The sequence below is a fragment of the Mobula hypostoma genome, chromosome 13, assembly GCF_963921235.1.
Source record: "Mobula hypostoma chromosome 13, sMobHyp1.1, whole genome shotgun sequence".
NCBI classification, from domain to species: domain Eukaryota; kingdom Metazoa; phylum Chordata; class Chondrichthyes; order Myliobatiformes; family Myliobatidae; genus Mobula; species Mobula hypostoma.
Window position 1 is genome coordinate 84,024,676 of NC_086109.1, and position 72,089 is coordinate 84,096,764.

Genomic DNA, 72,089 nt, shown 5'->3' on the forward strand with positions numbered 1-72,089 from the left:
CCAGATCAGAAAACTGTTTCCAACACCAACACTGAACTAACCCACTCCGGAGAACTCTCAGACACTGCCACTAAACTCATAGTTCCCCTACCTCACACTACTCACTTCTACCTCCGATCCAAGGTCCACAAACCGACTGTTCAGATAGACCTATTGTCTGTCTGCTCCTGCCCCACTGAACCTGTGTCCTTGTATCTCATTCCATTCTATCCCCCTTGGTTCAGTCTCTTCCCATCTACTTCCACAACACTTCACATGCCCTTGATCTCCTCAGTAAATTTCCTGGCCTTCACCTTTACCATGGATGATTAGTCCATATACACTTTAATCCCCCATCAAGAAGACCTCAATGCTCTCCGCTTCTTTCTTGACAAAAGAACCAACCAATCCCCTTCCACTACCACCCTCCTGCGTCTGGCAGAACTGGTCCCCACCCTCAACAATTTTTCATTTGTCTCCCCACACTTTTTCCAAACTCCAGGAGTAGTCATTGGCCTTTGCGTGGTCTCTAACTATGCCTGCCTCTTTGTTGGCTACATAGAACAGCCCATGATTGAAGCCTTCCCTGATTATACTCCCCAAATCTTCCTCCACTACATTGAAGATTGCGTTGGCACTGCTTCAGTCAGTTCTCACAATGCCAGCTCCTTTCTCTGGACAACCCAAATGTAGGTTTGGTGACCAGCACCTGGGTGGTAGCAGAGCACCTTCACCCTGTAGCTATGGGTAATCCTGAGCTTCCAGTTGCCTGTCACTTTATTCTCCATCCCACTTCCATTCTGATTTATCTGACTGTGTCTCCTGCATAGTTCTAATTTTGCTCTATGTAAGCCCAAAGTCTTTGCTACCCAACCCATCCTGCTCCTCCGTCGAATAATATTCTGGATCTCAGCTCTACTTTCCTGTTCATTCTCTCGTAGTCCAAATTCTTTTCTCAGTCTTAACTTTCTGACAAAGAGAGGAAAAAAAAAATCACATTACTGCTAACAACAGGAATTCTGCAAATGCTGGAAATTCAAGCAACACACATAAAAGTTGCTGGTGAACGCAGCAGGCCAGGCAGCATCTCTAGGAAGAGGTGCCATTCAAACTACCAATATTAAAACTACCAATCATCATATTAGGGATTTAATATATCTTAGAGGCTGTGTAGGAACTTAAATTTGACCACAGAAAAAAAAACAAGTTGCTAGAGGAACTCAGCGAATCAGACACCATCATGGAGGCAAAGGGATAGTTGATGGTGTTTTGAGTCAGGACTCTGCATCAGGACTCACCCCAAAGTGTTCACTATTCCTTTGCCTCCACGGATATGCTTGACCTGCTGGGTTCTTCTAGCAAATTCCAGCATCTGTGGTCTTTTTCTCTCTGAAATCTGACTACCTTTAAAAGACCTATTAAAATGTGTGCATGAACACAAGTTCTTAAAATAACAATCATTCGGATGATTTTGATATTCGTGTTTCTGGAGAATGTGATGCGTTCCTTTAGGGTTAATGGGGTCACTTTTACATCAAGAAGCTACATCGCATGATGAAGCGTTGCTCAACTGACTACGGAGATATCGGAGATGTTGAAATCTGCATTGTTGTAGATCCATCATCAGTACCCCCACCACTCAGTTCAAGCTCTCTTCTCATTGCTGCCATCAGAAAGTACATAAACCTCAGGACACACACCACCAGGTTCAGGAACCTTTATTTCTCTTCAACCATCAGGCTCTTGAACCAGAGGAGATAAGTTCACTTCCCCATGATTGAAATGTTCCCACAAACTCTGGACTCACTTTCATGTTCTCAATATTTATTATTATTACTATTTATTTTTGTATTTGCACAGTTTGTTGTCTTTTGCAAATTGGTTGAATGTCCAAGTTGGTCTTTCACGGATTCTAATATGGTTAATCTTCGATTATGGATTTATTGTGTTCACCCACAAGAAAATGAATCTCAAGGTTGTATGCAGTAACATACATGTACTTTGATAATACATTTATTATGTATCAAACTTTGGAGCAACAAGTAATCTGAGCAATAAATATTATAAACAAATAAAGTTATAAGACTATTAAATCGTTCCCTAGTACGATAAGATAGACTCTTGACCTCACAATCAATCATGTTATGATCCTGCACTTTATTGTTTACCTGCACTGCACTTTCTCTGTACCTGTTGCACTTTATTCTGCAACATTACTGTTTTACTCTGTTCTACTTCAATGCACTGTGTAATGATTTGATCTGTATGAGGAATGTGCGAGACAAGCTTTTCACTGTATCGGGGTGTATGTGACGGTAATAAATCTATTCCAATTCTAAACTGGTGTTGGAACTCGGCTGGTTAGGCAGCATCTCACACAAAATGCCAGAGGAACTCAGCAGGCCAGGCACAATCTATAGAAAATAGGAAACAATCCACGTTTAGGGCCGAGACCCTTCATCAGGAAAGGAACTAAAGGTGGGAAGTAAAAGAAGCCCATTCCTGATGCAGGGTTTTGACCCAAGACGATGCCAATTGTTTTTGCTGCTAAGATTCTGCTCTAAGAGTTCCTCCTGCAGATATTCACGTCTTCACCTCTTAAATCCAATTTAGATAAAATTACAACAAAACGCACCGTGTTGAATATAATGAACAGTAAAGATTCTGCAGATCACAAACAAGAGAAAATCTGCAGATGCTGGAAATCCGAGCAACACACACACAATGCGAGATTCTGCAGATGTTAGAAATCCAGAGTAACGCATATAGAATATTGGAGAAACATCCATAGAGAGGAATAAGCAGTCTGATCAACAGCTTCGACCCGAAACGCCGACATCTCCATGGACGCTGCCTGACTTGCTGAGTTCCTCCAACATTTTATAGGCTGACAACATACATCAAAGTTGCTGGTGAACGCAGCAGGCCAAGCAGCATCTATAGGAAGAGGCGCAGTCGACGTTTCAGGCCGAGACCCTTCGTCAGGACTAACTGAAGGAAGAGTGAGTAAGGGATTTGAAAGCTGGAGGGGGAGGGGGAGATGCAAAATGATAGGAGAAGACAGGAGGGGGAGGGATAGAGCCGAGAGCTGGACAGGTGATAGGCAAAAGGGGATACGAGAGGATCATGGGACAGGAGGCCTAGGGAGAAAGACGGGGGGGGGGGTGACCCAGAGGATGGGCAAGAGGTATATTCAGAGGGACAGAGGGAGAAAAAGGAGAGTGAGAGAAAGAACGTGTGCATAAAAATGAGTAACAGCTGGGGTACGAGGGGGAGGTGGGGCCTAGCGGAAGTTAGAGAAGTCAATGTTCATGCCATCAGGTTGGAGGCTACCCAGACGGAATACAAGGTGTTGTTCCTCCAACCTGAGTGTGGCTTCATCTTTACAGTAGAGGAGGCCGTGGATAGACATGTCAGAATGGGAATGGGATGTGGAATTAAAATGTGTGGCCACTGGGAGATCCTGCTTTCTCTGGCGGACAGAGCGTAGATGTTCAGCAAAGCGGTCTCCCAGTCTGCGTCGGGTCTCACCAATATATAAAAGGCCACATCGGGAGCACCGGACGCAGTATATCACCCCAGTCGACTCACAGGTGAAGTGATGCCTCACCTGGAAGGACTGTTTGGGGCCCTGAATGGTGGTAAGGGAGGAAGTGTAAGGGCATGTGTAGCACTTGTTCCGCTTACACGGATAAGTGCCAGGAGGGAGATCAGTGGGGAGGGATGGGGGGGACGAATGGACAAGGGAGTTGTGTAGGGAGCGATCCCTGTGGAATGCAGAGAGAGGGGGGGAGGGAAAGATGTGCTTAGTGGTGGGATCCCGTTGGAGGTGGCGGAAGTTACGGAGAATAATATGTTGGACCCAGAGGCTGGTGGGGTGGTAGGTGAGGACCAGGGGAACCCTATTCCTAGTGGGGTGGTGGGAGGATGGAGTGAGAGCAGATGTACGTGAAATGGAGGAGATGCGTTTAAGAGCAGAGTTGATAGTGGAGGAAGGGAAGCCCCTTTCTTTAAAAAATGAAGACATCTCCCTCGTCCTAGAATGAAAAGCCTCATCCTGAGAGCAGATGCGGCGGAGACGGAGGAATTGCGAGAAGGGGATGGCGTTTTTGCAAGAGACGGTGAGAAGAGGAATAGTCCAGATAGCTGTGAGAGTCAGTAGGCTTATAGTAGATATCAGTGGATAAGCTGTCTCCAGAGACAGAGACAGAAAGATCTAGAAAGGGGAGGGAGGTGTCGGAAATAGACCAGGTAAACTTGAGGGCAGGGTGAAAGTTGGAGGCAAAGTTAATAAAGTCAATGAGTTCTGCATGCGTGCAGGAAGCAGCGCCAATGCAGTCGTCGATATAGCGAAGGAAAAGTGGGGGACAGATACCAGAATAGGCACGGAACATAGATTGTTCCACAAACCCAACAAAAAGGCAGGCATAGCTAGGACCCATACGGGTGCCCATAGCTACACCTTTAGTTTGGAGGAAATGGGAGGAGCAAAAGGAGAAATTATTAAGAGTAAGGACTAATTCCGCTAGACGGAGCAGAGTGGTGGTAGAGGGGAACTGATTAGGTCTGGAATCCAAAAAGAAGCGTAGAGCTTTGAGACCTTCCTGATGGAGGATGGAAGTATATAAGGACTGGACATCCATGGTGAAAATAAAGCGGTGGGGGCCAGGGAACTTAAAATCATCGAAAAGTTTAAGAGCGTGAGAAGTGTCACGAACATAGGTCGGAAGGGATTGAACAAGGGGTGATAAAACAGTGTCGAGGTATGCAGAAACGAGTTCGGTGGGGCAGGAGCAAGCTGAGACAATAGGTCGGCCAGGACAGGCAGGTTTGTGGATCTTGGGTAGGAGGTAGAAACGGGAAGTGCGGGGTGTGGGAACTATAAGGTTGGTAGCAGTGGATGGGAGATCCCCTGAGCGGATAAAGTCGTTGATAGTGTGGGAGACAATGGCCTGGTGCTCCTTAGTGGGGTCACGATCGAGGGGTAAATAAGAGGAGGTATCCGCGAGTTGTCGCTGTGCCTCGGCAAGGTAGAGGTCAGTTTTTTTTTGATTTTATAGGCTGTGCTGAATATGGTGCAAATTCCCTTTAAAATGCTGCAGGTTTTTAAAAAGACAAACTTCAGAATTTTAAATACGACAATCCACCAATTGGCTGTGCCTTCAGATTGACTGTTAAACCTTCCAATCAAGAATCAAAAATGTTTCTTTGGAACACAATTGGCAATTTTTCAAAGTACATTATCCAATCAAATATATGTATGGATTTGCAGAAGGCAAATGACCAATCAATGATTGAGCTAGGAAGTTTCCTGGCCAATCAAATCCACTAAGCAGCCAAGTTGCTGGAATGGAACCAATGACATTAGTAGACAGGTTTGTGACTCACCCTATGAGCAGACGGTACGACACATCCTTGACCAATGAGCGCTTGGGCACGAAAAAGGCGCCAAGAACAGTTCATCCAAGTTGAAGAGGGAGATGGCGACGGCGATTCTGTAGCCGTGGCAGATGGCGAGGGAGTGAGAGCTCCCTCGGCCCGGCAGGCCGGCCATGGTGTCGCACAACCTCGCCTTCCTGGTGGACACGGCGGCCTCGGAGCGCGATCTGAGCCCAGCCCTGGTGCGGCGGGCCGCGCTGAGGGTGCTGCTGCATTCGGCCTGTCGCGCCGGCTTCCAGGACGTCCGCTGGGCTTTTAAACTCTTCGACTCGGCGGCCGCGCGTGGTCGCGTGTCCCGGGGCCACGGCCACGGCTTCAGGGAGCTGCGGCTGGAGCACCTGCAGGAACTAGAGGAAGCCCTGAACCGGGAGTTGGGGCAGAGCCGGCGGCGGGGGACGGCGGCCGCCACCCAGACCGCGCTGATCGAGGCCTTGTCGGACTACCCGTGGGACCGGCCCGACATCACCTCCCCAGCCAAGTTGGGCCGCGGGTCAGCGGCTGAGGCCCCGCAGCCCTGGCCTCGCAATGTCCTCTTCCTCTTCGCCCCGTGCCCTCTCTCCCGGGCCGACCTGGGCAGGTTCCTGCAGCTCTCGGTCGCCGACAGTTGTCACCAACTAGCGGAGAAAATCATCCCACCGCCGGCCCGGGCACTACTCTCCGGCCACAACATCGCCCTGCATTGGGTGGACACTCAGCCCTTGCAGCAGGTAAGCGGTACACCCTGATTTCACAAGCCGCCGCTTTTAAATCCCTGGTGCCACTGACATCAATGAACAAGTACCGGCCTATTGTGTACTTCCTAGTCTAGTACGTGAATTAAATTGCAATGAAAAGTGTGTTTGGAGGAGCATTACAAAAAAACCGGAATTGAATAGGTTAGGACTTTATTCCTTGGAACGCAGAATATTGAGAGAAGGTATGATAGAGGTATACAAAATTATGAGGGAATAGATAAGTAAATACAGACAGGCTTTTCCCTCTGAGATTGGCTGGGACTACAACTAGAGGTCATGGGTTAAGGGTAAAAAGTTTAAGATGAACATGAGGGGAAACTTCTTCAGTCAGAAGGTTGTGAGTGTGAAACGAGCTCGATCTTAACATTTAAGAGAAGTTTGGATCGGTACATGGATGGTAGCGGTATGGAAGGCTATGATCCTGGTGCAGGTGGATGGGAGTAGACAGTTTAAATGGCTCGGTATGGGTTAGATGGGCTGAAGGGCTTCTTTCTGTGACTAATTCAAGCTATACATAAAATTTGCCTTGCATTGGGAGGAGGAATGTCTGCAAAAGCATGACGATAGTCAGTGCAAAAGAAAAATAGAGACAAAGTGATAGTGCAAGAAGTGATCTTTAGTGTTCCATTGATGCCATAGGGTTAGGACTGTGCAGGTAGATTCAAAAACTGACACACAAGTAGACTTGTGTACAGATGGAATGAAAAATCTACTTTCAGCAGCATCACAAGCTCATAACATCAGAGATAGTGTATTCACAAGCAAGACGTGTATAGTAAAAGAGAGAATGCTATCACCAACTTTAAAGTTGTCATAGTGTTGCTAATATGATACTGTATTGATTATGGTGGTGCATGTCAGCTCAAGAACCTGATAATTGTAAGAAAGTAGCTGTTCCTTAATTTTAAACATGGGAAATTCTGCAGGTGCTGGAAATCCAAAGCAGCACGCACAAAATGCTGGAGGAACTCAGCAGGTCAGGCGGCATCAATGGAAATGAACAGACAGTCTCTAGACCTTTCCTACCTACTTGGCTTCATCTTATCACCTTCCAACTAGCCTCCTTCCCCTCTCCCCATCCCGACCTTTTTATTCAGCGTCTTCCCCCTTCCTTCTCAGTCCTGAAGAGTGGCCTTGGCCCGAAACATCAACTGTCTGTTCATCTCCATGGATGTTGCCTGACCTGGGGAGTTCCTCCATTTTGTGTACGTGCCTGAACCTGGCGGTTTGGAGCCTCAGGCCCGACCTGTACCCCCTGCCTGACAGTAGCTGTGAGAATAGGGCATGATTTGGATGGTGAGATCCTTTGGTAAATGACATCTTCCTGACCATTTTATACAATAAAGCGTTTGCCCTTGCTTTTATATGATACCATGGTCTCGGCCCTCTTGTGCATGTTAACCCCTTTTCCAATCAAGCCTCCTGAATGGAATCCCCAAACCTTAATTACGATTGGAGTGTGGATCACCTTGTCCTGACACTAGATTCCCAAAGTGGTTACTACTCCACGATCCATCATGGCAAGAGGTTTCCAAGAATGTAAAAAGGTATAAATTATTCTAGGACTTGCTCTGGCATTTAGCAAGGAAATGGCTGAGGAAGAAGAAAATGGTTCATTCATGGTAAAGCCACCTTAGCAACAAATGTAGCATGCTTACGAACTTGTGGAATTCCTAGCCAATGATGTTCAAAATGGAGAAGGGGCATCAGGGAAAGGCACAGATCACCATGGTGGTGTCTCTTTGGGAATATGTGGAGGCCAGGTGAAACTGCTGGAAATACAGAAACTCTTACCCTGCCCTGTTGAACACAACATGATCCACCTGTCATCCAGGTAGTGACCCTAAGGAGGCTTGACTAACTGTTTGGAATTTACAGAAATGGACTGGCAGTAAGTCTTGCTTGCCCTGTAGAAGAACATTATAGAATATTTAAGAACCTCAAACTACCCTGGTTCCCTGACTTTATTCATCATTTAAAAAAAATTTCATTCCTTCCATGGTTTGCTTTTGAGGCTTTCTATATTCACTGAAAGAATGGTGTAGATCAGGAGTTCTTAACTTGGGGTCTGTGGGCCCCTTGCTTAGTAGTATTGGTCCATGGCATTAAAAAGGCTGGGAAAACCCTTGGTATAGATAGAACCCCTCACCACATTTAAAAATAAAAAAACATACTTTGACCATGTAATGTGACATAACTTATGGGGCAGTGAAAGAATTTGCTGTGCACATTTATGAACATTTGTATGAATGCCTAGTTTTGTTCTGAAATGACATTCTTTAATTTGTTTTCTCTCCATCTAGTTCATTGGAGCTTCTGATCATGTTGGCTACAGGTTAATTTCGGAGGTGATGCGATTGGTTGGTGGGAGCTTAATTCCATTTGCTGCTTTAATGGAGCTTTCTCTTAAAGATTCTTATTTACCATTTGAAAAAACTTCACTGGACTCTCAGCTCGGCCAGAATGGAAAATATGCCAAGGAATGTGTAAAACAGTTGAAAACAGTGGATGCTTTATTCCCATTTGATTGCACCATGAATTATTTTGTTAGCATTGATAGTTTCTATCGAAATACATTTCCACTGCAACATGGATTAGTGACTATCACACAAGGTAATTATGATTACTTCGTGATCGCTGCCAGAATTTAGAAAATGTACTTGTGCACTGATGTTTTCCTTTGACACTTTTAAACATGATTTGGGATTATAACTTTGCCTTTCCTATCTTATGTTCTGACATTTAACTGTTTTACCGAAAAATATTAGTACTGTTGCAAAACAATTTCTCAGAGCATACACACAATATAAGTCCAGACTTGGTAATCAGCCTGTCTTTAATTAAGTAGCTGTCAGTGTAAGGAAGGTGACATCAGTAGGAAATATTAATAATATGGAATTTCTAGTGGATGTTTGATAATGTACCATGTCATAAGTTTACTGATTCATAGGCCACGCGGTCTATTGTATCCATGCTAGTAAAATAATATCACCCAGGCGGATCTGATCATTCATCACAGCTCTGAATGTTACCCTCACACCCTCAAACCAATTACAGAATAAAGAGTCTCCAAACATACTTTCCCTCTCCTCTCCCAGCATTAGACAGCAAGACCCAGTCCTCAAAATCTCCTTAGTGTTGACTATTCTTACCCAACCCTTCGGTCTCTTAACAAACTAGCCCAAGTACATGCTCTGGTTCCCTATCCGCTTTTTTCTTCTCTTTCCAGCAGTTTCATACATTTAATTAGACATGACAGATTTCACAGCATAAGGCCCACAAGATGAGGAGTAACATTAGAATGGATAAAAGATTTCTTAAAGAGAAAGCAATCAGAACTAATGAAATATTTTTCAAGTTGGCAGATCATTACCGGTGGATTGCTACAGGGATCATCAGTGAGCCCTCAGTTAAATAAATGGCTTAGTAAATTTCATAGTATTGACCGAGGAAGCAGGGCTGTGAGCTGGATATGATGGAGTACTTTTAGCAGAGACAAGGAGCATGTGGGATTCACTGATAGGATCTAGAGAAATGCTGCTATTTGGTAAGAATAGTGGAACAGCATTGATTCTTTTAGATGCTAGGAATCTTATAAAATTACAGATGGATCTGGAGTGCAAGTTCATGGGTTGCAAAACTGTAAACCTGCAAGTACACCACGCAATTAGGGCAAGTTGGATGTCAGCCTCTAATATAGGAGAGCAAGGGAACCTTGCAGATATTTTTCAGGTTCGGTGAGACAGAGACATCATTTTGTCTTTGTTCTTGTGGAAGAATATACTGACCCTGGAAAAAATAAAAGTAAATTTACATGGTTGATTGCCAGGGTGAGTGATCTGCCCTTCAGTCGTATGAGGAAATATGGTCTGTATTCAACTGGAGTTCATGAAAATGTGAGGTAATCCAAGAAGAATAACAATAGTTGCCATTCTAAAATTTAACCGTATCTGCATTTTCCATTGGAGTTTAAAGGCAAAGTTATGTCTTTGAGATAATGTCGAGAGCTCAACATCAACAGGACCCTTATCACCTAAGACATGCCATCTTCTCATTACTAGCATGAGGGAGGAGGTAAAGAAGGCTGAAGACAGGTTCAATGTTTTAGGAACAGCTGCTTCCCCTGTGGCAGATTTCTGAATAGTCCATGAACTGTGCTTTCCTATTCCTCTTTGTATTATTTATTGTAATTTATAGTAATATTTTATTTTTTGCACTACTGCCACAAAACAAATCTCATCTTATTTCGATGATAATAAGCCTGATTCGGATTCTTTCCCTAATCCTGAGCAATTTTTAATTCTCAGTATAAACTTTCAGAGGTAGATCCATGTCTTGATCTCCATGGAGATTTGTATGTGTAATCATCAATGTAACTCATAACAACTGACTAAATTTCAACTTTAGGTTATTTCTAATGGATGTTACAAGATGTTATTTAAATGAAAGTTCTTCTAGCAGTGATTCCACTATTTATTTTGAGTGTTGTTTATATGTAAAAATGTCTGTTTGTGAACAGGAGGGCAGAAGATTTGCTGTCCTATCACTTTGGAACCAATTTCCTGTACACAGGAATACCTGACCGATTCAGTGAACATTATAGTGAAAGGAGTTATGAGGAATTGGAATCCAAAAAGGGGTGACTTGTCTACACATTCTTGGGTCTTGCAACAACGTGAACAGAAAGAAACTAAAGATAGCAGTCTCCTTCAACGACTTCTGCAGAAAATGGCTTACAGTGAATTGCACATGGTGGGTACTTTGTTTTGGTAAGAAAGATTTGTTGATGTCTGTGTACTACTGTCATGTTGGAATGATATCACAGGAAATATAGTACTTGATGTTTACTATTTGTAGCCTTTTTTAAATCTTGCATTGTGTTGCATAATATTACTCATATTAAAGCTGTAGCCTTGGGGAAAAATAATGACAAGTACTTAATAATGTGAACATTATGGTATTATTTTTACAGGTTGCTGATATAGAGATGACTAATGATCGCCTACCGACATGTACAGGAATACTGTCTCCCTTGCATCGTAGTACTGCAATTGTCACACTAATTCAGGCACACTCACCAGAGTTTGAGGAGCTTCTCTTGCAGGCAGGCATAACAGAAGGGAGCCAGGAAATGTCCTCTGAACTCTCACACATTGTGGACAAAGCCCTGAAGCTCATTTCTGACAGTCCTGAAGAATGTTTGACAAGTTCAGGTGAGCAAAAGTAGCAATAATAATTGCAAATTTTTGATGATTGCATTCCCTGTGGTCTGTAATGAGGATGTAATTCTTCTGTTATGCCTGAACTTGAACATTCAGATTCTGAATTTTAAACTTGAGTGAGGATATACAGTAGGTTTTGTGGGTAAAGATTGTATGTGGCATTGATTTGCTTCAGTGCTTTAATTGTGTACTGTTTTGACCACAGGAATCTGCTTCGTCATCTTCTATTACGAGGCAAATTGAGGTGACCATACAATGAGTTATTTGATCTGATTTTAAATCTAAGGATGCATATTTCATTAGAAGAGTTAAGAATTGATGTCTTTTGATGCTACATAAAAATGGTCAAGAGAAAACAAAATATTTCTTCAATCCTTCGCTTCTGCAGTTAGAGGTTTCCACCTGCTTGAAGAGAGCCCAAGAGGAACAGGTTGAGCTGCCTCTACAACTATGACTTGGTGGAACTAAAATTTATGGTGATGAAGGTCACTCGTAGCTAAAATTAACTCCTGAGCAAGGACCTGGACCTGCTGCAATTTGCCTACTACCACAACAGATCTAAAGATGAGTTATTGAGTCTCCACTCACTTTGGAGCCCCCTGGACAACAGCAGCATGTACATCTATTGCATCATGGTATTCAAAGCCATCATCTCCTCACTATTAATCAACAAGCTTCAAGATCTGGGCCTCTACCACACCTGCACTGAATCCTCAACTTCCTCATTGGGAGACCACAGACAGTATAGATCAGTAATGCATATCCTCCTCAATCAACACAGGCCCACATCAAGAATGTGAGCTTAGCCCACTGCTCTACTTTCTACACTCAAGATTGTGTGGCAAGGCAAATACCATTTATAAATTCACTGATGGCAGAATCTCAGACGGCAAGACGGAGTTGTACAGGAGTAACAGAAGATCAGCTGGTTGAGTGGTGTCACAGAACAACCTCACACTCAGCATCAACAAACTAGAATTAGTAGTGGACTTCAGAAAGGGAAAGTCGGAGAACATGCACCAGTCCTCATTAAGGGGGTCATTGGTGGAAAAGGTGAACAGCTTCAAATTCCTCAACAGCAACATCTCAGAGGATATATCTGGGATCCAAAACATTGATGCAATCACAAAGAAGACCATATGCCAGTGGCTGTACTTCAGGAGTTTGCGGAGATTTGGTATGTCACCAAAGATCGAAGATTTCTACAAATGTACAGTGGAGTGCATATTGTCTATTGGTTGACGACCTTTAGGAATCCTCCAATATGTAGAATATCAAGATGCTGCGGAGTATTATAGACTCAGCCAACTCCATTTTAGTACAGCCCTCCCCACTATGGAGGACATCTTGTAAAGGTGGTGCCTCACTGTAGTGCTTCTGCAAAAGAGCAAATTTCAGGATGTGCATTGGTGATAATAAACCTGAGTCTGCGTTCGTGGGAATGTATGTCATTTGAGTTGTCAAGGTGATCTGTGCATTTTACTTTTATATTCATTGCTGATACTGGTATGATTTGTTCACTGTATGTTGGATGGCTTGTGACAATTGCAGAATTTTTTAACTGCTGCTCTAACTGTTGGGCCGCATAATTTCTGACATCTGTCTTCTAATTTTTGATTTTTTTTCTTCTTTTGCAATTGTTTCCCTTGAGGCAATGGTGCTTAATCAATCCAAATTTATTTTCCAAATCAAGGATGTAGGTAATTGGACAGCAATGCAGCAAAGCATGTAATATTTGAGGTAATTGTTTTGTGTAGTCACTGGAATAGGAAATCAAGAAAGTTAGATCTTTCCAAATTACACTGAAATAGAAGCTAATTGACTTTGGTTGAACTGTTTAGTTGCTATATTACTTGCCAATTTAAAAATTGTTATTTAACATTTTATGTTTAAAAGCAATTGTGAAATCAAGTTCACAGTGTTGTCTGGGTTTGTTTGATACCTATTTAATGTTAAAAGTGGTGATATCTGGCAAGGTTATATGCCATTGTTATTCTCTGGAATCAGTTCTAGTTGAGGGGTGGGGAATTAATGTATGGTAACCCTATTTTAATAAAAACATAAATGAAGTCACTGGAATAAAAACTACTTCAAATGAAATATTAATGCTAAATTCATCTTCTATAACAACAATTAAATCACGATTGCACATCTTTACAAGATGAATTCAGAAGACCAAGTAGATAATTTAACATTTTTCTTTTATATTTTCTCAAATTTATATAAACTAGCATCAAACGTGCAAATTGTGCAAACGTTGACTGTTGAAAAATCTGTGACTGATTAAGCATTTAATACTGTACACATTTAAGCATAGCAAAGAATTGATGTTGCAGTCTGGTCCCAAAGCCAAATTTGTCCAAGGGTTTCATAATCTCAGCATTCCTTTGAAATTTTTACAACTCATCTGAGGTAACCATTGTCACCCAGTCACAACCCACTTGAATCATGTGCTTGTATAGTTTGTGGCTTGGATTTATCTGCTCTCTTTTCAGGTATTTCAGTAATATGACCATTGCTCCATCATTGTGTTCAGCTTCAGGCACTCCAGCTTTGTCATGTGGTATAAAGCAAAAAAATTAAAAGTAATTTTCTTCCTTCCAAAAGATGTTACTGTTCCAGACTGGGTGCACTTGGAGTTGTCTGAGACCTCCCACGAAAATATTTCCTTTGTTGAAGCGTGGTTTCCATTATCTGAATTATCAGGAGCAAGCTCCACTCTAATGAAATCATTCAGGTAAATTATTAAAGTCACTTCAGTTCTTGAAATAACAAGTAGTTGAATCATTCTTAAAAAAATAAACTTAAATGTTTATAGATGTTGTTTTTCTATTAGATCAATTGAAGCCATGGATAACAAAGAGGACGTAGACTCTGAACTTGCTCTAACTGGTCACTTAGCTGAGTTTTACCAGAGGAAAGCTGCAGATGAAGCTGGAGCAAATATAGAGCATAAAGATAAAAGAAGAAGATGTAAGTGTTTTCTGTGACTTAAAATATGTTGCTGTGAATTTTACTTATGATGCATCTTCTCTCAACTCCCACTATTGTGGTTGGGTTATTTGATTATTTCACCATTTTATGGTATGAATACTATATATGAATATTTCTGTGATCATAATGTCAGCAAGCTATTCAACTTATCAGATTACTAGATGTTCTGGATAGGAATAAATTTAACAAATAAAAAATTTTCTTGGTATTGCAGATAGCACCTGTAGAAAGAAAAACAGATATTTTATTTGATGACCTTTCATTAGAACAAGTCCTCAGGCTGAATGTAGCCACCTTTGTTTTCCTCTTCCACAAATGCTATACCCTATCCTTGTTATGTGCGAGGGATACATCCCTTGAAGTTGATGCATAATGTGAAATCGCATAATATGAATAATTATTTAAATGGAGAAAATAGGGATGCGTTCCAGAGGGCTTCCTAAATATGTTTTATCTGTAACTTATTCACATTTTTATACCAATAAGACACAAAAGCAGTACTACAAGACAACATTTGTATTGTATTTAATCAATTTAAGGTAATATTCAATGTAATAAATCATAGAAAGTTAACATCCTCTGGTGTACAGTACTCACCAACAGTGGCAGGTGTGTTCGCTCCGGGAGATGAGTGGTTGTTGTGATGTCGGGCAGCTTTACACAGATAAGGTGGATGGTTGTGGTCGTCAGGACAATATCAAGCACAGCAAGGGGTGAAGGAAGACTCACAGAACTCTTAGAACTGCCGGCGGCAGCAGATTACAGCGATTTGCATAAAGTGGTGAGGGTTGTTTGCTTGGCAGCATTTTGTTTTTCAGTATAAATTTGCTTGTAGGGAAGAAGGGTTGATGGCAGGGAACGACTGAAATGCTGACTCCATTCTAAACTTGGGTCCATGTCCATCGCCGTTCGTACCAAGTGTTCTGACTTCCACCATTCCCTCACAGTTGGTAAACTCTGGGGATTTTTAAAATAGTCTGTTGCTTGCAGCATCTGAGAGATAGTTCCCGGTAAAAAAAATACGTATGCCTTGAATGTGGATTACACCTTGGTCGAGTGGTTGAATCAGCGATGTTGTGTTAGGCGGCGGGAAACGCACTGTTATGTTAAGATGAATGCTGTCCAAATATTCAGGATGGGCTGGTGCATTGTCAAGCAACAAAAGAACTTTAAAGGTAAGATTCCGTTCCTGGCAGTAGCATCCTAGAGCTGATTACCTTCAGCTGATGCCGCGCTGTTTATAATTTCCAACTGTTTTTCAAGTGTTAAAGCAGTTCTCTGCCACTTGGCTGACGGCCCAAGACGTGACATCGGACGCTTAGGAGACATAGTTAAATATTTCAAGCACAAAATCACTGCACCATAGGTAAAACTAACAAAAGTTTAAGATCGCGCATCCACACCTTGCCAAAACCAATGCGAGAGTGGCGGGAGAGAGATTGTGAGGCACGCACACCTGACTTGTATTGGCGGGAAAGCAGTGCTTCTCATCCCAACAGTGAGACTGTGAGGTGTGCGCACGTGACTTGTATTGGCGGAAAGGCAGTGCTCCTGGCATAACTGTGAATTTTGGACGCATATAATGAGACGTTGGTAGAAGTAGGTTCCTCGCATAACTGTGAATCTGCATAGTCTGAAGATGCATATAACGAGGATAGGGTGTACAGGTGTCCCCCGCTTTTCGAATGTTCGCTTTATGAGACACTGTTATGAAAGACCTACACTAGTACCCTGTTTTCGCTTTCAGAAGGTGTTTTCACTGTTACAAAAAAAAATTCAGCGCGCAATAAAAGGCAGCATGCCCCGAGCAGCCACTCACCCCCGGATTCTCGCCGGCATTGCTTAAACATGAGCCTGTGAGCAGCCGTTTGCAAGATGAGTTCTATTGTATCGGAAAAGCCTGAAAGAGCTCGTAAGGGTGTTACACTTAGGGTAAAACTAGACATAATTAAGCGTTTTGATTGTGGTGAACGAAGTAAGGACAACGTGAGTTTGGCTTGTGGAAGTTGAGGAAGATGATGTTGAAGAGGTTTTGGCATCCCATCACCAAGAACTGACAGATGAAGAGCTGATGCAATTGGAAGAAAAAAGGATAACAATTGAAACCGAATGAGTAATGATAAAGTACGACTTTAATTTTGAAAGGGTACGTCGGTTTAGGGGATATTTGCAGGATGGTTTGAGTCCTTATTAAAGAACTGTGTGATAGAAAAATACGCGAGGCTCAGCAGTCAAGCAAGCCTGCCACAGCAGACGACGAACCTCGACCTTCGACATCGAGGCGGGCATTCATAGGAGAAGACGAGCTGCCTGCTCTAATGAAAACAGGCGACGAGATGACACCCCAGTGTCCCACCACCCCAATCCCTAGGCCACGGACAGATACCGATTCGCGGAGAATGCAAAGGTAGCCGGGAGGCACACAGCACATCTTTAAGAAAAAAGCCGAAATAAACACGCTAATTAATTAGGTGCCGCCAACACGTAATTGTTGGCCCAGATCAGAGACGACGCAATCGGAAATTGGCACTGATCTGGGCCGACAATTACGGGCGGCACCTAATTAATTAGCATGTTTGTTTCGGCTTTTTTCTTAAAGATGTGCTGTGTACCTGCCGGCTACGGCTGGACCCCTGCGTTCTTCGCGGCAATGTATTGCTCAGCGGCCTGGAGGGTGGGGGCCACTGCACGACCCAAACTCCCAACGACTCAGCCTAACACACCATCATCAGTGTGCTCGGCACTGTCCCGATTCCCGTAAGTGATACTACACTGTACATACATTATTTCTACTTTATATCAGCTGTATATTTTTGTGTTATTTGGTATGATTTGGCAGCTTCGTAACTTAAAGATTACTGGAGAGCGCTTGCACGTGTTTTTGCCAACAGCGCTTGCGTGAGATTTTCGCTCGGAGAACAGTTCAGTAATGATTGTGGAAGAGTACTTCTACTTTATATAGGCTGTGTATTTATCATATCATTCCTGCTTTTACTATATGTTACTGTTAGGTTTTATGTGTTATTTGGCATGATTTGCTAGGTTATTTTTGGGTCTGCGAACGCTCAACAAAATTTTCCCATATAAATAAATAAAGCTTCTTCGCTTTACGACATTCCGGCTTACGAACCGTTTCATAGGAACGCTCTACCTTCGGATGGCGGGGGAAACCTGTATCTGACTTGTAGAAGACCTAACTCCAGCATTTTGTGTTTATTTCAGATTTCCAGCATCTATTTTCTTGTTTTTGAATAAGTTTTAAAACTTTGAAACCTAACATGACAGATCTCAGTTTAAACATTTCTGGCTTTGCGTCATTATGCTTAAACTATATTATCTGTCATTTTCCTGTCTGGTTTTCTGAACACATTTTATTAAATTAAAGGTGGTCCGCGAACTCCCATCCGACAAAAGATGAAATCCATGAGTCGCTCTCTCCAGATGTTGAATGTTGCTCGACTAAATGTGAAAGCTCAAAAAAGTCAAACAGATGGGGTACAAGCACCTTCTGGAGGATTATCCACCAATCAATCCAAAACGCATTCAGGGGACAAACGGAAAAATAAAAAAGCGAGAAAGGATATTGCAGGTTGGTCTCAGTAATGACCTAACATCCAAATTCTAAATGGTACATAGTTCAAAGATGGCTTCTCATCAGATCATTGAAATCTTGGAACTGCTAAGGTAGATGGTCCCTGCATAAACTCGATTTGCTGTTTGGAGGGTAAAAACTTATGAGAGTTGCTCATTATTTCTACATTTGTTGAAGTATCTTTGCTATGACCGATCAATATCAGATTAAAGGAATATGGAATAATCTTGTATTATTTATTCACTCATTTAGAGCTGGGTTGAAATAGTGAATAGTGAATCTGATTCTGCAGGGTGATGTCTGATTGCCTAGGAATTTGTCTCCTTAAAAAATACTGAAATATCATTGGAAATTAGTTTAAATTTGCAATACTAAAAGGACATGCAGTATGGTGACTAAAACAGTATACAATGTTATGTTAATATTTGTTTGGGGGAGTATTATTAGGAAAAATCAGTTTGAGTGTTCATTTGTGTTTAATTGCACCCTGTTTACCACAGCACTGATTTGCAACTTTTAAATTGACTTCTATATCTGCTTCTTACAGATTTTAAAAGTAATGAGGAAATGGTATCTAGTCTGAAAACGACTTACCAGAAATGTGTTTTGGAGGAAGAATTGTCCCAGTTCAATTTCATAAAAAATACCGTGGCTATTGTTAAGATGTATCTAGAATCTGGTAACGCTGAAGATCTTGAGGTATTCCATCTTTAATTTGATAAATCCGATAACTCTGAAGTAAAGATGAGCTTAACTTGCACCATTGTGTCATTTCGTGAACATAATTGTAAGATGTGCTTAAATTGTACCATTGTGTCATTTCGTGAACATAATTGTATTTGGGTACTTTTGTCATCTTTTTGGTATAGCACAGTATTACATTGTTTATCTTGTTTATTCTGTTGCTAAGTTTTAGAAATTGTTACTCAAATTGAAATATGCTTCATTAGCTTCCTTACTGGTGAAAGAATGGAAGTTGTGTTTCATGAGCATTAGTGCTGAGGAGCTATTCATTTTGGTAGGAATGCGAAGAGGCCATGAGGTCTGGAACATTGGTCTTTAATCCATGTGAAATGGAGTCACTAAGTGATTTGCAGAATTTAAGTATATTTATTATCAAAGTACATATACTGTATGTCACCATATACTACCCCATTGTTATGCACAACTAAGTAGAATTAAGGCCAATTTATACTTCTGTGTCAAATCTACGCCGTAGGTACGGCGTAGTTGCATACCCTATGCCGTAGCCTGACGCGCACCTCCCCAAAAATGTAACTACGCGTCGCGGCAATGCAGACCGCAACAACCGTGATTGGTCCGCTTGGTAGTATCGCATTTCCTCCTACGCATTTCTGGTTCCTGCTGCTTCTACGCCATTTTCGAATTGAGAGAGAAGAATGTGAGTTGGAAAATGGACCAAATCGAGGAGAGGTTAATTGAGGAAGTCCGAAAATATGTACATTTGTACAACTCTTCGTCACCAGACTATAAAGACATGGCATCAAATTCAATGAAAGAAATTTCCACAAACATCGGTTTGGACATCACGGAATGCACAAAGAAATAGAAAATCTTGAGGGACAAGTACATGCGCGTCCAGAGGAAAAACTCGCCAAGAGGAGTGGGGACCCAGGCAGAAAAAAAGTGCCCGCATTTTATTTCTTTCTTTCCCGGCTGGCGCCACATATTAAGCACCAGGAAACAGTCAAATTATGACGACAACAAGGTAAATACAGCATGTTCTTTGTATCATAAACCTCTATGTTGTAGTAAGTGTTTAGGCTAGCTAGCAATACTGTCTAGTTGTAATCATGGCATATTGATTTGCACAAAGATAATGCTTCCGTGAAACAAAAATGTAATATGTAATAAGCTGTAATTTTATCTGGCTTGCTCATAATGCAAATGCAATAACCAGTATTCTGCCAATGTAGCCATATGCCGTTTTCTGTTTTCCATAGCTCTGCCAATCTCTGTACAGACACTGAATGCATATATTACCTGTATGTATAAGTACAAAGACTAACTTAAACTATTTGCAATTTTTTCCATCACAGGATGGAAATGATTCGACCTCAGGGTTGTCCACCACTTCAGTTGCTGAGGAAAACCAACCCCTAGACATTCTATCTTCACGTGCAGAATCATCATCGAGTAGTGAGACATCTCCTCTGTCTCCCCAGCCATCTCCTTTGACCCCCAGCCCAAGGATGGCACAGAAGAAGAAGAGGAAAGAACATGATGACTGGTTTCAGAAGCAGGTCGCCCAGTTGGATGAACGCAGGGTGGAACTGCAACATAGACTGTTGCAAGAAGATGATGAGCTCTCCAGGTTTGGGCAAACAATTGTAGATATGATGCGGAGGCTGCCAAAGGAGCACAGGCCACAGGCAATGTTCGATGTCCACAAACTGCTATTTGAGAGGCAGCAGCAGAAACAATGAACAATTGCATATTTTAATATTTTGGTATTTAATAATTTAATATTTTGTCAGTTCCTACACTATACATTTTCTACACTTATATTTGGGCACTAAACTGTGTATAATTGTCAGTGCTTTACAACTTTGCACCTTTTTAATGTAATACTTTGCACCTCGTATAATATTGTGCACGTTACTGCAAATAATTAACAACTTGATTTTATAACTTGCTTTTTTTATTCAAACAGCTACATGTTATTTGTAGGTTCATTTATCTTATGACCTTACAATTTACTGATTTAAGTTGGCCACGGCACACTATGTTGTTCTGCCATAGCAAAATTCCATGGGGTGGTTGAAAGGAAGGCCATTAGGTCATTCTGTACATCAATGGCAGCTCTGGTGGAACGGCGCCTTGAAAGGTAATGAGGATCCAGAGGTTCCAAAAGATTTGTGTCCCCTGCTACCACTCTTCGCCACTCGCCTGGCTGAAGTGACCCTGTTGCGTCTGAGTCTGCAAAATTAGCATGGATGTATTACATGAAATTAATTTTCATTGAATTCAATGTCTGTGACATACTTGGAAAGGGACGCATGAGATAGGGAGAATGCAGCATTGCCAACGATTACATGCGGAATTTTGACTCCTGTTCCAGGAAAATTGGCTGGTGGGGGCAGGTTCAGTTTGTGTTCAAGCAGCATAGGACCAAATCTGCTCTCCTTGAAGATGCCCCTGTCACTTTCTCGTCCGTAAACCGTATCTGGTGTCGCAGGTAGCCAACAGGACAATGGCGTGTGCGCCCTTGTAGTTGTAGTAGTCGCTCCCGGCGTGCGGCGGTGCCTTGATGTTCATGTGTTTTCCATCTATGCTGCCAACACAGTTCAGAAAGTTCCATAGTCACTAAAAATCAGCTGCAATAGCTTCCCATTGGGCGACTGAAGGGCAGGGAAGGAACTCTGGCTGCAATGCTTTCCATAAAGCTTTACAGACTTCCGAAATTATGGAGGACACTGTGCTTGACGCCAGTTTGTAGCTAGCTGCTGCAGCCTGTTGACTTCCACCTGAAGCAAGAACTCGAATTGGTGATTGCCAGTCTCTGAGTAATGTCTATAGGCATACTAATGCGAAATAAATGGAGATTATGAACCAAATCGTCAAATCTACTTGCCGACATCCGAAAATATTTGAAATGCATTTCCTCGTCCATGTCTCTCAGTGGCCGGACAAGCACAGAAAATTCACCTTCCTTCTGCCTCAATCCGTTCAATGGTCGTACACACCATCTCCTCCAATGTCTTCTCTCTTTTCTGCGTTGCAGTAATTTCAATAAAAGTAACTCTTGTTCAACATTTATTAGCTCCAACTCCAACATGGTGCCCTTAGTTTCAGTCGCCATTGTTTGAAGTACACAAAGAAACTCAACACAGTGGCATAGAAACCCCACTGCCAACTAGCGTTTTGGCGGTGAATTGGAGAGCGATGCAGACACACCAACGCACAAGTATAAATGCTCACAACAGCTTAGGCTACGGCATAGAGCCTACGCAGAAGTATAAATCAGCCTTTAGCTATGTTGCACTTTCTAATAAAAAAAATAGAAATGTGTGGTTTAGTTAAATGGTAGACTTAACAGGCATTTGGTTTGTCACGTTTAAGTTCTGCTTCTCGTATAAAACGCAGAAAATGCGGTGATCATTTTTGTCACCAGAATTGAAAGATTTTTTTTATCAGGGAAGATTATTTTGAGTCCTTTTGTCTAGGGCGGGAAAAAAAACAGTTTTCTGATAAAAGCTTTAAAATTCTTAAAATGATTTTGTAGGCTAATCATGAATAAGATTTTTCTGCCCGACTATGACATTGGTAATATGAGGTATAAATGTGCCTACTGATAAATCAGAATATTCAACTGAACAATGTTTAATCCTGAGTAGTTAGAATGTGAAATTTGCTAATGCAGTGTATCTGAGTGTAGATGTATTATAAGGGGTACCTAAAGAACTGGTGAAGGGAAAAGGAAAAGGGACAATATAGATGTGATTGGGTGAAGGATGATGGAAATCTTGTATGAAGCATTAAATCTGTGATGTCCCAGTTGTCTACTTTCTTTCACTAAGCTACAATGCAACTATGAATGTAATGAATTTCTCACTTCAAAGTGAGTTCATTGTCAACTTCAAACCGTTCCTTCCATTCATTGAGTTTTGCTTCTTGGAGTTTGAAAACTCAAACCTAGCAATTTCAACCCCCTCCTTCTGCAAACTCTTTGCATATAATAATATTATTATTGCTTTTAAAGGTAACAAGCATAAATCTGATCCGGACGCAATTACTAAAAAGCAGTAAATCAATTCGACAGCACTATGGAAACCAGGAAGATAAGGAATTTAAAGTCAGAGAGTGAGTAAAGTGGCATTTAATTTGAAAATTAATGGTCATACTGGCTAGCCATTTTTTTTTTAGAAGAAAATGCATTTTGTCAGGCAGTTTCTAGTGAAATTGTATAGAATTGTTTACAATGTAAAACTGCACAATCCAGCATTTTAATAATTTGTCTGTTTCATTCAAACTGCCCCTTGTGTTAGTGTTTTTTTTAAAATACACATTCCAAGTTTAATCACTACAAAGTGTGTAGGAAGAGTTGGGGAAATAGTAACAGACTTCTAACTTGCTTTTGAATCTGGTTTGGGTATTTTTCTTAACCGGTGTCAAATATCCTCTTACAACATCTCAAATTTTGTTTGGTGATAATCCTTGGATTGGAAATGATTATTATAACTTCGATGGTGTTTTATTATTTTTGAATATTGTCCTTTTTGTAAATGATTTTCATCCCTTTTGCAGCTGCCAACTCCAGGTCCTGCTGCGGTTAGAGATGTGCCAGCAGTTTCCATCACTACAAAGTGACAGTGAACAGTTGGAACAGCTAGTGGAAGAAGTGAGTATAGTGTTATAGCAAGTCTAAGTTTGTATCTGGCATAAAGGATAGGATAAATGTCATGTGAATTTACTGTTTTTAACGCAGTTTGTGCTTTTTTTTTGAAGCAGCTATTTGTATGAGGCCAAATCAGCAATTTCACTTCAAGGATTGTTGATGGTAGACATTAATCGAAAATCTCCCATTATCTGTTATGAAAAGCAGCAGAAACTATAGCACTTTCCCCAATGAACACAGTTTATATTCAGTGCCAAATTTCCATACCATTTTAAGCAAAAGTGAATATGTTCAATATTTTGAAATAGTCATTTCTGAAGGATGAAATATTTGTTTAGGAATATTTTGATTATATTACAAACTATCACAGGGTAACTGGAAGAAAATTGCAATGTGGGACAAAACCTCTTGATTTACATGAAAACAAAAATACCAGGAATTAATTGCATGGGAAACAGTGGCTGTTATAGCGATATTTAATGCATGAGTTTTACCTCATCAGAAGGTGTTATTTTGAATTGAACTTTTAACACCAACTATTGAAATGTGAAATGAAGTAGAAAAGTTCATGTCGAAGCAGTTGTATATTTTAACATGCATTCCCAGCGTGGACTCCTGAATCCCCGATGATACTTAAGTAATTTTTGGAGGCAATCTTCTATCACTTGGATTTGATGGCACATAAGTATAGTTAACTGCAGAATCTATGACTGTTTGAAGCATGCTTATGTATGTATGTGAGATATCTGAGCACTTTTTCAACTCTTCACTTATTTTAAATACAGTGGATTCTGATTAATTTAGGCACAAAACCAATATATTTTGGCCCAATTAAGTGGCTGTCCCAGTTAGTCAAAGTTACATGGAAATAATTACAATGTTATCAAAATAACTACTGTTTAACTGGAACTTTAAATGAAATGCAGAACAAATTGGAACACTACCAATACAACAGTATTATTAAACAGTGTATTGGTTCCTAACAGTTATCAATGGAGGAATTCACCCAGTTTATGTTGCCATGTTCTTCTGATTAACTGTAAATGATCAAGATCAGTGCAGATAATGGACTGCCTTCCTATAATGCTTTTGATGATTGAATCCTCCAAATTTTTGTTTTCATTCTAATATTCAAAATGATTATTAAAATGTCCAATTTCTTCCTCCCTAATGCTGAAGTAGTGAGGTAATTTCATTTTCACTCATGGATGCTCCTGGCATCTCTGATGCTTGAATGTTTAAAACCACAGTGAGCAACAGGTTTGAATTACTTATTTCTTGCTTACTAATAGTGACAAAAATCACTGCTTTTTGAACACAACATGCAAGTGATGCTATTTAGCAATTGTTCAGCAACATTTCCTCTCCCAATTAAGTAGCAGCGTGTCCCGAATAAATGAAGGGAATCCCATCTACTTTCTTGATTAGATTTTGTCTTTAGGAGTTGTCCCAAATGAGCAACTGCCCCAGCTAAACGATGACCAAATTAACCAGAATCCATTGTATTCTGAGAATAGAGGTTCTTCAGTATTATTAGTGTTTATGTTCCCAGTGCTATTCATGTAGCAACTGATCATAAACTGCAATTTGGTGACCAGTGTATTTTCATGATAATATTATGAAAGATTAATTTTTATTTAAAACCAAACTTTATGTTGGTTACAGATGACAAATCTCCTGCGCATTATTTCTTTAACAAAAGATACCACATTCCTCGCAACATTTCTGGAGGAGGAGATTTTAAATACGTAAGCTAAAGACAATTAATTACATATGGCATTATGTTTTTATTTTATTCATTTCTCTCCTTTTCATTGACGCATCTGTACTTATGCAGTTCAGTGTTAATTGTATGAGTATTGATGAGCAAAAACTGATACTGGTATTTTATAACTTCACTCTCTCAAATCAACTTGAAAGTGAAGCTTAATAAGATTTTATCTAAACTTTGCTGGTTAGGCTTTTACCCAATGGGCTGGCAGCAATAAAGTTACTTTCACAAAAAATTTAAGCTGTTTTTAAGTTAATCAGTTTGTGCAAGAATATGAGAGTAAGAATTTACAAAATGTTACTGATTCATGAATTGAGTGCTTTCTCGTTACTATATTGAGAAATATTGTAGCATTGAAAGTTTAAATGGGTGTTTGATAATGGATTTGGTGGGCTTTTCATGCTGGATGACTCATGACTGTTAAAAGGCAAATACCCTTTGGAAAGTTCCCCAACTTTAAGTAACATTTTGAATTGCCTGGTATAGTTTCCAAATTTGTTACTGCTGTGTAACATTTAGTTAATTTATAACTTTTCCACTGGGTCAATAGTGAGTTTCATATAGTAACGTGTGGCAAAGACCACACGTCTATTGCTTACTCTCTTCATCCTTTGTTCATTGTGACTTGAATAGTTAATGCGAAAAAATTGGCATAATTTTCTGGATCTGAAAAATTATTGCTGAGTTTTCTCATTTCCTCAATGTTCATTAATTCACTCTCAAACCTCAGATAACATCTGAGAAATTCTGGATGTAGGACAGATGTAATTGAGGTGTCACATTTAAAATAAAAATAATGTATATATTATGGTCATATCTGTGTAATTTACTAGTGCTTTAAAAACTCATAATATTGAATTTGTGGAGGTAACTCTGAGCTCTTCTGATTACTCGCTGTGATCATTTGAGCAGCTTGACTTTGATATCTAGTGCAAGAATGTCAAACTTGAATTGTGGCTCAGTGGGCAACTCGCTCATCTGAATTAGAGATTTGAGCACAAATATCTGCCTATTACTAAAGGAGGAATATAGTACTGGCAATCTCTTTCTAAAGACTCTTTAATCTAAAATGTCAACTGGTCTATAAGGAATAATTTGGAGCAGTGTTATCCTCTGTGCCTAAGCTGATATTTATCCTTCGGCCAAACATCCCTAACAAGAGTATTGGGTTATTGAAGTTGCTATATATTGGAATGTCTGTGTGCATATTGGTCCTCTAGTTTTTCCAGTATCAGAGTACCTAAACCTCAAAAGGTGCTTTTGTAATGTTCTTTGTTGTCAAAAGCAGAATGTAAATGCAATTGGTTATTAAGAATGAAATTGATTCGGGTGAATTCAACCTTGTTGCATTGCAGATATTTGCACACGTTGCCAAAAATATTGGGGGAGTTGTACTTCGGATTAGGGCAGAATGTTCCAGCACGTCTCGCCTCACTGCTTCCTGCTGATTTCTTCAGTGACGAATCTATGAGTCAAGATCCCGAGTCTTCCGGTAGCTCCCAGCCTACTTCGCTAGCTCCAACTAGCAGCTGTGCAGACTTTGAAGGAGAACAGCTAGAAGAACTACGTACCAGGTCTTGTAGGAAAAGAAGGTATTGAGCCCCTTAATGTGCAATCTCTCTGCACCTGTATTGCTTGTCGTCTTTTACCATCCTTGTGAGAATGAGTAAAGAGATGTTTCAGTTGCTTTGGTATATTCATTTTTTAATTTGTAAATTTGCCCTTCTTAACCAGTTATTACACCAATTATCTATACGTAACATAGTCATAGTCATACTTTATTCATACTTTATTAATCCCGAGGGACATTGGTTTTCATTATAGTTGCTCCATAAATAATAGTAATAGAACCATAAATAGTTAAATAGTAATGTGTAAATTATGCCAGTAGATTTTGAAATAAGTCCAGGACCAGCCTATTGGCTCAGGATGTCTGACCCTCTAAGGGAGGAGTTGTAAAGTTTGATGGCCACAGGCAGGAATGACTTCCTATGACGCTCAGTGCTGCATCTCGGTGGAATGAGTCTCTGGCTGAATGTAGTCCTGTGCCCACCCAGTACATTATGTAGTGGATGGGAGACGTTGTCCAAGATGGCATGCAACTTAGACAGCATCCTCTTTTCAGACACCACCGTGAGAGAATCCACTTCCATCCCCACAACATCACTGTAGGTAACCATAGCTACCATACTCTAGTTTACAGCCCAGCAAATGCAATGTCTGTTTTGAAGGAGAAAATCTATACATTCAGATGTCTTATTTAAAAAATATATAGTATAAGATACTGCTTCACCTTTGTCCATCTCTCTGAAACCTTGGTCAGATTATGAAATACTTCTGATAAGCTCTGTTGCTCTTTTTTTTCTAGTTTCTTTCAGTGTATTGGCCAACTGCAACTCTACAGAATTACTTGTTTCTTGCCATTACCCAAAATAATTTTTATCAGTGACGTCCCTTCTGGGAAATGTTGATTTGATATAAAATCTTTATTTATGTCTTCAAATCTCATGGTGGTATTGTGAGCTACCTCTAAACCTACATGGTTCTGAGATATGTGCACTCTTCCAGTTTGGATCTCTTCTGCATACTTGACTTCCGCCCCTGTCTCTCTGGCAGCCATAGGTTCAATTTCTGAGTTTGAGTGCAAACTCGCTTCTTGAATTCTACTGTGCTTCTATTTTCCTCCATTTTGATAACCCTTAAAACCTAGTTCCTTTACCAGACGTTCAGTCATCCATCCCAATGAAGTCAGACATAAAAGTTTGCTTGATAATGCTTTTTTAAAAAAGTACGTTGAGAGCTTTTACTATGATATATAAATTCTAATCATATTAGGCTGCATGGAAACAATACAATCATATGAATGGTATCTGAGCACATTAGATAGGACTGTCTAAGAGATTGTCGCTTCCATGCAGTATTCAAAAGTGAAGCAATGTTTTGGATTTCCTGAAGAAATGAAAAACTGTTTATGCCCATTCAAAAAAAACTTCAGCTTTTGTGTCCAAAGACCACTTGATTAAAAATATAGAATTTAAGTCCTTTACTTTCCTACAATTTGCTTGAAAATGAAGGCAGGAACTTTTGCTTCTCTACTGCTGCTAAATCAGCTGATTTGTCCAATGTAGAAGTTTTGTCTGCATACTCAATTCCCCTAAAAGGTGATACTGAATGTGATCCTAGATTATTCATATGGGTTAAAGGTATAAAATTAGTACTGTTCTGTACAATAAATTATTCTAATTAAACATTCAACAAAAGTACAGATTAATGGTTTATCTTTTAGGAATCTTCTAATGGCTAGACATCGGAGCTTGTCAGAAGTATCCCATAATCTACGGCAAATCCAATTGCCAAAGAAGTCTGTAAAACAGGTAAAGTGTTTGAAAGAAGGAATGATCTTTAAACCTTAAAGTTGTAATTTTTTTTAAAAGCCTGGTGGAATTTTTGGTTAGCACTTAAAGGACTAATGGTTACAAAAAGGAAAGGTGCCATTCAGCCTGTCGTGTCTGTGCTATATCTGTGTAGGGGCAATCCAGCAAGTCCTTTCCTCCACCCTGCTCTCTATAACTCTGCAAATTCCTTTCTCTGAAAACTACAGCTGAAATTCCTCTACTACTATCATTGGCTTTTCAAGCCCAGAACTTGCACTGCATAGAAATGTTTCTTCCCCTCAAGTCACTTTTATGGTTCTTTCGCTGATCACATCAATTCAATGTCCTGTGGTTCTTGATCCTGCCACAATGGGAAGTTTCTATTCACTGTCTATGCAGTGTGGTTTTAAATGCCTCGATGTGATCCTTTCACAATCTTCCTGTTCTGTGGGTAAATTGTATAATCTGGTGCACTAAAGCTGCAGGAAATATTCTTTACGATGTAAGTTTACTTTTCAGGCTGATTTTACAATGTAAGAAATAGAAACAAAGGTAGACATTTTAATTCTTGAGCTGGCTCAACCATATAGTAGGATCTATGTTGTATCTCAGGGCCATTTTCCTGCACTGACCTTGTAATCTTTTTACTATCATAATATTACCATCATGGATACATGGACTTTTCACAACTGTCTTCCAGTATCCTCTTTATAATTGTCCCTCATTATTATACATTGTTTTTGCCAAAATGTGACACATTCCATTTTTATATTAACTTTACTTTGCTATGAATTGCATGCTTCACTAGAATTCTTACATTCTTTAGTAGTTGTTGACATCTACGTTAATGTTTTTGTAAATTGGAAAATAATCATTGGATAGACACATGTCCCATGCCATATCAATCTTGGGCAAATACTGCACATGGCCCTTAAGTTATAAGGTTATTTTGTTGATTTAATCTTAATGGTACAACTTTATATCTATCCATGTTGGCCCTTAAAAAGAATAATATTATGCAATCTATGTATCAAGTTGCGATGTTTAAGTGTGAATCTAGCTGGAAACTACTCAATAAACACTTTGATTAATGGCAGGAGAATCTACTGTCTCATCTGTCCTTGGCTATTGAGCAACCAGTGCAGCTCCAGTCTTCATCACAAAAAGAAGTGCAAGGTACAATTTTGCAGTCACATTTAGATTTTTTGTATCCGATTATTGTACCACTGAATGTTAGTACCTGTGTGATTAGATATGGAATAACTACATCTTGGTGTTTTGGTAATCACATTCTTTGCAGTTACTGTATAGATCGCCAATTCAAAATACGTGAGGTGGATGCAGGTGAATTTAGTCCAATGAAATTCAAAATTTGCCGACTTGTACTGCATTTCAAGTACTTTTAAAATTGGTGCCTATCTTTATTTCTCAAATTCTCCCAGTGGCATGCTATTCACATTCAGCATGCTCTAGAATATAAACCCATTACAACTTCAGTTTAATACCCCTCTTCTAGCTCTAGCTTTGCATTGGGTATCATTTCTTTGCATTACTGCTTTTGAATATCTGTGCTCCTGCAGTAATGTTGGTGGGAAGCTTTAGAACTCAGACTAAAGTAATGGTGATATATTTCTAAATCAGGATGCTCTTGCTCTTGGAGGAGACAAAGTTTGTTCCAATTGATTATATTTGTGTTATATCAGGAGTGGACAGATTTTTGAGAGCATGTGCCCAAATTGGTGATTATCTAAAATTCTCCCATATACCATGATAATTTTGAGCAGAGATGATCATTGATTATGAATTTCCTCTACTACTATCCTTGGTTTTTCAAGCCCAAAACTGGTTTATAAATTTAATTGCATGATTTTCGCTGCTGATATTTTAAAATTTTTTGAAGTTACCAACCTTTCAATTGATCTTTCCTTTCTGTTTATTAATCTTCAGAGGTTACAAAAGTGAGAAGAAACCTTTTTAATCATGAAATGTTGTCTCCGAGGAAAAAATCAAAGATGCCAAGAAGCCAGTCTTTGTCACTTGATAAAGGAGTGAAGCAATTACACAATGAAGAAAATACCACTAAAAGTAAAGATCTAATAATTTGTTTAAATATTGTCTTTTCTTTTCAAAAGTCACTTGTGCAAAGTAATACTCTATTCATCCTGTTGTTAGATGTGCAACACTCAAATCCAGCATGTTTCATGGTCTAAAAGAACCATAGAACACTACAGCACAGAAACAGGCCTTTTGGCCCTTCTTGGCTGTGCTGAATCATTTTTCTGTCTAGTCCAACTGACCTGCACCCGGACCATATCCCCTCTCATCCATGTACCAGTCCAAGTTTTTCTTAAATGTTAAAAGTGAGCCCGCGTTTACCACTTCATCTGTCAGCTCATTCCACACCCCCACCACTCTCTGTGTGAAGAAGCCCCCCCCCCCATGTTCCCTTTAAACTTTTCCCCCTTCACCCTTAACCCATGTCCTCTGGGTTTTTTTCTCCCCTAGCCTCAGTGGAAAAAGCCTGCTTGCATTCACTCTATCTATACCCATCATAATTTTATATACCTCTGTCAAATCTCCCCTCATTCTTCTCTGCTCCAGGGAATAAAGTCCTAACCTATTCAACCTTTCTCTGTAACTCAGTTTTCCAAGTCCCGGTAACATCCTTGTAAATCTTCTTTGCACTCTCTCAATCTTATTAATATCCTTCCTGTAATTTGGTGACCAAAACTGTACACAATAGGTAAAGCTTCTCAAATAAGTGACTTTTGATGACCTGCTGAGACTTCATGCTAAGATTTATGTTTAAGGCATTTCTGGTTGGAGGCATCTGTTTAGTAACATAGTTACTGGGCCACACATTTTGCTGATGATTCACATTTAGGGGTAATTGACCAAAAGACTGTCTATCTGTCTATCCTAAACTTGGCAATAAGTCTCAAGTCTACTGAACAAAAAGAAAAAAAAGGTTCAATATGTTTTACCTCTCTCAGGTAATCGGAAGTTGCTAACCAAGAAAGTGACTGAGACACCACTTCACAAGCAGGTATCACAGAGGCTTCTGCATAAACAGATTCAAGGAAGGTATGTAGCCACATGTAATTAAAATGCAGTAAATTTTGTAGTTACTGCATTTTATTAAAAGTATACATAACTAACATCTTCAGACACTGGGTATTAAACTACTTAATAAAGAAATTTTTTCTTGATAACTGTTGGCCATCATATGTTTTTACATCTCCACTTCATTGTCTTTTACAGATGTTCAGAGTCCAATTTTGATGTTGGTATTGTGGAGGAATCTCCAGAGAAAGCATTGTCTGACAGTAAGTTTGTAGGTGTTAGATCAGTTATTTTAAAGTTCATGCACATACTGACAATGTCAAGTTGTTCAAGTTTAATTATCATTCGACCATATGTGAATACCCACTAAAATAACCAAATAGAACAGCCTTGCTCTGGGGCCATGGTGCAAAACACTGTACCAACAGTCATACACAGCATAAGGCACATGTAGCACATATAAGACAGCAAGCATGTATAAGCTAACAGTAAAATAGTCACATAAAAAATATACTCTGAGACCATGAATGTTACAGGAGTCTGCAATCAAATACAGTACGGCTTGTGTTCTGCTGAACAGAAGCACCGACTCTAGCTTGGATACTTTTCTCCTGGGCGGCTGTGAACAGGTCACACTGCGGCTTGAGGCCTAGTCCTCGCTGCGACTGAGGACAAGCAATTCCCCCGCTGTCTGTAAATAAATCAGTGAATCAAACTTACAGCATTCCAGATTAACAATATTCAACAGCGTCTTGTGATCACGAGAAAAGTGACTAAGACGAAGTTGGTGCACACCACGTTTGTACGCCAACTCCTCTGATGCAGACAGCAGCCTGATCCACACAAATTCCAGTTCCTTCTGTTTCTCCGCCAATCAGCAACTCACTGATGGTGTAAACCTGCAATACTTTAAGCTTTTAATGTTCAGCGGGGTTTTGTAATAATAAAAAAATGTGTTTTTTAAAATAAACCCTTTGGTTGACCCCGTAGAGGCCGCTGGGACCGAATGTACTGCCATTTTACTGGAAGTTGTGTCATTAAAGTCAAAAATTTTCCATAGCTCTGCACACATTATAATTTTTTTTAAGCAGTGAGAATAGCAAACGGTGATTCAGTGATAATTTACTTACGTTTAATGACCATCCCCAATATGTCCCTGAGAAGCTGTAAGTGAGGAACTATCTTAAACACTACAGAAATCTTAATGGTGAAAGTTTTCTCACAATGTCTTTCAGAGATTCCAAGATTCCTAATCAAGCTATGACCTGAAAGAGAACTTTTTTTTTGTCCTTTGTCATTAACCTTGCAATTGCTAAAATTCATTAGTTTGGGAAGAACAATAGAGGAATCTTTGATTTGTTGCCATAGATCTTGCAGATCGAATCATGCTTATAAATATGATGGATACAGTGCCATTTAAGGGATATACTTTGGACGAGCCTCAAATATTGAAGCTGCCCTTGTAGATTATCTCAAATTAACTGGATGAGCTGTATCTATAGTATCATGAAATATAGACCACATATAGATATATAATAATGTGAAATATAAGCGATATTTAGGGACAGTTTTAAAAGCTAGTTAACAAGTACTTCAATAGAATTGAGATTTGAACTGGACATGTTTCTGAACTGGGTGTTCAGGTACAAATAAACTACTTTGCAGGTCATGCCAACATAATACAGTCGGCCCTCCTTATCCGCGAGTTCCACATGCGCGAATCCAACCAACCGCGAATCGAAAAAACCCGGAAGTGCTCTTCCAGTACTTGTTCTTCGAACATGTACATACTTTTTTTTCTTGTTATTATTCCCTAAACAATAGAATTTTACAATTATTTTACATAGCATTTACAAATGTTTGTACATTGTATTAGGTATAAGTAATCTAGAAATGATTTAAAGTATACGGGAGAATGTGTGTAGGTTATCGTGGATCGGGATTGAAAAAAAACGGAAGTTCTCTTACTGAGTAAGTCGGAACAGGTACATCTGGTATTATTTAGCGTCAGTTAGTCAAAACGTTTGTCTTAGTATATAGTATATATTTTACCTTTCTAAGCATATAAAATACTTAAGAAACATATGTTTCAGCGCTGGGCTCAGGAACGGAAGTTCCTAAGTTCGATCCAGTGACAGATCGCTCCCGAGCATGCTGTCCATCCTTGCCAGGTTGATGTGAAGGATCAAAAACCCAAAACCCAATAATTAAACCACTGCGTTGCTGCGTAATAATTGTTGCTTTAATTGGGCAGGGCCTTTCTCATTTTATCCTTTAAAATTGTTCCGATCGTTGACTGACTGTAGCCTAACGCTTTTCCATTGACCGATGGCGTTTCACCTCTTTCTGATCGCTTTATTATTTCCACTTTATTTTAAATCGCGATCGTGATTGTTTTCGTGAACAGAAATACTGTGGATTCAGAGCTCCACCGCTGGGTCCTAATGCCCACCGCACCGAGACAAGTTAAATAAGGTCCGGGGTTCTGCTGGGTCCTAAGATCCACCGCATTTAGACAGGTTGAATGAGGGACTTGAGCAACCGTGTTTTTTGGTATCCGCAAGGGGTTCCGGAACCAATCCCTCGCGGATAAGGAGGGCTGACTGTATATTACTTCAATGTTACTCAAAGTGGAGAAAATTTAAATTTGAGGTGAAGAATTGAAAATGGGATGATAAATATTTGAATCCAGTACTTTGCCTGGTATTTAGGCTTTGAAAAATAATTTCTTCCCTTTATATCGTTATTCGTTATGTATAGGTTCATGTCTGAGGAGGAGCCCACGCATCAGGAAAGCATCTCTTGCCCAGGGACGTTCTAGCTCATTCTATTCTTGTTCTCGCCCAATGTCCCGGAGTCTGGAGCGAATCCAATCATTGTCACAAAAAGCAAAAGGAGCAGGTAACAAAAATTACAGATTGCTTCCAAGTAATAAATAATTTCAAGTTCAAGTTTATTGCCAGCTGACTTGTGTATACAACCAAATGAAACAATGTTCCTCTGGACCACAGAGCACCCATAGTACATGTATCACAGAGTGCATGAAACAAAATACTACCACAAATAAGTTAGTAAAATAACAGCACAGTAAATATCTTGCTGTCTTGGTGACAAGATATCATTGGTGGTGGGTATTAATTTGTCTCTCAACCTGAGGAAGAAGCTGCTACCCAGTCTGGCATTCAGCGCCTGATGTTTTAGCGCCTCTTTCCTGATGGTAGTGGTTCAAAGAGTTAAAGGGGTGGGTAGTAGAGACCTCAACAAGGCTTCAGGCCTTTCATGTACAATGCTCCCAGAAAATGTCACAAATAGGGGGAGTGTGAGACCTCAGTGAACCCTTCAGTGGCTCTTACTATCCCCTGTTGGGTCTTGTGGTCCAATGCTTAGTAGCCAGACAAGACACTGGTGCTCCTGTAGAAAGTTGTTAGAATGGGAATAGGGAGCTTTACACACCTTAATCTCCTCAGAAAGCATAGATGCTGCTTTTTTGTACTACATTAATGTTCTTGTGTAAATTTGAAAAATGAGCTTTTAATCTAGGCCAGCAAGTTTCTGATCCCAGCATATGTGACCCATTCTACACCCCCCCCCTCAATTTACACCCTAATTCACAACACATTGGGCATCATTAATAATTGTTTGATAATAACAATGGAACCTGCTATTCTTATTTGATTGATAATTGCACAAGAAAGGGCCACTGAATCAATTTAGAAGGAAACCCGTGTAGTATAGGAGTTGGCCAATATTTTGCCAATTAAAATTGGCAAATGAGATCAATTAGCTTAGCATATACCATTGATTGAACTCTAATTATTATATTTGGCAATGCCTTTACCTATCAAGCTGCTAAATAGCAAATTATTTTCTTAACTAGTTTTTAATAATGTTTCGATCTTTTCTGTGGAACGTTGTGCTCAAATCACACTTGATTTCTTTATACAGTGAAATGTTTTTATTTAACTGCATATTTGAATGTTGTAAAGAAGGAGAACACATTTTCCTGGGTATGTTGATGAAGTTCTTGTCTGGTTAACAGCAGAAAGGATTGAAGGTCATTCTGATTATTGCTTCAATGAAGTAAAAGAGTACAATAATAACCCTTTAGACAACCTGTCAAGGGGATGAGGGGTGAATTTGTTCAACAGTTTAGCTAGATGTCAAAAAAAATACTGTATAATCATCGAATGAATGTGTATAGATCTTTGAAACATATGACTGATAATTTGTCATTCTGTTGATAGTACTGTGAAATATTGGCAGTTTTGTCTACAAAATCAGGTCATTTGCACCTCAAAATACAAAAGTTTCAACTGATGTTTGAGGCATGGTGTTAGAAGCTTGATATCGGTTTTTCTCTAGATATAACAATGTTTCTACTGCATTCATTTGATCTTTTTCCCTTAGACAAGGAAGCTATCCAGTCTCCAAATCGTTTTCTCTTTGGTGCTGTGCTTGGCCATGTCAGTCCTAAGGGCAAGAGAATTCGTTCACCTGAGGGATTATTGGCTCGGGTATGATTGAACTTGCAAATTTGATTCAAGAGTGGGAAAAATATTGTATACACCGTTGGAAAAATCTTTTGCTCTGTTTCTCTCTCTTCCCCCCCCCCCCCGATTTTTTTTTTCCTGTACTAGTTAGAAAGTTTTGTTTTGTTTTTCTTTAAAAACAACACTAAATATTTGGTAAATATTTTGTTTCAATTTTATGGGCAAATGCAGAAAGTTTAAAAATAGAAGTGCCAATGCTGCTGACTTGCTAGTTGATTAGTTGATTTGGGATGAATCCCAGTCATCATTTTTAACACTAAACTGGGATATCATTTTAAAAATTAACTGCCAAATCTTGAAGTAAATGGCACTTTCCAGTTTTTGAATTCTGTTTTATTGAATGTCTTTAGAATAAACTTTGAGAATGTTTGCTTAATTTTCATATAGTTAGAATTGAGGATGCTGATTTAAAAAGTTCTTGAATATAGTTTTAATATTTTATTTAATCTCCCAGGGTCTAAAATCATGTCCGAAGCTGAGCTCACCTGACAAGACCAGAGCTGCCCAGAAAACAGTGCCAGCACATCATTATTTAACACCAAGGAAGAAAGCAAAGAATGTCAAAAGCCCATCCAAGAGACTAAATTTTGCCAAAAATTTCCTAAATAAGGACTCTTCACCCTGGAAGATAACAACAGATTCACAGTTTCAATCACCAAGGCGAAGTGAACGTTTGATTAAAACAACTCATGAAGAAGGTAATTCACCATCAAAAACAGAAAGTGAATCCTCTTTTAACTTGTCTCCCACTGTCCAGCCGAAGCTGAAGCTGTCATCTTACAAGGATCATCCACCAGCCAAACAGTCTTCCAGAAAGAAAGGGTGCTTAGCATCTACCTGCAGAATCTCAACTGCAGATTTTGGTTCCCAAGTGAAAACACCAATTAAAGAAGCATCTCCGTTGAACAGTTCAGTAATAGAGTCAAAAAAGCTGTCACCCTCTGGTTTGATTGATACCCTGTCAAAAGATAAACAATCAAGGCTCAGTACATCAGGGAAGCTAAAATTAAGGAAGTCAAAATTTGATGAATTATTGATCTCTCGCACACCAGTGAAATCTTTTGTTTCTCCCCAAAAATTATGCTTATCAGAGTCTACAAAAGATGGTGAAAGAGTACATGATTTAAGCTCTCCAGATAAAAGTGACTGTTTGCAATCAAATCCAAGCACCCCTTCTACACCAAGGAATATCAGTGAAGCCAGTCTTCAAACACTACTTAAAACTCCAGTCATGACCAGATCTATGTGTAGTCCGCATATACCATCCAAGTTTACTGAGAGTCCAGGGCAAACAAGAGTTGGGTTTTGTGCTACTCCTTCAAAATCTCAATTGAAGACACCATCTAAATCTGTAACACCTCCTAAAAGCCCAGTAAAGACACGATCAATGTTTAACAGAACGCCAGCAAAACCTCAAGCAAAGTTGCCACCAAAATATTCTATGTCACCTAATGATAAAAGCCCAATGAGGTTTAACATAGAATCTAAACCTGATGTGCATAACTTATTTCAAGCCCCAGCAATATTGGATACAGCAATTAAATTGGTTTCTGAAATGGAAGCAAGTACAGCACCAATGAAAATTCCACCAAAATGTGCCACTTCAGTGCCCAGATTAAACCAAGTGTTTGAAACTCCAGAAAAACAGAAGAGGACAATTTATAATGCAGAGGAGAACTCCCTGAAAAACAAGGTATCTGGGAAATTAAAGTTCAGTATATATGAGAGTGAGAAGCAAGAAAACATTAGTATTCCTAAAGCAACTGAAAGCTGTGCTGCCAGCCAAACAGATTCTGGCAGTTGGTCAGAAATAATTTGTGACAGCTTGCAGAATCTTAAAGAGGACTTTTATAAACCTGTTGGAGCTTTGGATTCTATCTCATGTCCTTCTCAAAGCACGACTTCTGAACATGTTCCCGGTGTCGTTTTGATATCAGAGGAACCAGATTTGTCTCCTTTGGCTAGTAGAATTGATTCTAGTTCAGCTGGCTTGCAAACAGAAGAAAATGGTGATATATCTCAAGGTTACCATTTACCACAGGAAGGCTCTGGCTTAAGACTGAAATTTGCTCTGCAGAGCAAATTGTCTAATTCCAGTGTTCTTAATTGTGTTGCCCCAACTGAATCACCCCTGCTTCAAAAGGAATCTCTGTCATATGAGTTCCGCTGGACTCCAGATAGGAGACAGAGACTTGCAGCAGCACAGCAACAGCAGATGCTTGAAGTTCCAAGGAAAATATCAACTCTGAGTACTTGGGATCGGCCCTCAATGCCAACCTATGAGGTTGAGTTGGAAATGCAGGATTCTGGACTTCCCAAACTCCGATTCAGGAGGACCAGTTCCAGTATGGGAAATGGTCTAAAGCTAAAGAAATGTGCCACAGAATGCAATAATAGTCCTCCTTCAGTTAGTTTAAAGAGAAGTGGGTGTGAAAGCCCGTTAAGCGAGGCGCATACGCAGTGGTGCGTCAAACATTTGGGAAAAACTGAAGCAGGCCAAATATCCCCATCGCTTTGTTTCCATGCTTCTCTCAGTACTCCGGCAAAGGCTACACCCAGAAAAGGTGGTGTACAGACTTACATCTGTCAATCCTATACTCCAACCCAGTGCTCCTCTAGCACATCCTCGCCATCACAAACAGATTTGGGAGCTGTTCCTTGGACTCCTTCACCCACACACAAGCCTTGGCCCTCCCAAACACCAGATGCTATTAAAAACTGGCCAAGGAAAAAGAAAGCAGCCACCACCCCACTCAATCAAAAGAATCAGAAGATGGGTGAACCTATAATCATGCAAAAAGATGGGAACACTTCTAATGAACACTATAGTAACAAAACACTGCCTTTAGAAGAGTTGGGTATGGAAGGAGTGAGCAGGTTACAAGATCAATACCCTAATATGGAACAGGACCAAAGATTTCCAGATAGTCCAGTGACAACATTTGCCCTTCGTTCCAGAAAACGTGGGAGTAGTTTTATCTCTCCTGTTGAAACAGAAGGAAGGGAAGTTAAAAAGCACAAAGGGACAGATTTTACTGGAACTTCGGAATCTGGATTCACATCAGTAGAGCTGCAAACGAAGCAGTCTTCATCTAGATCTTTTGCTCCTATTCGAAAAGGTAGATTGCACTGTTCAGTTGAGGATGATGTCTTCGGTAATCCAGGTGATTTTCCTAACACTTTGTTTTTTATTGAAATTATAGATTGCAGTCTGGTTTTACTCTTGCACTAGAAAACTACTGTAGTTGCTGGAAATTTGAACTAAAATATGTGGCAAGAGAACAGCTGATTGTTTCCAGCATTTTCTGGTTCTGATCTTAAGCTATTGTCTATTGTTGGAAGTGCAGTTTATGAAAGTAACTCAATTTGCCATAACAGTACCATGAATTTGCATTTTAGAGATGAATATACATCATCTCTTTATATATTCCTTTTTTTTGTAAAGAAAGAAGGCCGAAACTTTGCTGGTTTCTTTAACTAAAAATCAAATTGGCATGTCATAGTATAATGACATGGGGCAGGGAAATCTGGCTTTGCAGCCCTCACTGATTAAGTGCCAGAAACTTGAATTTGCTGCACAATCCACTGTAGATTTGTTGTAATTAGGGCCCTTGCAAGAGCTTGTCTTGTCTGACGTATGCAAATTAAATGAATCCTTGTGCAATACCAATTCCACTCTCAGGCACTGCCATATATTCCCCTCACTTCACTTATTTGGGTTATTAGATACTTGCCAGTGTTTGTTTGGATTGTAGGATTGTTGCCTGCTTGTAGTAATTGTTTGCAGACCTCTTCAGGTTTTAAGATCTCCAGGGAGTTATGGAGGAGTGAAGATTTGTCAGCCATAGACTTCTAGATTGGGGATTTTGGTGACCATTTTTGGCATAAAAGGGAAGAGTAGAAGGTCTGCATTATAGTGCAGCATGTTAGGGGAAAAAACAAATTGCTATAAGTACTCAGCAGGTCAAGAAAAACAGTTAATGTTTCAGATCCTGTGTCAGGGAAAAAATATAATTTTCAATACAAATAAGTTTGACAGTGTGTGTATGTGAGGGGGTGGGGGTTGAAATTGGTAGGGCAAAGCCAATATCTCTGATGTAGAGTAAAACCAAATAAGCTAACGTGCCACTTAGAATCAAATTTTGCTCACTCTTGGTGATAATGTTCCTCAGAGCAGGGCTGTGCTACGGGCCCAGCAGGTCAGGCTTTTACCACGAGGGGACACTGAGAACCAAAGAGAGAGTGAAGTGGAGAATTTGATATTGGGTCTAGAAGGCTACAACATCACCAACTGGCAAGTGAAATGTTGCTTGCATTGAGCCTTGTATTATGGCTAGAAACCATAGATCAGAGTGAGATGGAAGAAAACTGGGGAGCTCAGGGTCACCCCTCCAGATCAAGTGTAAGTGAGCCACAATGCAATCACGCAATCTGTATTTGGTTCCTGCATTGTAGACAAGACCACATTGTGAACAATGAATAAGTGGACTAGATTGAACAAAGAGCAAGTGACTCACTGTTTCACTTGGAAAACCTATTTGGCTCCTGGATTCAAGATTGCTTAATGTCATTTCCAGTACATAAGTGTAAAGGAGAACAGTAATTGTTACTCTGGATCTGATGCAGCCCTCCCCCCCCCCCAAAAAAAACCAACAAAATAAAGAATACAATAAGGAAAAAATGCAATAAATATAAATACATAAGATAGCTTGTACATAAATTGTATGTCCATATGGTGATGCTCTGCACAGGAGTGTCTGTACATACTGTAAGGCAACTGACAGGAAATAGTGTTTGGAGAATTGTAGTGGGCAGAGGTTGAGTGAGCTAGGTCTTTTCACTTTGGAGCGTAAGAGAATGAGGGATGACTTGATAGAGGTGTATGATAATAAGAGGAATAGATATAATGGACAGCCAGTGTCTTTTTCCTCAGGGTGGAAATCGCTAATGTGAGGTAATATGAGGGCATAATTTTAAAGTGGTCGGAGAAGAGTTGTGAGGGGAGCCTCAATTAGGTTTTTTTTTATTAATTGGTGTGTGTCAGAAACACTGCAAGAGCTGTTGGTAGAGGCTGATTCCTTGGGGACATGAATGAAAGAAATGTGGGAGAGAGGTGTCAGAATGATGTTGGAGTAGGTTAAAAGGTCAGTACAATATCAAGGACCAAAGTACTGTTATGTTCTATGAAAGGACAGTTGTACTAGTTGAAGCTTCCTGACAAAGTTTGAATTCAGACTTGTGCTTCCACGTAATACAAGCTTTTTTTTTAAGTTTAGTACTCCAGAAAGTTCATTCCTGCTTATCCAATGCAGACACTGAATAATAATGTATAGTTATTGTCCTGAGAGCAGCTCTTAAGTATTTTATTGATACTTTTGCTGTTTAGGAACTGAGGTGGAAATATTTTGCATCAAGGCGATACAGAAGCATGGTGTTAGTAAGTTTTGGGTGTGCTATGTTAACACGGAAGCATAGCAACATATTTTTATTTTATTGACATACAGTGCCGGGTGGGATCTTCCGGCACTTCGAGCCGCGCCACCCAGCAATCACCGATTTTAATCTCAGCCCAATCACAGGACAATTTACAATGACCTATTAACCTACCAACCGGTACATTTTGGGACTGTGGAGGGAAACCAGATCACCCTGAGGAAGCCCATACGGTCATGGGGAAAACGTACAAACTCCTTGCAGGCAGCAGCAGGAATTGAACCTGGGCTGCTGGTACTGTAAGACATTGCGCTAAACATTATGCTACCATGTCGCCGATGCAGGCAGCGCACTCCTCACTGATTTGATTTGACAGAAACAACATATTTCACTGTATGTTTTGATCTACATATGACAAAGCTAATCTTAATCTTCTGTGTTTTGGAGAAAATTTTGTTTAAAATATGGCCAATGGATTATGGGTAGTCAAATGATAAAGTAGGGAACTGAAACAAAAGCTTTATTCTTTGTGTTCTGTAGCTGAAACATCACCAAGTCGTAGAGTTAAATCAGGTCTGTCTGCCAGTGGCCTGCTCACACTCACTCAGTCACCTTTGTTGTGTGCTGGAAGAACACCAGCGAAGAAAAGAGGTGATACCAGAGGTAAATATGAAAGGCATTTTGTATTTTAAGTATTGTGTATGCACGTATTGGATTTAAGGAAGATTTACCAAGGAAGATGAGTTTCAGTTTGAAGGGCAAAATAATTTTTTTCTTTATCTTCTTTCATGCTGTCAATCTTGTGTACCCATAATGTAAGGTGAGTAAAACATGGGGTAGAGAATTTCAGTAATTTACAACTTCTGAAAGAAGTTCTTCATCTTTCTCATAAATATCCCCCTATTCTGAAACTGCATTCTCTTGTTTTAGCTTCCCCAGGAGATTAAGCAGCATTCCTTCAGCAGCTACAGATCTAAGCCCTGAATTATGGACTGTGAGGAATGTCAAAAGATTTAGCAGGACAGACCAATTGGAAATATAGGCAGAGAAATGGCAGATGGAGTTTATTCTGAACAAGTTTCTGATGTTGCAATTAGGGAGATCAAAAGTAAGACTTAAGGTATACAGTAAATGACAGGATCTTTAGGGGCACTGACATACAGAGAGATTTTGAGTCCATTACACCCATGGATGAAGAGTCTCAGTCCAAAATGTCGACTGTTTACTCTTTTCTATAAGATGCTGTCTGGCCTGCTGTATTTTGTGTGTGTATAGAAACATAAAAAATAGGTGGAGGAGTAGGCCATTCGGCCCTTCGAGCCTGCACCGCCATTCAGTATGATCATGGCTGATCATCCAACTCAGAACCCTGTACCAGCCTTCCCTCCATACCCCCTGACCCCCGTAGCCACAAGGGCCATATCTAACTCCCTCTTAAATATAGCCAATGAACTGGCCTCAACTGTTTCCTGTGGCAGAGAATTCCACAGATTCACCACTCTCTGTGTGAAGAAGTTTTTCCTAATCTCGGTCCTAAAAGGCTTCCCCTCTATCCTCAAACTGTGGCCCCTCGTTCTGGACTTCCTCAACATCGGGAACAATCTTCCTGCATCTAGCCTGTCCAATCCCTTTAGGATCTTGTACGTTTCAATCAGATCCCCCCTCAATCTTCTAAATTCCAACGAGTACAAGCCCAGTTCATCCAGTCTTTCTTCATATGAAAGTCCTGCCATCCCAGGAATCAATCTGGTGAACCTTCTTTGTACTCCCTCTATGGCAAGGATGTCTTTCCTCAGATTAGGGGACCAAAACTGCACACAATACTCCAGGTGTGGTCTCACCAAGGCCTTGTACAACTGCAGTAGTACCTCCCTGCTCCTGTACTTGAATCCTCTCGGTATAAATGCCAGCATACCATTCGCCTTTTTCACAGCCTGCTGTACCTGCATGCCCACTTTCAATGACTGGTGTATAATGACACCCCGGTCTCGTTGCACCTCCCCTTTTCCTAATCGGCCACCATTCAGATAATAATCTGTTTTCCTATTTTTGCCACCAAAGTGGATAACTTCACATTTATCCACATTAAATTGCATCTGCCATGAATTTGCCCACTCACCCAACCTATCCAAGTCACCCTGCATCCTCTTAGCATCCTCCTCACAGCTAACACTGCCACCCAGCTTCATGTCATCCGCAAACTTGGAGATGCTGCATTTAATTCCCTCATCCAAGTCATTAATATATATTGTAAACAACTGGGGTCCCAGCACTGAGCCTTGCGGTACCCCACTAGTCACCTCCTGCCATTCTGAAAAGGTCCCGTTTATTCCCACTCTTTGCTTCCTGTCTGCTAACCAATTCTCCACCCACACCAATACCTTACCCCCAATACCGTGTGCTTTAAGTTTGCACACTGATCTCCTGTGTAGGACCTTGTCAAAAGCCTTTTGAAAATCCAAATATACCACATCCACTGGTTCTCCCCTATCCACTCTACTAGTTACGTCCTCAAAAAATTCTGAGATTCGTCAGACATGATTTTCCTTTCACAAATCCATGCTGACTTTGTCTGATGATTTCACCGCTTTCCAAGTGTGCTGTTATCACATCTTTGATAACTGACTCTAGCAGTTTCCCCACCACCGATGTTAGGCTAACCAGTCTTTTATTCCCCAGTTTCTCTCTCCCTCCTTTTTTAAAAAGTGGGGTTACATTAGCCACCCTCCAATCCTCAGGAACTAGTCCAGAATCTAACGAGTTTTGAAAAATTATCACTAATGCATCCACTATTTCTTGGGCTACTTCCTTAAGCACTCTGGGATGCAGACCATCTGGCCCTGGGGATTTATCTGCCTTTAATCCCTTCAATTTACCTAACACCACTTCCCTACTAACATGTATTTCCCTCAGTTCCTCTATCTCACTGGACCCTCTGTCCCCTACTATTTCTGGAAGATTATTTATGTCCTCCAGTGAAGACAGAACCAAAGTAATTATTCAATTGGTCTGCCATGTTCTTGCTCCCCATAATCAATTCCCCTGTTTCTGTCTGTAAGGGACCTACATTTGTCTTAACCAATCTTTTTCTTTTCACATATCTATAAAAGCTTTTACAGTCAGTTTTTATGTTCCCTGCCAGTTTTCTCTCATAATCTTTTTTCCCCTTCCTAATTAAGCCCTTTGTCCTCCTCTGCTGAACTCTGAATTTCTCCCAGTCCTCAGGTGAGTCACTTTTTCTGGCTAATAGCATACCTGCCTTCACAAATTGGGTGATGAGTGTGTAAGGTGAGGAGAAAGAAAGATTATTTACAAGTTAAGTTCCTTTGCCGTGAAGGCCATTGTTCTATGTGTCTTTTTTACTACTTTTTGTGCCTTTTTGTACACGTTTGTTGAATTTCATGTTGGAGGGACCTCGAAGTCTTAGTACAAATCCTCTGTACTTTGTCTCCAACTATGCTCTGCCATCTTTAACTAATTCTATTCAACAAAATAGATAACTTCATTTTTTTTAATGTATTATGCTCGAAGTGACTTTTCTTTAATCTATCTCCCTTAACAGATTCTCTCCTTGCTACTTAAATTTTCTTTTTCCCTTGGGGCACTTGCCCCTTTTCCTGCTTTTGCCTTAAATGGCTCCTTGAAGATGTTTAATTGCTAACATGCACTTTTGGCAGAATTATCAGATTTCTGGTCCCTTGTCCAAATAGCACTTTCTATAAAGTTAAAATGAACTATTTGACTTGAAAGATATCAAAAACCACATCTTTTCTGCTTTCAGCTGATGTTTATATTTGCTATCAAATGAAAGATAATGACTTGTTTCCATATACATGTATTTTTTTTCTAAAATGACTTCTGAATGCTTAGCAGTTACAAGGAACTGAACCTGGGATTTTGGAACATTTCACTTCTACATTACATAACATACTTAGGATTATGAAGTTAATATTCTTCACTTTAAATTGTTCACAGGTACTGTGCAAACAGACAACTCCCCTTGCAAGAAATTTGCTGATGACATGGATCAGGATTATTCTCCTTTCGCTAAAATGCCAGTTCGCCGATGCATTACAAAGACCTACTCCAGAAAAAAACTTGCTATTTCACTAGAACCACCTTAGTCATGGTGTCAACCCCTCATAGTTTTGTTTGTTTCTTTTCTCTAGGGAAATGTTGCACAGGAGTGTGGTTCTCTTGAAAGTTGTAATTGCTTGTAGTGGTAACGGTGGATTGGATAAAGTAGTTCAAATGGTATGAACTTGGAACATTGCACTAGCTTTAAATGAGCTTAGTCGCATAGTAAGTTTTACTGAGCCTTTCAAATTGATCACATTGTATTTGAAACCCCACCCCTTAAGTGTCAGTGCATACTTGAGCCAGAACCATTTGGACGAAATAAAGGTAAAGTCCGAGTGCCCACAATGGGTCACCTGCTAAGTCTTTTTCACAAGATTGGACCAACTGGAAATGGGTTAACTTTCTGTTAATTTAAGTTTACACATTGCAAAGGTTGGCTCAATTACTACTTTTTGATGTTTGAATAGTTAAGGAAGAAAATAGTAAACCCAGTGGTCATTTATATACAACTCATGATTTTAAATTCTTTGCAAGTTACATTATTTTAATCAAGGGGAACAGTTTAAAGTAATATAACCAATTTAAAATTCTCAGGCTTTTTTTTAACTTTTAACAACGTTTGTGACATCATGAAATGTTTAAAAGAAGCTACGGTGAATTTCCAGTGACTTTTAAGAGTGCTACCCTGCAGTGTGAGAAGAAAACAGGTTTTTGAATCACATGCTTCTGCCCCTTGCGCTGCAGTGAATGGCCTGTGCAGCCTGCAGTTTTGGAATTCATCAGATCCTGGGCTTCTCCCAGAGTGGTTCAGTCCTCGATTATCTGTCTTTTTAAAAAGTTCATTTGCACCCCTGTTTTAAAATTTGGAATTCTGAATATGCTTGCAGAACATTTTATTGAGGAGCACCCAAGTTATATTTTGTGCTAGTAAACTTAAATACAATTTTATCTTTTCAAGCATGTCACATTTTAAATTCAAATTGATTTTTGTGGAGTAATAGTACTTGTATTTCTTTTAAATTATCTCATTGATAATTACAATAGAAGAGAACATGAGCTAGACACATGCTGAATGCAGATATGTGTTATGCATAAGCTTTCTATTTATGTATGAACTAATTTTAGGAAGGTGTAAATACTGTAAAGTGCTTTTAAATGAAAGCTATTATAAGTGTTGTACAGTTAGTGATAAATTCATTGTTTATTTTACTGTGTAAAATTATAAGTGCAGTTTGTACATACATGTTACTGCATGTGGAAAATGCATTAAAGACAATTGAACCTTGCTTGTCAAGTGTTCATCCGTGAACTTTGTGTCTTTTAATATTTTTTTGTTTTGATGTGTAGCTTTTAAAGTTCATCCATCTATATTAGAAATTAAGTCTGAAATGGCTTAGAAATGTAAGTTTGTTACTGAAATTACAAATCTGTGACACAGGCGTATTTGATGCCTATTACCTTTTATAATCACTATTTTACTCCTACGCCCTCTGATCCCAGCTTTAATCTGAGCTTCATGTCTTCCGCCCTCTGATCTTCTCCTCTCTAAAGCAGAATGTTCTGTTCTAACCAAGGATCTTGCCTTTGTTCCCCTTTCCCACACCTCGAGTTCTGCTCCCACCATGACACAGCTTTTCCTCTGTCTTCAAGCCCACTTTGGCAAGAATTTCCCATGACACACTGATGACCCCTTCTGTCTCCACCCTTCCTCCTCTTCTTGGGCACTCCACTCTGATTCTCTGCCTGCTCTGGATCTTTTCTAACTGCCGATGAGGCATCAACTGGCTTGACTTCAGCACTCGTTTTCTTCCTTGAACCTTACCTCCTCTGAACCCACTGCTCCTTCACTCTTTCCACACCAATCCAACCTTACCATCAAACCTGCAGACAAAGGGATTGCTGGTGTAGTGTGACAGACTGACCTTGCTGAGGCCAGGTGGCAACTCTTAGACACCTCCTCCCACTTACCCATTGAAAAGGACCCAACCCCAAACCATCAAACCACCATCACTAACCTCATCGACTCTTGAGATCTCCCATCCTCTGCCGTCAAACTCACAGTTCCCTTCCCCTGCACTAGTAGTTTCTACCTCCCACCCAAGATCCACAAACTGAACTGCCCAGGTAGGCCCATTGTCTCTACTCCTCCTGCCAGACTGATCTGTGCACATACCTCAACTCTATTCTATCCCCCTTGGTTCAGTCCCTTCCCACCTACGTCTGCGACAGTTCACATGCTCTTGAACTTAACAACTTTCAATACCCTCGCCCTGACTGCCTCATTTTCACCATGCCTATGCACTTGCATCCCCTATCAAGATAATCTTAAAGCTCTCTGCTTCTTTCTAGACCAAAAAAAAACCCAACCAGTTGCCTGGCAGATTTGGTCTTCACCCTCAATTTTTCCCACTTTCACCAGACTAGGGGTGACCACAAGGTCCCTCTATGCCTGCCTTTTTGTAGGCTAATTGAACAATCCATGTTCCAAGCCTTCCCTGGTGATGCTCCCCAATACTTCCTGTGCTACATTATTGACTACTGTATACCTCTTCCCACCCTGTCTACTGTAAAGATGCTATTCCCTTTTCTCAGTTCCTTCATCTTCACTACATCTGTTCCCAGGATGAGGATTTCCTTTTCAGGACTTCAGGGATGTGCTTTTAAAGAATAGTGTTTCCCTTCCTCCACCATTGATGTTCTCACCTGCATCTCCTCCATTTATTGGATATCCACACTCGCGCCATCTCCAGCTGCCTTAACAATGGAGAAGTTCATATTCTCAACTGCCACCCCATGAGCCTCTGCATTCAATACATTCTCTTTTTCCATCTTCAATGCGATCTTACCACCAAGCACATTTCCAGTTTCCTCAGGGATCACTCCCTTCGAGATTCCCTTGTTCACTTGTCCCTCCCCACTAATCCTCCTGGCTTGTATCCCTGCAAGTGAGAGAAATGCTACCCTGCCCATTCACCTTCATTCAAGGCCCCAAGCAGTCCTACCAGGTGAGCCAATACTTCACCTACAAATCTTTTTGGGGCAGTCTATTATATCGAGTGCTCCCAATACTGCCTTCCCTACACTAGCGACAGCCAACATAAATTTGGGGACTGCTTTGATGAGCACCCATGCTCAATCTGCCGAAAGTGGAATTTCCCCTGCCCAAATATTTTAATTCCTATCCCCATTCCTGTTTTGACATGTTGATCCATGGTCTCTTACCATGATGAGGCCACTCTCAGAGTGGAGAAGCAACACCTCGTATATCATCTAGGTAGCATCCATCTTGATGGCATGGACATCAATTTCTCCTTTTGGTATTTTTTTCTCTTTTCTCCTCCCCACTCTGGCTTCTTGCCTTATTCCCTCTCCTGCTCACAGTCTACTGTCAGATTCGTGCTTCTCCAACCCTTCACCTTTCCCATTCACTTGGTTTCACCTATCACCCAGCTTGTCCTCCTTCCCCTTCCCCCATCTTTTTATTCCAGTGTCTTCCTCCTTCCTTTCCAGTCCTGATGAGGAGTCCCGGCCCAAAACTTTGTTTATTTATGTCCATAGATGCTGGCAGTCTTGCTGAGTTTCTCCAGCTTTTTGTGTGTATTGACCTGGATTTCCAGCATCTGCCGAATGTCGTGTTTAGAATTTTGAAGTATTTACATTCTGTCTTCTTCCCCCTTTCCTTTCCAATCCTGAGGAAGGATCTTGGCTCCATACTGCCTGACCTTCTGAGTCCCTCCAGCATTTTTGAGTGTTGCTCTGGATTTTAAAATCTCTTATGTTTACTATTTACATGTCCCCTCCATTGTCACCTTTTCACTCTTTTTTTTAAAGGTATTGAAGATTTTGCAAAATATAGAAGTGTAGTTGTGATTTTTATCTTTGCCCTGTGATCATCTTCAACCTGCATCCTTTATTTCTCTAATTTACCTTGGCGAAATTCCTTATTGATTTTAGAGCCATTCACATTGGGAGCTATAATTAACCTCCTGCTTCAGTGCAAGTCATGAAGATCATTAGCTTTGGAATGTACAGTTCTGTGCACAGCACAGTCCTGCAGGAAATGCATCATGAAATGAGTGGCTAGTAATTTTGGTGGCCTGTTAGTTGAGGCAACATTCCTTATTGTCTTGAAAGCAAAAATGAAATAATTCTTGCATTTGATGCATTCTTTGAAGAAATTTAAGTGTCCCATGCAATTTCCACAATTATTACTATACATAGAAAGAGGGGTTACAGTTGGTTGCACTAATGTCAGTTATTTAATTAAAAAATGAACACACTACTGACATTTGGCCATTATGTGCAGTTTTATCCACTTCAAACACTTGTACAAACCTACGTAACATTTGCCAAGCCTGAGTTTAGGGTTAGTCCATATAATTAAAAAATGGCATTTAGTTCTAATTCAAAACCATATTTTCTGGATGTGTCTAGGACTCTGTCAACATCCAACACTTTTCCATGAAATGACCTGGCCTGGCGTTGTGTTGCAAATTGCTTGGCACTTACAAGTACTTGCTAATCAATCTTGATTATCAAGGGAACTGTTGCTTGGTTTGGAATGTATGCAAATACAAGATAATATCCTGCACATTACAGAAATCTGGTTTGGGATTTTTAACAATGGAGGCATAGATGACAGAAACAAGCTTTTTGCTCCAATTATAAAGCATTATTTTACTACTAATCCCATAGAAATTTTCTCCACATTGGTTAACTGTTTCCTCCCTCCTACATTCATCTGCACACTAGAAGTGGTCTGCCATTGCCTCCTTCTGGGTGTTGTCTTTATAAGATGGGTGACACCAGCCATTATCAATTCTCTTCAAAGATTGCTTGCCTGGCGCCAGTAGTTGCATAACCAGGACTTGTGATATGCGCCAGCTGTTCATACGACCATCCACAACCTGCTCCCATCGCTTCACGTGACCCTGATTGGGGCTAAGTAGGTGCTACACCTGCCCAAGGGTGTAACCTGCAATCTACCGGAGGGAAGCAGTGCCTTACTGCCTTCGGTAGGAACATATCTCCACCCACCACCCTTTTTGTGGAGTATACAGTCATTTGAATTGTAAACCCATTTGGATATGTCCATACATGGCCTCCTCTACTGCCATGATGAGGCTAAACTCAGGTTGGAGGAGCAACACCTCATATACCGTGTAGGTAGTCTCCAGCCCCTTGGTATGAACATAGAACTCTCCAACTTCCGATAATTCCCTCCCCCTATCCCTATTTCACTCTGCCCCCTCCCCCAGCTGCCTATCACCTCCCTCATGGTTCCACCTCCTTCTACTACCCGTTGTGTTTTCCCCTATTCCTTCTTCACCTTTCCTGCTTATCCCCTCCCTGCTTCCCCTCCCCCACCCCTTTATCTTTCCCCTTACTGGTTTTTCACCTGGAACCTACCACCTTCTCCTTCCCACTCTCCCCTCACCTTCTTTATAGGGCCTCTGCCTCTTCCCTCTTCAGTCCTGACGAAGGGTTCCGGCCCGAAACGTTGACTGATCATTTCCATGGATGCTGCCCAACCTGCTGAGTTCTTCCAACGTGTTGTGAGTGTTGCACAGTCATTTGAATCAATGTTGTACAAATTGCCCGAGGGCTACTGGTAAATGGTGAAAATCTGCAGTGTTTACAGAAATGGAGTAGAGGTGTTCTCTGTTAAGATACTTTATCAATAAAGCGGCCCTGAGGTGACCAGTTATCTGTGCACCACAGGGCTGTGTGCTTGGCCTCCTGCTTGACTCACTTTACACCTATGACTGTGTGGCTACGTACAGCTCCAACACCATATTCAAGTTTGCCAATGACAGCACTGTCAAGGGCCATATCAAAGGAGGTGATAAATCAGCATACAGCAGGGAGACTGAAAATTTGCCTGAGGGGTTTTATAGCAACAACCTCTCACTCAATGTCAACAAGATCAAGAAACTGTAGACTTCAGGAAAGGGAAACCAGAGGTCCATAAGCCAATCCTTATAGAAGTATCAGAGGTGGAGAGGGTCAGTAACTGGGTGTTACTGGGTGTAACATGGGTGTCACTATCTCTGAGGATCTGCCCTGGACCCATCATATAAATATAATTGCAAAGAAAGCACAGCAGTGCCTCTATTTCCTGTGGAGATTTGGCACGACATCAGAAACTTTGACAAACTTCTATAGATGTGTAGTGGAGATTGTACTGACTGGCTGCATCAAGGCCCAGTATGGGAACACCAATGCCTTTGAATGGAAAATGCTACAAAAGTTGGTGGATTTAGCCCAGTACGTCATGAGTAAAGCCCTCCCAACCATTGAGCACATCTACAGGAAATGCTGTCGTAGGAAAACAGCAGCCATCATCAAAGATCCTACTCAACCAGCCCACGTTCTTTCTTTGCTGCTGTCATCAAGTAAGAATTACAAGAGCCTCAGGACTCGCGCCACCAGGTTTAAGAATAGTTACTACCCCTCAACCATCAGGCTCTTGAACAAAAGAGGATAACTGTACTCATCTATTGAGATGTTCTCACAGCCAATTATCTCACTCTAAGAAATCATGTTATTTCATGCTCTCGTTATTTATGATTGTTTAGTTATATTTGCATTTGCACAGTTGGTTGATTTCTATGCTCTACTTGATCTATCATTGATCCTGTTACAGTTACTATTCTATATACAATATTTGCTGAGTATGCCCTCAGGAAAAAGAATCTCAGGGTTGTATGTGATGACATATGTGTACTCTGATGATAACATTTACTTTGAACTTTGTTTCTAATGATAGGTCTCGATCTAAAATAACCAATTGTCTTCCTGACAATTTTTACATTTACATTATTGCTCCTTACAGGTCAAGTCAGTGTAGAAGCATGTTTCCTGTATAGCATGTTCTTCATCATACCACCAGATGTCCCTCATCCCTAAACAAGATTCAGTTTTTAAACTTTGTGTCATGTATCAAAAGTTACACTGAGCTCATATTTTTTTACTACTAACAAATTGACTAAGTTGACCTCATGCGAGCAACTGATATATAGAATGGGTCAAGTTAGTTTAAAATGCTTAGATTTTTTTCACATTTTTCTTCACTCCCTAAAGGGTTGATTATTGTAACTTAATTACTTTTGGTTTGTCACTTCATTCAGAATGCCTTTCATAAAATAGACCAAGATAATTGGAGAAGGCTGTTGTGATTCAAGATCATTTAATGTCATTTCCAGTACACAAGTGAAAAGGAGAACAAATAACTGTTGCTCTGGATCCAATGCAGCACAAAAAAAACAGTAACATAAAATATGTTAAATAGCTCATATACATAGATTGATTGTACGTCCATAAAGTGACACTTGGCACAGGAATGTCTGTACATGAAGTGACTGACAGGAAATGATAAGGTAGTGGTGGTTGGGGGCGAGGAAGGGTGGATTAGTGGGTGGAGGTGTTGAACAACCTTACTGCTTGGCGAAAGTAACTGTTTTTGAGTCATGGATGCCACGTAGCCTCCTGCTTGATGGGAGCGGGACAATCAGTCTATGAGCAGAGTGGGAGGGAGCCTTCATGATGTTATTGGCCCTTTTCTTGGACCTTTCTGTATATACTGTATGTCCTTGATGGGGGGTGGGGGTAGGCTAGTGCTGGTGATGCATTGGGCAGTTTTGACTACCTGTTGTTGAGTCTTCCTGTTTGCTGCAAGTGCAGTAATGTAACTTATTAGCATGGGCAGGGATGAATCAGTTGGGCAGGCTTCTGTCTATATTGAAAATTCTGACATGTGTATATAATTGCATTGAGGTACTGTAAAGTGGCCCAAGAATGGTGATGCAGATTTAGAGTGTCATCCATAACAGCGGAAAAAACTAAGTTAATTGTTGTCATAGATAAGTAAAAAAATAAAGCTGAGCCTCAGCGAGATAGAGTTCAGTGCGCCAAACTACTACAGCACTTCCCTTGTCTGCGGGTTTGATGCTGAGGCTAGGATTGGTGCGGAGGGAGTGGAGGGCTGAGTGTTTGGAAGGAGTGAGGTTGGAATAGGAGAGTGGAGTGTTGAAGTCTGGTTGATGTCCCGTCAGCAGTTGACAATGAAAAGGTCCAGAGCAGGCAGAAGACCAAGGTGGGGGGTCCAGGAAGAGGAGGAGGGTTGAAGATCAGAGAAGGGGGTCATCGGACCTGCCTAAGGGTTTCAGCCCAAAACGTCGACTGTACTTTTTTTCCATAAGTGCTGCCTGGACTGCTGAGTTCCTCCAGCATTTTGTGTGTGTGTGGCTCAGATTTCCAGATTTCTGCAGATTTTCTCTTGTTTGTGTTTTTTTTAAGTCTTATGGTTTGGAGGGAAAATTTGAAAGTGACAGCAAAATTTGAGGTCTAAGAAAAGAAAAATTGGTGTAGTTTACAATGTGTAAAAAGAGTAGAATATTTCCAAAAATAGAGATGAGATTTGAGAGTCCAAGTCTGAAATTTAGAGGCTGGTGTCCTCTTTTAAACGTGGTCTTTTTGATTTATGAAAGTGGCAACAAATTATAGTGAACTATATGAGCTGGAAGGGAAGCAAACATCGAATCTGACCTTGGGTAGGTCTATAACAATGTTCAGTCTGATTTATTTTACAGCCGCACAGACCAACTATTGCTCTGAGCAGGAAATTTTTACGTGGCCTGAAAATTGCGTGGCACTTTCGAAAAGCATTATATAAAAGAAAACTCCAGCTGTGCGGTAAAAAAGGGTATGTGGGCGGGAGCATTTCAGTTATGGCGTGGCCACGCACCTGCGCAGTTTAGGGGGTACAGTAGTCTATATGGAAAAGGGGCTATTGTCAAAAAGTGCTGCACCGAAATTGTAGAATCAAATTGGATCCTTTCTCTGGATATCCTCTAGAGGGCACACAATGTCCAATTTTAAAGGCATTTGCACTTCCAGAGAAAAGCAGTTAATTGAATTGGCGAGTTATGTTTCTGGGAAATATAGAGTTTAATCTATTTTAATGTTTTGAAGAATTAGTATTTTAGATCCTCAGTTCATTTTAAATAATTAACTGTTTATCAGATTCTCTTTTATGGTATTACATCTGTGATGTTTCACATAATTGTAAATAACAAAGCTTTATTAATCAAGGTAATTGGGTGACCAGTTGGAACTGGTTAACTGAAGTCAGCTGATTAGAACTTCTAAAACCTAAGAATATATATCTTTTAGATTCTGCTGAGGCACAATATATTTTAGCACAACATGCAGCGCCTTACTGTACGGATATGGAGTAAGGGGGTTCTTGCGAGTGAGGGCCAGGGGTATAACTCTATATTTATACAAGTTAAGTCTGAAAGGCCAACAGGGCATGCTAGAACCTGATATAAACTTCAGAAAGTAAATGAGAAGATGTGCAGGATAAATGACACTTGACAAATGACTGGCAAATGACACTTAAAGGATTGACGGTGGATATGCAATGGCAAGCATTTAAAGGTTGCATGGATGAAATACAACAATTGTTCATCCCAGTTTGGCAAAAAAATAAATCAAGGAAGGTAGTGCACCCGTGGCTGACAAGAGAAATTAGGGATAGTATCAATTCCAAAGAAGAAGCATACAAATTAGCCAGAGAAAGTGGCTCACCTGAGGACTGGGAGAAATTCAGAGTTCAGCAGAGGAGGACAAAGGGCTTATTTAGGAAGGGGAAAAAAGATTATGAGAGAAAACTGGCAGGGAACATAAAAACGGACTGTAAAAGCTTTTATAGATATGTAAAAAGGAAAAGACTGGTAAAGACAAATGTAGGTCCCCTGCAGACAGAAACAGGTGAATTGATTATGGGGAGCAAGGACATGGCAGACCAATTGAATAATTACTTTGGTTCTGTCTTCACTAAGGAGGACATAAATAATCTTCCAGAAATAGTAGAGGACAGAGGGTCCAGTGAGATGGAGGAACTGAGGGAAATACATGTTAGTAGGGAAGTGGTGTTAGGTAAATTAAAGGGATTGAAGGCAGATAAATCCCCAGGTCCAGATGGTCTGCATCCTAGAGTGCTTAAGGAAGTAGCCCAAGAAATAGTGGATGCATTAGTGATAATTTTTCAAAACTCGTTAGATTCTGGACTAGTTCCTGAGGATTGGAGGGTGGCTAATGTAACTCCACTTTTTAAAAAAGGAGGGAGAGAGAAACCGGGGAATTATAGACCGGTTAGCCTAACGTCGGTGGTGGGGAAACTGCTGGAGTCAGTTATCAAGGATGTGATAACAGCACATTTGGAAAGCGGTGAAATGATCGGACAAAGTCAGCATGGATTTGTGAAAGGAAAATCATGTCTGATGAATCTCATAGAATTTTTTGAGGATGTAACTAGTAGAGTGGATAGGGGAGAACCAGTGGATGTGGTATATTTGGATTTTCAAAAGGCTTTTGACAAGGTCCCACACAGGAGATTGGTGTGCAAACTTAAAGCACACGGTATTGGGGGTAAGGTATTGGTGTGGGTGGAGAATTGGTTAGCAGACAGGAAGCAAAGAGTGGGAATAAACGGGACCTTTTCAGAATGGCAGGCGGTGACTAGTGGGGTACCGCAAGGCTCAGTGCTGGGACCCCAGTTGTTTACAATATATATTAATGACTTGGATGAGGGAATTAAATGCAGCATCTCCAAGTTTGCGGATGACACGAAGCTGGGTGGCAGTGTTAGCTGTGAGGAGGATGCTAAGAGGATGCAGGGTGACTTGGATAGGTTGGGTGAGTGGGCAAATTCATGGCAGATGCAATTTAATGTGGATAAATGTGAAGTTATCCACTTTGGTGGCAAAAATAGGAAAACAGATTATTATCTGAATGGTGGCCGATTAGGAAAAGGGGAGGTGCAACGAGACCTGGATGTCATTATACACCAGTCATTGAAAGTGGGCATGCAGGTACAGCAGGCGGTGAAAAAGGCGAATGGTATGCTGGCATTTATAGCGAGAGGATTCGAGTACAGGAGCAGGGAGGTACTACTGCAGTTGTACAAGGCCTTGGTGAGACCACACCTGGAGTATTGTGTGCAGTTTTGGTCCCCTAATCTGAGGAAAGACATCCTTGCCATAGAGGGAGTACAAAGAAGGTTCACCAGATTGATTCCTGGGATGGCAGGACTTTCATATGAAGAAAGACTGGATGAACTGGGCTTGTATTCGTTGGAATTTAGAAGATTGAGGGGGGATCTGATTGAAACGTATAAGATCCTAAAGGGATTGGACAGACTAGATGCAGGAAGATTGTTCCTGATGTTGGGGAAGTCCAGAACGAGGGGCCACAGTTTGAGGATAGAGGGGAAGCCTTTTAGGACCGAGATTAGGAAAAACTTCTTCATGCAGAGAGTGGTGAATCTGTGGAATTCTCTGCCACAGGAAACAGTTGACGCCAGTTCATTGGCTATATTTAAGAGGGAGTTAGATATGGCCCTTGTGGCTACGGGGGTCAGAGGGTATGGAGGGAAGGCTGGAGCGGGGTTCTGAGTTGGAGGATCAGCCATGATCATAATAAATGGCGGTGCAGGCTCGAAGGGCCGAATGGCCTACTCCTGCACCTATTTTCTATGTTTCTATGTTTCTATAATGTGTTAATGATAAACAGGGTCTTTCCGGAAGTGTGAGAACATAATTAGAGTTAGTAAGAGAAGATAAAAGCACAAAATTAAAAGATCTTTATCTGAACACATATAGCATTCATACCAGGATAGATTAATTAATAGTACACAGAAGCCAAGTCTTGGAGCTATTAGGAAAATGTAATTCCAAAGTGACCAAGGCTGGGAATTAACTATTCCATCATAATCCACTTTATCCCTATTCCAAAATTTAGGAGGAGAGAATGGTGTCCTTAGTAATAAAGGGTATGAGAAAGGCAGAGGAGCAAAAGGATTTTAGTTTGGAAATGTTTACATGTTGCAAAAATTCTGCACTAAACCTGATGACTTAAAGGGAACAGGAAGTTAAGCCCTGGTAGGCTTAAGTGGCCTGTAGAAAACAGAATCCACTGAGTTTCAGCTTGTTTGTCAGAACAGACTGAAGCATACAAACATTCCAAATTTGTATGTTTCTCCAAGCAGAATCAGCTTGGGTGGAGCTAAGGAACAGCAAGGATCAGAAAACACATTTGTGAATTGTCTTAGGTGCCCAAACTGTAAAGGTATGGTATAAATCAAGAAAGTAGATGGTGCATATAACAAGAAAAATACAATAATTTGGGATTTTACTCTTTTAAACCTTCCTAATACAGTAAAATTGCGATAACCTGGCAGCTTGTTGATTTGGCAGGCTGGTTCAATCATTAGTACAGTAAGTCTTTGTTATCTATGGACCCCTACTAAGCACATAATCACAGGATTGGCTGTGTGCACGGTTCACATCAAGGCAGGTCCCTCAATACCACCTCTGTGGTTAAGAAAGCACAGCAGCGTCCCCACTTTCTGAGGTGAGTGAGGCTCCCCCTTCCAAAAGTTGAAAAAGGTTCTAAGGTTTATTTTCTTGTCGAAGTATGCATGTACAATACAACTCTGATATTCGTCTTCTCCAGGTAGCCATGAAATACAGAAAAAACAGGGCAGTTGTCTGACTCTGTGTGGCCGACAACATCCGTGCAAGGGATAGACAGGCGATTTGCATGTTACCAGGAGCAGCTTAAGTACATGAGTGCTGATTAATGCTCACTGCTGCCAACCTCACCAGATCTCTAAGCATGGTAACTCAGATTTAGGAACAGCTTCTTTCTCTTCCACCATCAGATTTCTGAATGGTCTATGAATCCATAAATGCTATCTCAATACTTTTGCTCTCTTTTTGCACAATTTAGGCACATAAGGTACTGTAATTGGGTGCATAAGACTTTTACAAACGTGACAAAATCTCCATATGTTGGAAATCCAAAGAAACACACACACAAACTGCTGGTGGAACTCAGCAGGCCAGGCAGCATCTAAGGAAAAGAGTAAACAGTCAACATTTTGGGCCGAATCCCATCATCAGGACAGACTTTTGCACAGAACTGACATAATTTTATGTGTTGCACTGTAATGCTGCCACAAAAAAAAATTCTGCCATATGTGAGTGATGATAAACCGGATTCTGATATGGGTCTTCATCGTGGGCTGAGAGTGGGAAGGGGGCAGGGAGAGGGGAATCATGGTTGGGAAAATGGGAAGGTAAAGTGGAGAGAGTGGGGAAGCACCAGAGAGACATTCTGTAATGACGAATAAACCAATTGTTTGGAATCAAATGACCTTGCGTGATGTTGCAGGGTGGAGTGTGTCTGTACCCATGATACCACCCACCCTGGACACTTCTCTGCCACCTGCCCCACACTCCTCCCATGGCACTCCAGCCTCACCATTCCCAACATCTTTTCCTCTCACCAGATTAAACAAACCTGCTTTCCACTCCACATTATAACATACAATATATATATTTTATTTTAATTTTAATTTGTAGTACATTTTATGTATTGCACTGTACTGCTGCCACAAAATAACAGTTTTCTCAATATACGTCAGTGATAATAAACCTGATTCCATTTTTGATCTCAACGCGTTTGAGCATTTCATTGTTTTAACAAACAACCTGCTGCATTATCTTGGCAAGTAATGTGGCTAGGCTGCTGCAGGGTAGAGAATGGGTCCTGCCCGAAAGGCCAATAACCCAATAAACTGGCCGCTAAAGAAATGTTCATGGTCTTTGGCTGCTGTATCCCATCCACTTCAGGGTTTGAAAAGTTATTCTGCACACCACTGTTGTAACACATGGTCATGTGAGTTCCTGCCAGCTTGAATCAGCCTGGCTATTCTCCTCTGACATCTCTCATTAACAAGGCATTTTTCCCACAGAACAGCAGCTCGCTGCATGTTTTTTTTTTCTGATCCATTCTCTGTAAACTCTAGAGACTGTTATGCATGAAAATCCCAGGAGTTTAGCAGTTTCTGAAATACTCAAGCCACCCAGCCTGGCACCAACAATCATTCCATGGTCAAGGATCACATTTCTCCCCCTGTTCTGATGTTTGGTCTGCACAACAACTGAACCTCTTGACCATGCTTTTATGCATTGAGTTGCTGTCACATAATTGGCTGCCTACCTACCCACTCACCACTACTCACATGTACACTCCAACTTCTATAAAGGTTCCACTGGGTCTTGGCTTATTGCCCTTCTGATCCAAGTATGTTCTCTTCGTCTTATTTCACCTTTTGATCCAAATAAACTCCCCAGCACCTGGTGGGATTGACTAGCCTATTCTCTTATTTCTTTGGATTCCTATTCTGGAAATATTTCCACTCTGCTGGAGACACCTTACCCTCTCCTTCACTGCCAATGTTCCTACATGTTTCAATAAAATCTGGTGACTTGAAAATGCGTCTGGACAAAACTAGTGTTATATTGTTTTTTTATATATTTGAAGGTACAGTATCTTCTGAAGGCTTAGTCATTGAACTGGAAACACATTTAAAATCTATCTTCGAACATTTGAATTCATGCAATAAAATAAACTTGGATTAGAAAGGCTGATGTTATTAATTGTGCCTATGAAGCCTTTGGATTGTTGTTAAACATATCTGATTCACTAATGCCCTTAAGGATCAGGCAAGTGACTCCATACCCACAACAGTGCAGAAGAACCTTAACTGACTCCTCAGTTCATAGAGCAATGAGGGATTTACTAGCTATAAAGTTAGTGATGGACACAGCCCAATCCATCACTGGCAAAGCCCTCCCCACTTGTGAACACATCTACAAGAAGCGCTGCCACAAGAATGCAGCTTAAATCATCAAGTACTCCCCCCCAACCCCCCACCATCCAGACCATGCTCTCTTCTCGCTGCTGCCAGTGAAAAGGAGGTACAGGAGTCTTAAGTCCCACACCGCCATGTTCAGGAACAGTTTTTACCCTTCAACCATTAGACTCCTGAACCAGCGATGATAACTTCCCTCACCTCAACTCTGAATTGATTCCATAATCCATGGGCTCACTTTCAAAGACTCTGCGACACATGTTCTCCATCTTTATTTATTTATTTGCACAGTTTGTTTTCTTTTTGCACATTGGTTGTTTGTCAGTCTCTGTGTGCAGTTTTCCAGTGATTCTATTGTGTTTCTCTGTTCTTTAGTGAAGGCCTGCAAGAAAATGAATCTCAAGGTAGTATGGGTTAACATATATATACTTTGATAATTAAGTTTGCTTTGAACTGTAATGCTAGCATTTTAACGATACTGACATCCTGTGCTCAAATAAATTTATGAATATTCTACTTAGATCAAAAGATTCTTGCGTCTCACCCTAAGCATGGACTTTTTACTCTCCTCCCAATTGGTAGGCGCTACAGGAGCCTCCGCTTCCGCACCAGCAGGCACAGGAAGAGCTTCTTCCCTGAGGCTGTGACACTGCTGAACCTCTCATCACGGCACTAAGCAGCATTGCACCTGTATTGTACTGTCTCAGTACTTTTATATTTGTGTGCTGTAGCACTTTTTTTATTCACAGTTATCTTGTAAATAACACTATTCTTTGCATTTCTGGTCAGATGCTAAATGCATTTCATTGGCTTTGTATCTGTACTCGGCGCAATGACAATAAAGTTGAATCTAATCTAAATAAGGGAATGAAACACTGCCCTTTTTAGACAAATTATAATCATCTGCATTATAATAGAAGCCATCAATGGATCAGTTTTCTGATTGGTAACTGGTTTTTTAATGGCAGGATGGTCAATCCACTCGGATCCATTATGTACATGCTGGAGAACTCAGGCCCAATGCTTGGATGAAGATATCCCAGTTCCAAAACAGTTCCATTCTCATCTTGGGGAAGGAATAGGTTAGAAACAGGATCGTGTCCCCTCAGCACTGTCCTGACTGGGCCATCAGGTTCAGTTTGCCTCTGCAGTTGGCAACTGCTTAAAGCCTTTCGATAATGACTTAATATGTATGCGTCAACATTCGGACCCACTGGAACATTGAGTCTCTGGCAGGTTAAAGAGGTACAAACATCAGAAACTTGGCCATCCGGTGAAAAATTCCTGACTTCTGCCAACTGCCCATGTGCCAGTATCCGGGCCAGCTGGGGCTCTGAGTCCCCATCTCTCTTTTTAAGTGCTCCTGTGGACAAGCTTTAATCTCTGTGATCAGAAGCCTCTGAGTGTAAGCCAAGCTAGGTAAACAACTTTAGAAAGTAACAGCATTGATCGGTGCTAAAGAGGAGCAAGAGGACGGTCGCATATTGCATTACCAAACACAGATGATATCAGTCATTTTCTGGTACCACCTTCAACACGAAGCTGTTATAATAATTTGTGTTCAGAGCAGAGAATGTCAAGTAAAAATGGAAGTAGCTCATGATCTTTAGTGTAAGATTCAATCAGTGTGCCTGGATTACATGTAGCAATTGGAACAGCTTTCCATAGCCTAATAGGTGGTTTTTCCATAGTACACATCAGAATATTAGGAAGGTTGGTTGGGAATTCAAATGAATTGACCCCTTCTAACTGTTGTGTTTTCTTTCAGCTCCCACCAGGTTTCCTGCTCAAAATAACCCTCCTCTGTGTTCCAGTGACTGAGAGCTGTGATAAATTCCAGGAAGGGCAACGTTCGGTTTGAATTTCCAACACCAGCCATTTCCTTCTGCTATAGTCAAAGCCTTGATTGTCTGAGATGGCTGTGACCCGTAGGTAGTGAGCAAAGCAACTGAGCACCATGGAAGACTCCCTGTCTCTCCATAGGATGTTCAATAATCAGAAAGCACACAGGCCCTGTCACTTGGCAGATGATCATTCTGCAATCCAGCTGTGACCAAAACAACTAAACATTGTGGAAGTGAGGGAGAATTTGTACCTTTGGGTCTATGCTTGGAGTGTGGAGCGACTTGAGATGTTACCATGATCTCATTTTTCTTTGAATTACCTTTTAATTTCCCCTATTTCTGAGTGAGCAACCTTGCAACATTAACTTCCTTCGGGATAAATAAAGTTTTATCTTATCTTAAACCTTTTTGCTTAAAGCTTATCCTGCTAATTGGAGATGGAATATATAAAGCAGTGCCTGAAGAAGTTTATCAACCAATAGGCTGTCAAAGATTGATTCTGATGAAGATGTCCAGTTAGATCAGAGGTTCCCAACCTGGGGTCCATGGACCTCTTGTTTAGTGGTGTTGGGATCCCAATGACCATGCATTAAGCAACTTCTCTGAGGAAGAAAGTAGAGATGAAAGCATCTCTGGTCCAATGTAGAAGAAATAAAATCATTAGAATTTTAAAAGCCAAAACCAGGGAAACAAAAAGATCTTCGAGAATTGTATGGCTTCACAGAAAAAATGAAGCTGGAGGAATTCAATTAGTCAGGCAGCATCTGAGGAGGGAAATGGAGGGAAAATGGGGCTTCCCGTCCACTGTGGTTGGTATAACGTGAACAAGGTCACTGGAGAGGCACTGAAGCTAGTGGATATGGAAGTGTTCTATTTATCTAAAACAAGCAGTCGGCATCATATTGAGACCTTTTTGGAGGAAGAGGCCACCCGACCCAATATTACATGACATTTTAATATGCCTTTTAATATGCCTTTTAATATACATTTTAATATGATCAAAGGTAACAGCTGGGATAATTCTATAGATTCAAGGTATTTACAGTGCTTCCTTTGAATTTGTAGTTTTCACACACCTCCTTCTTTGCACCCACACTCCAGACACCCAAAATGAATGTTAATCAGCATTGTCTGGTTTGTAATCAACTCCAGAGAACTATTGTTCAGGGCTGCATTTTAAATTCAATCTACAATCCATGTCCATGTCTGAAGATTGGTTGATGGTGGTTTACACTTGCTCTACACCCCAGCATCTGAATATGCCCCAACAGTTGATGGAGCCTTAATACACATCTCCTCTAATTCCCAATATTCTGCTCTTACCCCACCTCTCCCCATACAGGATAAGGATATGGTTCCTCTGCTCCTCACCTTCTACAAGCTTCCATTCCAGGCCTGTTGAGAGAATGAACTTCCAGGCAAGTGACTTGATCTAAAACATACAGAGTTCATACTTTAATCACCTCCATCTGACCATGCCTTCATTGAAATAACATATTAACTTCATGCATGGGCATGAGTTCAACCCTAAACCCACATGTCACTTTACCGTAACCTTTCAGAATCAGATTTACGCAGGAGGTCATTAGGTTAATCGAGTCTGCAGGTATTACAAGCTGAAAGAAGACTCACAACAGCATTAGATTGAGACATGCGCAGTGGCCACTTTACTAGGAGCAGGAGGTACCTAATAATGTGGCCACTGAGTATATGCTCATGGTCTTCAGCTGGTGTAACCCAGCCTCTTCAAGTTTCAAAAACTTGAGTGTTCGGAAATTCTCTTTTGCACACCACTGTTGTAACGCGTGGTTATTTGAGTTACTGTCACCTTCCTACCAGCTTGAACCAGTCAGGCCATTCTTCTCTGACCTTTCTGAGTAACAAAGCACTTTAGCCCGCTGAACTGCTGCTCAGTGGATGCTTTTTGTTTCTCGCACCATTCTCTGTAAACTCTGGAGGTCAGCAGTTTCTGAGATACTCAAGCCACACTGTCTGGCACCAACAATAACTCCACAGTCAAAGCCAATTAGATCACATTTCTTCCCCATTCTGAAGTTTGGTCTGAACAACAACTGAACCTCTTGACCATGTCTGCATGCTTTTATGCATTAAGTCGCTGCCACATGATTGGCTGAGTAGATATATGTATTAAAGAGCAGGTGTGTATGTAATAAAGTGGTTACTGAAGACATCAGTCTGGTGATATGGAATTGAAAGATCAGGTAAGGTTCAGGCTGAGACTGGCTGCAGAGTGAGATGGAATCTGTGGCAAGGAACAGGGTTTGTTCTGAAGATTCAGATTTGGACTCAGATTCATTTATTCATCACAATGTAGAGTGAAGTGCATTGTTTGTGTTAACAGCATCCTGTGTACTGCTGTTATTTGTACCCCACATCCTGACTACTACTTGGAGCCCTGTACACAACTCCCATCAGGTTGTTTTACCTCTGCAGGTCCTCGTCTCTGAGCACAAGGATTCTGCATCTTCTGGCCCTACATCGCTTCTTACTATTGATCTAATCTCAATTTTTAACAAGGCCACGGCTCCCTCTCTGAACACCTGCCTGCCTTCTGATGGGGTCTGTTAGAGTGAGTTTTTTTGGGTAGATGATTCGCTTACACTTAAATGACTTTGGCCGCCAGACTTCTATTTGACAAAGTACTGTGGACTGAGTCCACAACAATGCGCTTCCTAAAAAGGTGTGAATACCAGATACTTCTGGCACCGTAGTTTGACCAGATGCTGTAGTTTTGAAGACAGTATTATCTATACTTTATAAATATTAATTATCTTCTATGTTAACACGTAAAATGCCAAATAAATGTATTGTGGATTTAACTTGCATTCCTAAAGGCTGTGGATACCAACCCAGACATGTTGGCATTGGAAGGAAAGGAGGAATTCAGAAGGTGTGATGTTTGTATGTAGTTTCAAAAGGAACCATTGTCTATAACTTTTTAAGTAGCGATTGCCTTTGTGTTTAGCATACAAATATGGAGCCCACATTGGGCTAGCAGACCTTTCTACCGAAAGCTTCTCCGTCCGTATGATGCCTGCTGTACCTTGTTGTGTCGAATAAAGAAGCTGCTTTGTATCTACCAGTGACTCTGTCTCTCTGGTGATTTCATCCACGTTACAACCGAATCCACATCCTGAGATATTTCGCTCGCAGCTCTGATCCCTTTGCAGCCACGTTTCCATAATGCACATGGAATCATACCCACCAATTTCAATCTTCAGTGTAAATTCATTGATATCGTTCCCAACTTGTAAACTCATTGATTTTGGGTGGCACAGGAACATAGTGGATATAGTAATGCTATTACAGCACTAGTGACAGTGCTCCTGTCATTGTCTGCAAGGAGTTTGTACTTTCTCCCCGTGACCACATGGGTTTCCTCTAGGTGTTCCGGTTTTCTCCCACATTCCCGAAGACGTACGGCTTAGTAGGATAATTGGTCGCATGGGTGTAATTGGATGGTGTGGGCTCACTGGGCCAGAAGTGCCGGTTACCACATGGTACTTCTAAGTAAATAATATACCAATGCAACCTAGGTAAGTGCTGGGGGCAGACCGCAAGCGTTGCAGCACATTCTGGTGCCAATATATTATGCTCACAAGGCTTCAAAATCCTGAACTCAACTATTTCAGCGTGAAGCCTGTGAGATGGTCATGTTGAGAAGAGGGATAATGAATGAAAAGAAAGATTTACATAGTATAATAGGACCATAAGCTATAAGATATAGGAGAAAATTAAGCCATTTGTCCCATTGAGTCTGATCTGCCATTTAATCGAGGTTGATCCATTTTTCCTTTCCTTTCCTTTTAAGATTTCCCAAAGCACATTACTTTTGAAATGTGGTTGCTACTGTACTGTAGTAAAGAATGAAATATGTCAGACATTTTTAAAAATTGTGTTGGTTTGTGCATTGATAGTGAAACCCTTGTTCAACACTTTATCCACTTTATTGGAGGAGGGAGGAGCAGATGGTGGCGTGACGCAGCGCACACGGCCATTTCGATTGATATCGTATGTGTAACTAGGGGGCCGTGCACAATCCGGATTTGATGGAGACAGCCGTGAGAAGCGCAGAGGAACATTTTGGAGTAACTTCTGAAATGCCCGCTTCACTGCCGCTGCTACTGCGCAATCGAGAATCTCCGGAGACGAAGGCCCCAAATCCTCGGCTTTGTGTATCGCCTGTTGCTGGGGCCGGGGTCAAAGCGCTCAGCAGAGATGGTGCTCAGTGCTCGGTGTCGAGTAGGTGGTCGGAGGCTCGGAGTTTTTCGGATGGACTCGGAGTTGGACTGTGGTCGGATGCTTCCAGGATGCTGCACCGGCAAGTTGGCAGCGCTGGAGGTTTACTGTCTGCGTGAGATGATGGGACTTTCGAGAGACTTTGAGACTTTTACTGTGCCATGGTCTGTTCTTATCAAATTACAGTATTGCTTTGCACTGTTGTAACTGTATGTTATAATGATGTGGTTTTTGTTCGTTTTTAAGTCGGTTTGTCATGTGTCTTTCGTGATATCATTCTGGAAAAACACTTTATCATTTCTTAATGCATGCATTACTAAATGACAATAAAAGGGGACTGCGTGTCCTCATAATCATAATCATATCCTTTCCTGTCAGTCACTTTATGTATAGAGTGCTACTGTACTTACTGTACTTAGTGCTACTTTATGTACGTACTATCGATCTACGAATGTATATGAGCTAATCTTATGTATTTATACTTATTGTATTTTTTTCTGTTCTTTATGCTTATTGTGCTTTTTTCCCACTGCATCAGATCCAGAGTAACAATCATTTCATTTATCAGTACTTGCATAAAACGTGGGCCAGATATATCTGTTGAATCAAGTTAGGCAAGAAGCTGGTAGGCAGGATGATGGAAGGAAGGCGATGAGTAGGAGAGATGCTGCCAACAAGATTGGGTGACCACAGTCAACTGTAGGCTTTCCTGTGACATCGGCGGAAAGAACAGGCTCATCCTTCTCCCGGCACCTCCAAAGAATGGCTGGAAACAGCTGCAGCAAGAATCGCGGCTGAAGGGAAATAGAGGTAGGATCAAAATAAGCCCAGTGGCAGGAAACACACGGCAGCCCTGAGCTCAGAGGATCAATTAAAGGGGGAAACGCATTATCCATTATCCTGGATGACACAGAACCTTCACAACAAAAGATTCATTGCTTTCTTTCATGGGACAATAAATGCTGATTATCTTCAGGCTCCTGACATTATTTTCACTCTATTTAATTGCTATAACAATTTCTTCTCTTCACTTTCCAAAAGGCAAGGAATTGTTCCCTCAGACAGACTTCTAAACTAAATTTAAGCTCTTCACTAGGACTCTTTACTGTGGAATTTGCACCCCTCTATTTTATGTTTATTCACTTTCAAAGCCTCTACAACATATTTTCCAATAATTATTTATTACTTATTTGTGTTGTTTTAATAATTGCACAGTTTGTCTTCTTATGCACAATAGTTGTTTGCCCGTTTTTGTGTGTAGTTTTTCACTGATTCTATTATTTCTTTGTATCTAAAGAAACTGATTCTCAGGGTAGTACGTGATGATATATTTGTACTTTGATAATAAAGTTACTTTGAACTTTGAACTGTTATTACTAAATAGGAACCAGGCCAAGCCTAAAGTTACACACAAAGAGCTGGAGGTGCTCAGAGGTTCAAAGTTCAAAGTTCAATGTAAATTTATTATCAAAGTATGTATATGCTCCAAGAAGACCACAACCTTATCGTGGTTTGGAGGCTTGTGTGCCTCAATGACCCAGAGAGCTACGTTGGCTGGAGTCAGAGCTTTAGGCTTTGGCTCTTGGTAGGGTCAACAGGTTAAAGGGTAGAGGCCAGACTCAGAGTGGTCCACCATTCCTCTAGGTTTGGGGGTTCAGCTCAGGGCTAACAACCCTGATATGTCAAAAACAAAATTGTCTGAGTATGACAATATTACTGATTCTTCAGCTGGGACTTGCATGACTGACTGTAGTGAAAACTGAGAGGGAGCTACTGACAAAATGAAGGAAGCCCTGAACATCGCCAGAGATAGAGGACCTTCATTGCTGCCCTAAACACCACAGTGTAATAGGTAATTAGTATGTAAGTATGTATATGCTACATTGAGAGTCATTTTCTTACATGCACTTACAGGAAGATAAAGAAATATAATAGAATTTATGAAAAACTGTACATAGCAACTATGCATCTATGGAGGGAAATGGATGGTTCAGGTTTTGGGCTGAGTTCCTTCATCAGTACGGGAAAAAAAGAGGGGAGATAGCCACTATAAACGATAGGTGGAAGGGGTGGAGCAAGAGCTGGCGGGTGATAGGTGGGTCCAGATGAGGGGGGTGATAGGAAGGTAAAGGATGGGGGAGAGTGGAAATGTCTGGGAGTGATAGATGGAAATGAAGGAGAGCTGAACAAGATGGAAGTTGATAGGCGAGGTCAGTGGACCATCGAAAATAAGCAATCAGTGAAATGTAAATATCTGGTCCCCTTACTGGGGATGAACTGAGAAGTCTTAAAAATTAATACCACACCTTTAAAAGTGGTGCTCCTGCTTTGATTTGTGCAAGCTTCATGGCTGCCAGGAGAAATGACAAACCACTGGTGGGAAACAGGCCACAATATCCCCAAAGCAGACTGAGTAAATGAGCCTGCATCAATCCGATGGGTGGAAGGTAGACTGCCAGACCACCCACAGAGCTGCTTCTGACTAGAGAACAGTAATAAGCACAGTAATGGCTTTAAACCAGGGGTTCCCAAACTGGGGTCCATGAACCCCTTGCTTAATGGTATTGGTCCATGGCATAAAAAAGATTGGGAACCACTAGTTGAAACTAAACTTTGTATTTAAAGCAAGATGGTGAAAGTCCATGAACAGAGGAATAGGGTGAGAGTAATAAGACTGCGGAACGGATCCTGACCCGGATCTGGGCTATACCCTCCAAATATCCGGACCTGCCTCTTGGTTTTTTTTTGCACTACCTTACGTTCCCTTTTCTATTTTCTATTTATGATTTATAATTTAAATTCTTACTATTTGCTATCGATTTGTACTCCAGGGAGCGCAAAGCGCAGAATCAAATATCACTGTGATGATTGTACGCTCTAGTATCAATCGTTTGGCGATAATAAAGTAAAGTAAAAAATGGGTTGGCCGGTGGTGTAGTGGCATAAGCACTGGACTTTAAGGCAGGTGGTCCTGGGTTCAAATCTGGCTGGGCCCCAACCTGAGCAGCAGTCGCCTGGCAGTCAACTTCCAAATCTTGTCACGAAAACCCTATAGACAACTACACTATCCATAGTGTCACCGTGAGTCGATAACAACTCGATGGCACTCAACAACAACAAAAGTTTAGAGACTTGAGACTTGTAACATCACTCTGGGGGCAAAAGATACAAAGTCAACCTGGGACATAAAAAGATTTTTCAGATGCTGTAAATCTTGAGCAACACTCAAACCTTGAGCAATGCTGCAGGAACTCAGTAAGTCAGTCATCATCAGTAGAGGGGAATGAACAGTAGACAGTTCGGGCTGAGACCCTTCATAAGGAAATCAAAGCTCAAAGTACATTTATTATCAAAGTATGTATGCAGTATACAAGCCTGAGACAGCCACGAAACAAAGAACACCGTTGTCAAAACGAACCCAAAGAAAACATCAAACACCCAAAGCGCAAAAAAAAGAACAGATCGCACAAACAGCAAAAACAAGCAGAAAACACATAACATCGAACTACAGAGTCATTGAAACAGTCTAGGAATGTTCAGTTTAGATCAGTTCAGCTCAATTTAGCACTGTGTTGTTCATTGACTGCATGGCCGCAGACCCAGTCCACTCCGAGCCAAATCGCAAAAAGAGATCAATAAAAGAGGTGTAACAAGAAACTAAACACACATTTAACATGAACTTGAGAGTCTAACCACAAACCAGGTTGATTAAACCTTGCCCAAGACCTAAGACACTAGCACCGTTCTCCAGCAGCATCAAGTGAGAGGGAGAGAGAGGCCAGTCAAACGCAGGCACCTTCCTCTGGGAGCAGCAACCCAGAGCAAGAGAGAGAGAGAGACTGATCAAATGTAGGCAGACAGTGCTGAACACCCGCTCACCTTCCGCTCTTATCCTCGTTTGTTGCAATCTTGCTCGACACTTTAATCAGTGAGATCAGCGATAAGTGGGACTATCATGGTCTCGCGTCCCGTCTCACGATTTTTGGCCTCTTGGCTGCACACTCCACTTGAAATCTCACCAAACTCCCTCGAGTTTTTGGGCTGATCGCTCCATCAGCCCAAAAACACACCATCAAAACGTAAATCACAGGTTCCAATAGTAACAGGATCATATTTGAAAGAAGAAGTGAAAGAAGTACTTTTTGTGAATGGGCTGAAGGATGTTTACTGGTGTCATCATCAAACTGGGAACGTACTGTGTGGCATCTGAATCACTCACATCCTATCTGGGCTGGGTGGAGATATTTTTCATGGAAAATAATATTCTTAAGCTGGAAGACATGAATGAAAGTAGAGAAGCATTGGATGCTGCAGGGAGGAAGTGTCTGAAGACAATATAATTTAATTAACCATACGACATAGGAGCACTACTAGGCCATTCAGCCCATCGAGTCATCTCTGCCATTCGATCATGGCTGATTTTTTTATACCCTCTCAACAGCATTTCCAGCCTTTTCCTGATAACATAGAAACATAGAAAATAGGTGCAGGAGTAGGCCATTCGGCCCTTCGAGCCTGCACTGCCATTCAGTATGATCATGGCTGATCATCCAACTCAGAACCCTGTACCTGCCTTCTCTCCGTACTCCCTGATCTCTTTAGCCACAAGGGCCATATCTAACTCCCTCTTAAATACAGCCAATGAACTGGCCTCAACTGTTTCCTGTGGCAGAGAATTCCACAGATTCACCACTCTCTGTGTGAAGAAGTTTTTCCTCATCTCGGTCCTAAAAGGCTTCCCCTTTATCCTCAAACTGTGATCCCTCGTTCTGGACTTCCCCAACATCGGGAACAATCTTCCTGCATCTAGCCTGTCCAATCCCTTTAGGATTTTATACGTTTCAATGAGATCCCCCCTCAATCTTCTAAATTCCAACAAGTATAAGCCTAATTCATCCAGTCTTTCATTATATGAAAGTCCTGCCATCCCAGGAATCAATCTTTGTACTCCCTCTATGGCAAGGATGTCTTTCCTCAGATTAGGGGACCAAAACTTCACACAGTACTCCAGGTATGGTCTCATCAAGGCCTTGTACAACTGCAGTAGTACCTCTCTGCTCCTGTACTCGAATCCTCTCGCTATAAATGCCAGCATACCATTCGCCTTTTTCACCGCCTGCTGTACCTGCATGCCCACTTTCAATGACTGGTGTATAATGACACCCAGGTCTCGTTGCACCTCCCCCTTTCCTAATCGGCCACCATTCAGATAATAATCTGTTTTCTTGTTTTTGCCACCAAAGTGGATAACTTCACATTTATCCACATTAAATTGCATCTGCCATGAATTTGTCCACTCACCTAACCTATCCAAGTCACCCTGCATCCTCTTAGCATCCTCCTCACAGCTAACACTGCCGCCCAGCTCCATGTCATCCGCAAACTTGGAGATGCTGCATTTAATTCCCTCATCCAAGTCATTAATATATATTGTAAACAACTGGGGTCCCAGCACTGAGCCTTGCGGTACCCCACTAGCCACTGCCTGCCATTCTGAAAAGGTCCCGTTTATTCCCACTCTTTGCTTCCTGTCTGCCAACCAATTCTCCATCCACATCAATACCTTACCCCCAATACCATGTGCTTTAAGTTTGCACACTAATCTCCTGTGTGGGACCTTGTCAAAAGCCTTTTGAAAATCCAAATATACTACATCCTTTGATGTCCTTT

At 40.9% G+C, this 72,089-nt stretch overlaps 1 protein-coding gene across 2 annotated transcripts; it reads left to right on the forward strand.

Moving 5' to 3' along the window:
* The first annotated feature begins 5,448 nt into the window (after positions 1–5,448).
* ticrr (TopBP1-interacting, checkpoint, and replication regulator) lies at positions 5,449–46,891 on the forward strand. Of its 2 annotated transcripts, none has more exons than XM_063066090.1 (22): positions 5,449–6,125; positions 8,456–8,765; positions 10,672–10,904; positions 11,125–11,365; positions 13,982–14,111; positions 14,211–14,347; positions 17,754–17,957; positions 18,508–18,659; positions 22,684–22,784; positions 23,229–23,322; positions 24,985–25,067; positions 26,446–26,682; positions 28,377–28,464; positions 29,562–29,640; positions 30,412–30,549; positions 31,458–31,548; positions 31,726–31,790; positions 34,288–34,428; positions 35,935–36,041; positions 36,532–39,241; positions 42,051–42,173; positions 45,486–46,891. In XM_063066090.1, the coding sequence occupies exons 1-22, from the start codon at positions 5,532–5,534 to the stop codon at positions 45,632–45,634; spliced, it is 6,207 nt and encodes a 2,068-aa protein (XP_062922160.1). In that variant the 5' UTR covers positions 5,449–5,531; the 3' UTR covers positions 45,635–46,891. The 2 variants fall into 2 exon arrangements, with proteins under 2 accessions (XP_062922160.1, XP_062922161.1); XM_063066091.1 differs by having other exon boundaries at positions 36,532–36,775.
* The last annotated feature ends 25,198 nt before the right edge of the window (positions 46,892–72,089 follow it).

What these genes read in the sequence shown, in the direction of transcription:
- ticrr (XM_063066090.1), top strand. Translation starts at nt 5,532, where the DNA reads ATGGTGTCGCACAACCTCGCCTTCCTGGTGGACACGGCGGCCTCGGAG. An exon ending in CTTACAGTGAATTGCACATG is followed by an intron (nt 10,905 to 11,124) that starts GTGGGTACTTTG and finishes TTATTTTTACAG; the next exon opens with GTTGCTGATATAGAGATGAC. An exon ending in ACAAAAAGCAAAAGGAGCAG is followed by an intron (nt 34,429 to 35,934) that starts GTAACAAAAATT and finishes TTTTTCCCTTAG; the next exon opens with ACAAGGAAGCTATCCAGTCT.